The sequence below is a fragment of the Tasmannia lanceolata genome, unplaced genomic scaffold (assembly GCF_043159265.1).
Source record: "Tasmannia lanceolata isolate RefF3 unplaced genomic scaffold, GAP_Taslan_0.1 ptg000018l, whole genome shotgun sequence".
Lineage (NCBI taxonomy): Eukaryota > Viridiplantae > Streptophyta > Magnoliopsida > Canellales > Winteraceae > Tasmannia > Tasmannia lanceolata.
In genome coordinates, this window is record NW_027518695.1 from 22,135,688 (window position 1) to 22,191,442 (window position 55,755).

The 55,755-nt window shown below is 37.4% G+C and overlaps 2 protein-coding genes, 1 non-coding gene and 1 pseudogene across 3 annotated transcripts; 2 read left to right on the plus strand and 2 right to left on the minus strand.

Moving 5' to 3' along the window:
- The first annotated feature begins 5,415 nt into the window (after positions 1-5,415).
- Positions 5,416-29,511, plus strand: LOC143849752 (protein argonaute 16-like). The gene is made up of 23 exons (XM_077358930.1): positions 5,416-5,556; positions 16,091-16,329; positions 16,435-16,640; positions 16,777-16,989; positions 17,089-17,225; positions 17,321-17,418; positions 17,502-17,599; positions 17,741-17,909; positions 18,009-18,125; positions 18,204-18,311; positions 18,395-18,457; positions 18,529-18,642; positions 18,738-18,903; positions 18,979-19,091; positions 19,202-19,339; positions 19,502-19,632; positions 19,821-19,886; positions 28,151-28,214; positions 28,312-28,423; positions 28,550-28,623; positions 28,704-28,798; positions 28,892-28,923; positions 29,047-29,511. Exons 2-23 carry the CDS (start codon positions 16,108-16,110, stop codon positions 29,220-29,222), a joined length of 2,712 nt encoding a protein of 903 aa, XP_077215045.1. The 5' UTR covers positions 5,416-5,556; positions 16,091-16,107; the 3' UTR covers positions 29,223-29,511.
- On the minus strand, positions 20,484-21,164 carry LOC143849753 (tubulin beta-1 chain pseudogene; annotated as a pseudogene).
- Positions 29,512-36,526: 7,015 nt separating the features above from the next.
- LOC143851255 (inositol diphosphatase DSP1-like) lies at positions 36,527-43,667 on the plus strand. Its single transcript, XM_077360612.1, has 5 exons — positions 36,527-36,927; positions 37,099-37,192; positions 42,951-43,008; positions 43,103-43,146; positions 43,244-43,667. Exons 1-5 carry the CDS (start codon positions 36,710-36,712, stop codon positions 43,427-43,429), a joined length of 600 nt encoding a protein of 199 aa, XP_077216727.1. The 5' UTR covers positions 36,527-36,709; the 3' UTR covers positions 43,430-43,667.
- A 2,989-nt stretch (positions 43,668-46,656) lies between these two features.
- Positions 46,657-46,780, minus strand: LOC143852104 (small nucleolar RNA snoR111). Its single transcript, XR_013236683.1, has one exon. It is a non-coding gene; the product is annotated as a small nucleolar RNA snoR111 (small nucleolar RNA).
- Positions 46,781-55,755: the final 8,975 nt, after the last annotated feature.

Consider the following 55,755-nt stretch of genomic DNA (forward strand, 5'->3'; position numbering starts at 1 on the left):
ATGGTGCCAGCTAGAACTGATCATTACTATTCAAAAAGTATTGTAGGATGATCCAAACCGTCCATTTGATGGGCACACCATAGTATGATCCAACTGTCCATTTGATGGGCACACCGTTGTATGATCCAAACCATCCATTTGATGAGCCACAACGTAAATAGATTGTGGCCCAAAAATTACTTCCATAGGATGATCCCAACCGTCAGATCTATAGCAGTTTCCATAATATGCAGTTCCTCAAAAAATCAGAGGGTTGGGATTATCTTATGGAAATGAGAATTGGCTGCATCTTGCCTGCCATTATCCTTCCCTATTTTCAACAGCAAGAAAGTGGATGGGCTAGATGTACATCATAATCCTTAGCCTTGTTTATTTTAGATTTTATTTTGAAAATCAATTTTTGAGTCCAAAACTGATTAATGGGTTCAAAATTGGCTCAAAATCTATTCTCAAAATCTAAACAAACAGGGCTTTAGCTATTAGACTTTCCAGGGATTGTTAACTATTAGATCCAAATTCCTAATCTTGAGCTTTACTGATATAATATATTTTGACTGTTCAGCATGTAATTGCATGTTTAAACTCTGATAAGATTTGATTATCTAATAAATCATTATTTCAAATGTATCTTAGATTTTCTATACTTCAGATCTATCATCTATATTATCAACCATTCCCTGCCCCCCCCCCCCCCCTTAGAGCAAATTCCTGGCTCCGCCCCTGGTCAAATGTAAATTGTCATTCTCCCATTTGATCCCAAATATGTTTATACATAGTTCAGAATCTTATTTAAAGTAAAATATTAAATTAAAATTCATATGAAATCAATTTGTAATTCCATTTAAATCAAAAATCTAAATTTATAATAATTAAAAATAATTCTAACCATTAGAAACTATCCCAAAATTGATTATAATCTCATCAGAAATACAAAATTAAAAGTAAAAGGATTATACTAGTTCATCAGGGCTTACAGAATCCATGAAAAGTCCGAGCAAGGTTGTGTTGCCACCAAGGTTTTAACTTTTGACCGAAATCCAAAATTGGTTTCGGTCGAGAACGAAATCGAAATTGGGTGAAATCGAAACGTTACAAAATTTCGACCGAAATTTTGTTTTCCTCGAAATTTTGGCCGAAATTTAGAGGGATAAGACCAAAAAATCTGTTTTTATTCATTACTTAATATTAGCCCAAAATTTCAGCCGAAATTATAGAAAATTCGGGCCGAAATTTTAGATGGGATAAAATATTACGTTATTTGATTTCTATAGATTTCGTCTGAAATTTCAAAATTTCAGTTCAGTTGAAATTTCGGTTTTTGTGAGGACCGAAACGCATTTCGAAACCGAAATTTAAAACCTTGGTTGCCATTGAAAGTTGAAACTGCAACCTTTTTAATTTTTTGATAATTTTAAATTATATTTAAATGAAAGAAAATTAAATTAGAGCAGGTTGGTTGAAGTGGAAGCATGCCTCAAGAGTTCTGTGCGACCGTAAAATCCCTACCGAGTTGAAGGGAAAGTTTTATAAGACAGCTGCGAGGCCAGTCATGCTGTACTGCTCAGAATGTTGGGCCACAAAGAAGCAGCATGTGCATAAGATGAGTATAGCAGAGATGCGAATGCTTAGATGGATGTGCGCCCACACAAGGTTAGATAGAATAAAAAATGAAGACTTTCGTAAAAAGGTGGGGGTAGCACCAATTGAGGAGAGGATGATAGAACACCGCTTAAGATGATTTGGACATATCCAACATAGGCCTTAGATGCTCCGGTGAGAAGAGGCGACTCGTGCCAAACTGATGTAGTAAAAAGAGGTAGGGGCAGAAGGAAAACAACTTGGGTAGAAACAGTGAGGAAAGACTTGATAGCTAGGAAAATAACAAAGAATAAGACCTTGTATTTAATAGAATGGAAGAAAATGATCCACGTAGAAGAACCCAACTAGAACCAGGATTAGAGCCAGGTAGATTCCTTTTACTTTATTCATGAAATTTTTCTAAATGATTCATTGAGCCGACCCCAACTAGTTTAGGACAAGGCTTTGTTGACTTGAGTTGAGTTGAGTTGAGTTGAGTTGAGTATATTTAAATGAAAAAATTAGGGTTTCCAAACCTAGGATGTGGGGTGTTGATCAAACAACCACACTTTCTAAAAGCTTTAACAATGAATATATTCTTAAAATGGTGCACGTTTTTTTACATATAAAAGGTTTTTATATAGCACATTTTTATGTAGCACTTTAATTTCATCAATTTTTCACTACATTGACAAGTAGTCAAAATAGAAACCTAGTTCCCGTTGTTGCTATCACAACCATTCTCAACTTAGATTATCGATACCATTTTTTAAGAAAAAAATTGAAGGTTAAAAGTTCTTCTCCTCCACATATGAAATTAATCACAATTCTACATGGTGAAAAAAATACCAATTTAAACCTTCCCTGCAAAGTAACTAATTTACTCTTTCCCCATCTAACAAACTCAGGTGAATCCCCCATTGGGTCCACAAATTTTGGTCCATAATCATTTATTAGTATTGGAACTCAAAATCAATTTGATTTTTTGTGCAAATGGTAATTATATACTGTGTAATTCTCGATGAAAAATAATTTAACAAATCATTTTATCAAATCCTATTGGGCCAAGATTCAGTCTCCAAATACTTTATAGAAATATCGACTTGATTATTCTATCCTCTTGGAGTGTAGGGTCCCTTGTAGGATACCCCAATGGCCTAGGTGCCTCATATTTTACCCAATGCTCCCTCCATTGATTATCCCTAGTTGGATTACCAAAACTATGCATTTAACACATAAGTCGAATGGGCCCCATCACGCTTAGGATCTATCTGCTCATTCAGATAACAAAGTAATTTTATCCAACACATGTTCTTAAGAGTCTCCAACCCATAGAGAAATATATTTAGTAGCTCTATATGTGACTACTAATTTAGAATCAGATCTTTACTCTCCATTCTCATTTGTGAACAATTCTAGATTTACAGGGACATTAAACACCATATCTCCTGTTAGACACTCATTTCTCATGCATAGTGCTCTTGCAACATTACCTAAGGAATTTACTTACAATAAATAAATCATGCTAGTGATATTGAAATTAGATAGCTCTATTTATGAAAAGTTATACTATATAAAATCTGAAACAAAGAACTGGATTCTAATTAAGGGCATATAGTGAAGCCTAAGACTGAAATCTCAACTAAGGTAAGACTATTTTCGAGAAGTAAAAACGTTTAATTGAATGAGTCTAATAATCATGAAGAACTTCATTTCATGCCTTTTATCGTCATAACTTGTCACTTACACTTTTTTATAAGATTATCTTTTCTGTTGCTCTGTTTGGTTGCTTGTAGATGGCTGAGAGAATAGGAGAAAAATAAGTCAAAGAGAATTATATAAGAATGGAAGAGAATGGAAGATGGGGAGATATTAGGAGGAAGATTTGCGAGTAGTGTTTGGTTGCGCGAGGAAATTAGCGGAAGATGTAGGGTGTCATTCTCAAAATATAGGTGGAAGAAAGAGAAAAGTAAGAGAGAGAAAAAGAATAAGACAAGAATTTCTCTTAATGGCCCAAACAAATTTCTCCATTTTGGTGAAAAAAGGGGAGAAGATTATGAGAGGCAACATCTCCGCCATGTAGGCGCCACCTAGGAAAAAAACCAATAATGATGTCTAGAAGTTGTCTGGTAGTTAAAGGTGTAAATGACAACCAAACATGCTTTGGGTGGATCTCTGGGAGATCTCATGCATTTGAAACTCCTACAATCTCCCCAAAACAAGCAACCAAACAGAGCAGGAAATGAAATAATCACACCTCTTTTTACTTGGGACAACAAGAGTGGGCTGTCCCAAATAAAAAAAAGGGGGTAATATTTACACTGATTGGGGCTGTCCCAAATAAAGAAAAGGGGTTCATATATCACTGCAATTTCTGTTATGCCCTTGTACTGGCATCACAACTGTAAGGTAGTGGAAGGTCGGTCTCCTTGGCGCAATAAAAAGGCAACATCAACTTCTAACTAGGGCTGCAACTCGAGCCGGGTTTTACCCGCATCGACTCGACCCGAAAATTGCCTGGGTTGGGTTCGGGTTTCATGGGTTTCGGGTCGAGCCGGGTTGAGCATTCAAAAGCCCACATGAATCTCGGGTCGAGCCGGGTTTGAAGGGTTCCGACCCGACCCGACCCGAGTTACATAAGTTATAGTATGTACATTTTTTTCTATTGTTAGTTAAAAGTTAAAAGTGAAAACCCACGCACCCACTGTTATTGTATGTGAGTGTAATTTCTGCTTCTATGACTTGAGTTGATTCAAGTGTTTGATTCAACATTGTTCGATTGTAATTACAACATTGTTTGATTCAAGTGTAATGTGAGTGTAATTACATCATTGTTTGATTCAAGTGTAATGTGAGTGTAATTTCTACTTCTATGAGTTGAGTTGCCTTGCCAAACAAGAATTTTTCTTAAAAAATTGCATCAACGTGAAAAAACACGACCTGACCCGAGATTTATCATGGGTAGGGCCGGGTTTGGGAATCGTGGGTTTTCTGAAAAAAAAACCCGACCCGACCTGACCCGTGATATTTCTCGGGTAGGGTTGGGTTCTCCAAAACCCGACCTGCCCGACCCGAGTTGCAGCCCTACTTCTAACCAATTTGGTACTGGGAGATGATAAATCCGCTCCCCTTTAATGTGAATTTATGTCAGAAAGCGTTAAAGGCCTATTCCCGTTACCCTCCTTTTCAACACCTTTTGACGTGAATCCACCTTAAAGTGGTGCTGATTATCCCATAGGGGGTGCGAATTTATCATCTCCTTTTTTTGATTTTAGCTAGGGTTTTAAAGGCATAACATAGACGGTCATGATTGTCGATTTTCACTGCCGCTAACGTTCTCATCGTTACGTACGGACGATTCCCCTTAATAATTTTTTACAATATAAAAACTAGAGATTTGCTAGGGCCTTTGGTAGAAAGGAATTTCTCGTCTGGATTTTGCAAAAGAGAGCAGCCACCTCAGATGAATTTAATGAATAAGACAAAATCTGCTGAAAAGTTGAATTATATCAGTAAGACAAAATCTGCTGAACAGTGGCCTATGTGGCTGCTCTCAAATGAAACAGTCACCCGCGAAATGTCTTTCAGAGCTATTTTCTAGCAAATCCCTTAAAAAAAATAAGGTAGATGATATTTTCACCCCTCTGCAGTGCGCATTCGCCCCCTTATAACGTGAACAGTATGCAACTTTAACGCTTTTTGACGTCAAATCACGTTAAAAGAGGGCGAATGCGTACTGTAGAGGGGTGAAAATATCACTCCCAAAAATAAAAGAATATCAATACCGAATAAGTAACCAGTAACCACCTATATATTGAAACTCAATGGGTCTTGTTCCTCTCTTATGTTTCCCTCCTTTTCTTTCTTTCTGCTTCTTTTGTAGCAGAGAGAAAGCTTAAGGAGGCGGGGGAAAAAAAAAAAAAAACCTCTCTGGTTTTTCTATTTCCGCCTAGATCTCTCCGTCTTGATTTCTATCTGGTGAGTTTTTTATTTGATTTACATGTTTATTTAACTGCTATGATTTTTGTTCTTAAATTTCTCGTAGATCGATTTTTTCTCCAGATTTTAGCTCGATTTTCTTCGTTTATCTTTGTTTTTTAGCATCATTTCGTGATTTTCTCCTATTTTTTTATTTGATTCACATGTTTATTTAACTGCTATTTTCAGTAGTCTTCTAGTGATTTTTGTTCTGAAATTTATCCTCTCTGTTTTAGCCGCTTAGATTTTAGCCTGATTTTCTTCTTATATCGCTGATTTTTAGCATCTGAAAAGGTTTTTCGCTGTAGATTTCATGGATTTCTGCTACGTTTGCCTGAGAAATCACAACGTTCTCTTCTTTTTTGAGCTAAATCTTGTAGAAATTCTTTCTGTGAGCTAAATCTAGTTGAAATTCCTTTTGTTTTCACTTGTGTGAGTCCAATCTCTGAAGTGATATCAGCATTTCGTGATTTTCTCCTATTTTTTCAGATTTCTTCTTCGTTTAAGCTAAATCTTGTAGAAATTCTTTCTGTGAGCTAAATCACGTGAGCTAAATCTCATTGAAATTCCTTTTATTTTCATTTATATGAGTCCGATCTCTGAAGAGATATCAACATTTCCTAATTTTCTCGTGTTTTTTCAGATTTATTCTTTGAACGAAGAATAAAATCTCTATAGCTTAGAGGTTGAGACTTTCCTACTGCTTGATTTTTTTTCCAAGGGTTTTCTATTGTGCATTTCTTCTCGTTTCTCTATTTTCCTCTCATATGGAAATTTCTGTAAGTTTTTGTAGCATTGAATTCATCTGCATTGACTTCGTTATAATGCTGCTTCTTTTACTTCTCATATCTTGTATGTTTTCACTCATGTGAGGCCGATCTCTGAAGAGACATTGTTTTTTCTTTTTTTTTTTAGATTTCGTCTTTGAATGAGGAATAAAATCTCTGTAGTAGTCTCATGGTTGAGATTTTCCTGCTGCTTGATTTTTTTTTTCCAAGGTTTTCCTATAGTGCATTTCTTCTCGTTTTTCTATTTTCCCTTTTTGGAGCTGTCTTTATATGGAAATTTCTGTAAGTTTTTGCTGTATTAAATATGTCTGCATCTCCTTCCTTATAATGCTGTTATCGTTTACTTCTCATAATTTACTTGAGGGAGAACATACATCTGGTGTTTTCTTTGTTGCTTTATCTTGAGTTTTGAGTTAAATCTTGTAGAAATTCCTTTTGTTTTCACATATGTGATGCGGATTTCCGAATAGATATGGTTTCATGCACGAATGAAGAGTAAAATTTTTACGGTCTTGAGGTTGAGATTTTCCCGATGCCTGATTTTTTATCCCTACGTTTTCTTCCTATAACGCTTTACTTCTAGTTTCTTCATTTTCCCCTTAGGGCTGTCTTTATATGGAAATTTCTGTAAGTTTTTACTGTATTGAGTTTATCTGCATTTGCTTCATTATAATGCTGCTATCTTTTACTAGTCATATTTTTCATGTTTTAGCTGAGGGAGAACATACATCTGATATTTTCTTTGTGCGAATGCTTTTCTCCTTATGATTCATGCCTTTTATTGGGTGATTGTGTTTAACCAATTTTAACAGCAGGAATTTGTTTGTGCTTTTTGCGGTTTATGGATGCTCTTTGATGATTCAGTCTTACGCTGTGTTTTCATAAGTTATGTGCTTTTCGTAAGAGGATATTGAAATCACTGAAAGTATTTAGGATTGTAGCCTTTGATGCGTAACTTTCCACTATATATGCTGTATTGAGTTTATATGCATTTCCTTCATTATAATGCTGCTATCTTTTACTTGTCATAATTTTCATGGTTTAGCTGAAGGAGAACAACATCTGATGTTTTCTTTATGCGAATGCTTTTCTCCTTATGATTCAAGCCTTTTATTGGATGATTGTGTTTAAACTATTTTAATAGCAGGAATTTGTTTGTGCTTTTCGCGGTTTATGGATGCTCTCTGATGATTCAGTTGTTGGTGGGATTTCCTAAAATATAGAAAATTATAACGAATATGTAGAGTTGCTTCAAGTCGCGTAATCGCTTTCCTTAGGACAAATTTCGCCCCCACCAGTTGTGTGCAAAGGGGATCCGTGAATTGCCTCCAAGATACAATGAAGCCTTGTAGGAATGTCCTACAAATGTTTGATGACACTTTGCACAAGTGGAATCAAACCCAAAACGCCTTTCAAGAACTTCAAGCCTTTGAGAAAAACACAAAACTGTTTCTGCAGAAAACAGTCTTTTGTGCACTATTTAAAGAACCAAATAACTTGATAAACACAAGTAGACCTGGCAAACGAGTGGGTCGGGCCGGGTCAACCCGCGGGTGATGGGGGTGCGGGTCCACGGGTCGGGTGAGGAAATGACCCGCATTTTTGCGGGTCAGAATTTACGTGACCCGCGCGGCCCGCGGGTGGGCCGGGTCAACCCGCGGGTCACCCGCAAATATGGGGATGGTAATAATTCTCCTGATTTGACCGCATCTTTTTTTCCGTAATTGTTATAACTTTCTATATTTTATTGGTATTTTTTTTTGTAATTTTACAACTTTATAACCATTTCTAGGTAATTTTTCATTTAAAACTTTATAACTTTAGCTATTTTACTTTTTTGGTGTAATGATTACTTTTTTTTGTTTGCTAGCAACATTTGCGCATCTTTGCACCACGATGGCCACATGCCGAGAAGTTGCCATAGGAGAAGTTTGATAGCAAATTCTTATAAAATAAAAAACAGAAGGAAAGGGTTGATCCTAACCCTCTATAGATCGGAGGGTTAGAATCAACCAATGGGAATAATTTTGGGGCATAACCTATTTAGGCTATGGCCCATCTAATGGGCGGTTTGGATAATCCTATAGTGCGGGCCATACCGTACTTTTTATAAAGTGAGGAGTTCCCTCATAAAAAACAGTAGTGCTGATAACATTCTCAGAAAAAAATTAAAAAATACGGTAAAAATGCGGGTGCCCGCGGGTTGACCCGACCCGACCCGTGTTTTTCCGGGTTGGGTCACCCGCGGGTTAGTTTTTGACGGGTCACTAAAACTTAGACCCGTGCCCGCAAATTTGCGGGTGGGTCAGGTCGACCCGCGGGCACGGGTCGCTTTTGCCAGGTCTAAACACAAGAGAGTAGGAGATTGCTAGAGAGAAAGAAAAGTACAGCAATAACTGAATTTCAGTAGTTAGAAAAGATAGATTTCTACTCTTCTTATAGAGCATTAGATGTCTATTCATTAAGGGAAACATCCCTTTAAGAAATCTCTTGGATTGGTTTGAATGATCACCATTTGATCACATCCCTTTGTGATTTAAGTGGTTTGGATCATTCACAAGGTGTCTCTTGAGTTTGAAAACATCCATGACTGTTGGGAAAGAAAAGACATGAAAGAAGGTTGAAAAACGGAAGTGAAAAGCCATGTCCAAATTCTCCCACCGGATAGTTTTTCGAACAGTCCTGTTCATTTTTTTTTTCATGATCCAAAGAACCGCGGTCGACCGGGCCTTCCGCGGTCGACCTCCGACACCTCCTTAGAAATAATTTAAGATTCCACTAATCTATCCGCGGTCACCCGCCCTCCCGCGGTCGTTCTCCCACACCGTACTAGAATTTGTTTCAATTTCCAGTAACCAATCTGCGGTCGCCCGGGATACCCCTGTCGACCGGCCCTGTCTTAAAACTGTTTTTATTATTTAAATAAAACTTAAGAAAATTCTTTTATTTTCCTCAACATCTTTTTGCAAAATCTCTAACAATCTCCCACCATTTTCAAAATGAAAATAATTTTCTCACTAGGCTTGGAAACCTTATGCTTAAATGAAGGTATCTTTCGATTCAAACCTTCACTTAGTGTAAACACATCAAAGTTAATCAGAATTGCATAGTAGACGTATATTTGAACTAGCTATTCTATTTGATTAACCGGACAAATCTACACACACAAGATTTCGTCTCTATAGGTAATTTTTTAAGAGCCGACACATGTATTGGCCTTGTGTCTATATCTCGGTTTTATGAGAGCTCTAAAGACCAGCCAAGTCTCATAGGAAGCGGCACCACTCCCATACTCACATAGGTAGACTTATCAAGAGTGTCTCTGTAACTAAAACACTCCAACACCCTGTTATAAGCCTATTAAGAGCCCCATTTGCTCATCCTTACCCTTTTAAACATTACAGGTACCAAGCACTTTACCTTGGGATGAAAATAATGAATATTATAGTACTTGCAGTCACTCCATATGATGTACTTGGACTCATTGAACTCAAGCCTTGATGTTTATTCAAGCATTGAGTCGAGGTTCCATCATTGATGACTATTGGTTAATGGCTTTAACCCCATCCCTACTGATGTTTTACACATCATATCTCTTGCAAGAGCTTTAGTCAAAGGATCAACCAAATTTTGGCTCGATCTCACATAATCAATAGTTACAACCCCATTGGTCAGTAACTCTCTTATAGTACTATGTCTAAGTCCTATATGTCTGGACTTACCATTATAAACATGATTATATGCCCTTGATAGTGTGGCCTGACTATCACAATGGACATAAATCGATGGCATTGGTTTAGGCCATAACGAAATTTCTAATAATGAATTCCTAAGCCGTTCTGCCTCTTTACAACATGCAGCCAAAGCTATAAACTCTGCCTCCATAGTAGAAGCAGTAATGCATGTTTGCTTTTTAGAAGCCCAGGAGATAGCTCCTCCAACAAGAGTGAAAATCCACCCACTGGTTGATGTATGGTCTATACGCTCAGTTATCCAACTGGCATCAGAGTATCCTTCAATCACTGTTGGATACCCACTATAATATAAACCATATTCCATAGTCCTCTTTATATTTAAATACTCTATGTATTGCATTCCAATGTGCAAAACCAGGACTACTGGTAAACCTACTAAGTTTACCCACTGCAAATACTATGTCTGGTCTAGTACATGTCATAGCATACATGAGACTACCAATAGCAGAAGCATACTCTAGTTGGGAAATGATCCTATCATAATTAGGATATAGCCTCCCACTAGGATCAGGAGGTGTTGATGCAGGTGAACACTCAAGATGATTAAACCTTTTGAGCACATTTTCTATGTAATGAGATTGGGTTAGAATCAAACCATTTTCATTCCTTATGATTCTTATTCCCAAAATTACATCTGCTTCACCCATGTCTTTCATATCAAAGTTTTGAGATAAAAATAATTTAGTAATTTGAATATATTCAATATCTGTACTACATATTAACATGTCATCAACATATAGACATATTATAACACCTATATTACCTTCAAATTTACTATAAATACATTTATCTGATTCATGTATTCTGTAGCCGTTTGACACTAAAACTTTATCAAACCTTTCATGCCATTGCTTAGGAGTTTGTTTAAGGCCATATAAAGATTTGATTAGTTTACAAACCTTATGCTTTTGTCCTGATAAAATGAAACCCTCAGGTTGTTCCATGTATACTTCTTCATCCAATTCACCGTTCAAGAATGCAGTTTTAACATCCATTTGGTGAATATGAAGTTTGTATATGGAAGCAAGAGCTGTCAAGACTCTAATGGTTGTAATCCTAACAACTGGTGCATAAGTGTCAAAGTAATCAATTCCGGGTTTTTGAGTAAACCCTTTGGCAACTAGTCTTGCCTTAAAATTTTCTATTGACCCATCTGCTCTTATCTTCTTCTTGAAGATCCACTTACAACCTATTCGTTTTGACCCAGGTGGTAGATCAACCAAAATCCAAGTTTTATTTCCCATGATTGAATCCATTTCATCATTAATTGCTTCATTCCAAAAAACAACATCTTGTGATTTTATGGCTTCTTCATAGGTTTTAGGGTCACTTTCTACATTTAAATCTAACATTATACAAGATTTGAATTTTCCTCTTGTCCCTTCTACTAAGTAACAAAGTCAGGACCAAAACCCTTTTCTTTTTGATCTCTTTTACTTCTTCTTATTTCACTAGACTCACTAACTTCTCTTTGAAGTTCTACAAGGGATTCCATAGAAGTACTAGCCTCAACTTTCTTTGGAATAGAAGTAAATCTATTTTCATAGAAAATAGCATTTCTTGACTCAACTATAGTGTTTACATCAAGATAGTCATTGTGTTCTATCACTAGAAACCTATAGGCCTTACTGTGAATGGCATATCCTAAAAGGATACATTCAATACCCTTCTCTCCTAACTTTCTTAATTTAGGCTTGGGGAGTTTAACTATAGCCCTACAACCCCAAACTTTAAGGTAATTTAAGTTTGGTTTGCTTTTCTTCCAAAACTCACAAGGTGTTATATTAGATTTTTTACTTGGAACTCTATTCAAGCAGTAAGTAATGCTTCACCCCAAAAACTTTTATTTAGACCAGAATTTACAAGCATTGCATTTACCATTTCAGTTAAGGTCCTATTTTTTCTTTCAGCCACTCCATTTTGTTGTGGAGTATAAGGGGCAGTAGCTTCATGAATAATGTCTTCCGATTCACAAAAATCAGGAAAGTAATATTCACCACCTCTATCGGATCTTAAGCATTTAATCTTTGATCCACATTGGTTTTCTACTTCAGTTTTATACACTGCAAACTTTTCTAAAACTTCATTTTTGTGACTAAGGAGATATACATAACATTACTTTGAATAATCGTCAATGAAAGTAACAGTACTTTTTGCCTCCTCTAGTGGGGACACTATGTATATCACATACATAACTATGAACAAGATCTAACAAGTTATTATTTATATATACTTTAGGAAATGACTTTGTTACGATCTTAGTTTGCATGCATATTTTGCATTTGTCTATCAAGTCATGTTGATACTTAGGAATTAATTTTAATTTAACCATGTCATCCATTTTCCTAGTATTAACATGTCCTAATCAAGTATGCCATAAAGATAAAAAAAAAGAATCAACAACATAAGCAAATACATTCACTTTATTGATATTCAATTTGAACATTCCTTCATACATGTATCCCTTTCCAACAAAGGTACCCCCTTTAGAAAGAATAAATTTGTCAGACTCAAATACAAGTTTAAAGCCATTCTTGTTAAGAATGCTTCCAGACACCAAATTCTTTCTAACTTCTGGTACATGATAGACATCGGTTAGATTGAGACATTTTCCAGATGTGAATTCTAATTCCACCTTTCCTCTTCCTTTGACTTCTGCTGTCGACGAATTGCCCATATAGAGCACACTTCCATCTTCAACCAATTCATAGGATGAAAACAGATTCTTGTTTTTGCAGTCATGCCTCGTCGCACCCGAGTCAATCCAACAATCATTGCCATCTTCAAGGACATTTGCCTCTGAAATCATGGCTACAAACTTTTCTTTGTCTATTGGTGCACCCGACTTTTTATCCTTAAGAAGTCGACACTCACTCTTGTAAGGGCCTGGTTTGCCACAATTGAAACAAGCCCCTTTTCTTTTCTTGTTCTTATTGAACTTCTTTTCAGGAATCTTGTTTCTCTTCCAATTGCCTTTCCTTTGTTGGTTCGATTCTTTGACATTTTCCACTAAATGAATTTTAGAGGATAGAGGTTCATGCTCTTCTTTGTTATCTCTTATCCTTGACTCTTCCTCAATCCTGAGGCATTGAGCCAAATCCTCAAGAGACATTTTCTCTTTCTTGTGCTTGAGACTTTCTAAAGTCTTTCCAAGTTGGTGGAAGTTTGTCAATTATCGAAGGAATAATGAAAGAGTCATCAAGAAGAATACCTTGTAAATGTATTTGACTTACTATATGTTAAATTTCATGCAACTGATCAATAACTGGCCTATCATCTACCATACGGAAATTCAAAAACCGACTCACAATAAACTTCTTGCTACTTGCATCTTCCGCCAGATACTTGATTTCAAGTGCTGTCCAAATCTCACTTGCCGATCCCATGCTTTGGTATATGTCGAAAAGTGAATCCGACATAGCGTTGAGAATATGCCCTTTGCAGATGTAATCATCTTGTTCCTATTTCATCCTTGCACGAGCCTGCGCTAGAGTTTCATTTTCAACCGCCACTGGCCTTGGAGTTGTAAGAACACGAACCACCTTGAGCGAAGTGAGAATGAAGTTCAACTTCTTCTGCCACCGTTTGAAGTTCCCTTTATCGAAGCGTTCAAGTTTGACAAAGTCTTGGGTCATTTGACGAACCGAAAACAACGCCATTGAAGCACTCAGAAACAACAGGAAATTTGTCTTAAGATTGTTGGTGGGATTTCCTAAAATATAGAAAATTATAACGAATCTGTAGAGTTGCTTCAAGTTGCGTAATCGCTTTCCTTAAGACAAATTTCGCCCCCACCAGTTGTGTGCAAAGGGGATCTTCGAATTGCCTCCAAGATACAATGAAGCCTTGTAGGAATGTCCTATAAATGTTTGATGACACTTTGCACAAGTGGAATCAAACCCAAAACGCCTTTCAAGAACTTCAAGCCTTTGAGAAAAACACAAAACTGTTTATGCAGAAAACAGTCTTTTGTGCACTATTTAAAGAACAAAATAACTTGATAAGCACAAAAGAGTAGGAGATTGCTAGAGAGAAAGAAAAGTACAGCAATAACTGAATTTCAGTAGTTTGAAAAGACAGATTTCTACTCTTCTTATAGAGCATTAGATGTCTATTCATTAAGGGAAACATCCCTTTAAGAAATCTCTTGGATTGGTTTGAATGATCACCATTTGATCACATCCCTTTGTGATTTAAGTGGTTTGGAAAATTCACTAGGTGTCTCTTGAGTTTGAAAACATCCATGACTGTTGGGAAAGAAAAGACATGAAAGAAGGCTGAAAAACGGAAGTAAAAAGCCATGTCCAAATTCTCCCAACGGATAGTTTTCCGAACAGTTGCGGTCGACCGGGCTACCGCGGTCACCCGCCGGCATGCTGCTGTTCATTTTTTTTTTTCATGATCCAAAGAACCGCGGTCGACCTCCGACACCTCCCTAGAAATAATTTAAGATTCCAGTATTCTATCCGCGGTAGCCCGCCCTCCCGCGGTCGTCCGCCCACACCGTACTAGAATTTGTTTCAATTTCCAGTAACCAATCTGCGGTCGCCCGGGGTACCCCGGTCGACTGGCCCTGTCTTAAAACTGTTTTTATAATTTAAATAAAACTTAAGAAAATTCTTTTATTTTCCTCAACATCATTTTGCAAAATCTCTAACATCAGTCTTACGCCGTGTTACATAAGTTTGTGCTTTTTCGTAAGTGGATATTGAAATTGCTGGAAGTATTTAGGATTGTACCCTTTGATGCTTATTTTTCTGCGTATATCTTGCTGCAGAGCTCTGTTTACATGGATTTCTGCAGCATTTTGCCTGAGAAATTGCGATGGTCTCTTCTTTTTTTCTTTTATATTGCGTTCTGAGCTTAATTTGTAGAAATTCCTTTTGATTTCACTTATGTGAGGCCATCTTTGAAGAAATATGGTTTCACGCACGGATAAAGTTAGCATTTCGTGATTTTCTCTTTCTTTTTTTCCATATTTCTTCTTTGAATGAAGAATAAAATCTCTATAGTTTGCTTGATTTTTTGCGGAGGTTTAGATTTTCCCGCTGCTTGATTTTTTGCCGAGGGTTTTGCTATAATGCATTTCTTCTCATATCTCTATTTCCCCCTTAGAGGTGCCTTTGTATAAAAATTTCTGTAAGCTTTTGCTGTATTGAATTTATCTGCATTTCATTCGTTATAATGCTGCTATTTTTTACTTCTCATATTTTCATGTTTTACCTGAGGGAGGACACATATCTAGTGTTTTCTTTGTGTGAATGCTTTTCTTCTTATGATTTATGCCTTTTATTGGATGATTGTGTTTATGCTATTTTAACAGGAGAAATTTGTTTGTGCTTTTCATGGTTTATGAATGCTCTTTGACATTCAGTATCACACTATGTTTTTTTTTTGATTTTTGAAATGGAGTCTTTTTTGTGCGAATGCTTTTCTTCTTATGCTTTATGCCTTTTATTAGATGATTGTTTTTATGCTACTTTAACAGCAGGAATTTGTTTGCGCATTTCGTGGTTTATGGATGCTCTTTGGCCATTCAGTCTAACACTATGTTTTTTTTTTTTTTGAAATGGAGTCTTATGCTATGTTGTCGTAAGTTTGTTTGTTCTTTTCATAAGAGGCTATTGAAATAATTTTCATACGTAGGTTTGTGCTTTTTATAGGAGATATTGAATTTTCTGAAAGTATTGAGGATTGTACCCTTTGATGCTGATTTTGCTTAATTCTTCAAGATTTTCAACTAGCTTGTCTTCAAGGATTACTTGTTTTCAAACCATCTATTCTCTTGATAATTTGTTTTTCTGTTTTCCTGTGTTCTTAAATCTTACGAGTTGAGCTTCTTTAATGATACATTTTGTAGGTTCAGTGGAACGATTATCTTTCATCATTTTGGAAAAAATATGTTTTCTGAGTTCTTCTGCAAAATATTAGTGAATTCCGTCTCTAGTTCTGAGGATTGTGTTTGGGTTTCTGTTTTTCTGTTTCTTTCAGTTGAAGATTCTCCGGTCATGGGATCGCCCAAGGAGAAAACAGGGGCAATGACCACAGAATGTCTGCCTCCGCCACCCGTAGCTATCCCTCCAAATATAGTCCCTGCTCGAGTAGATCTTCCAAAACGCTTGCCAATTGCTAGGCCTGGTTTTGGAAGTGATGGAGGGCGCATCCAATTGCTTGCTAACCACTTTGGTGTTAGATTCAGTTCTCATGATGGAATTTTTTTCCATTACAATGTATGCTTTTGGATATCTCTGTTTTCTTTGGATTGGTTGGTGTATGCAATGTATACTTTTGGATATCTCTGTTTTCTTTGAGTTGAGTCCGGAACATTTATGCAGGTTTCTATTACCTTTGATGACAAAAAAGCTGTTGAAGTAAAGGGAATCAGTAGAAAGGTCATGGATAAGCTGTACCAAACTTATGGTTCTGAGCTTTCAGGGAAGCAGTTTGCCTACGATGGGGAGAAAAGCTTGTTCACAGTTGGTCCTCTGCCGCAGAACAACTTTGAGTTCACCGTGGTACTAGAGGAATCCTCAGTGAAGCGGTATTCTCTTTTTTTTTCATCCTTTCTTCGTATTCTTCCTTGTATTTTGTGTAGTTTTTTCTTTGATTGCAGAGCTTGAATTCATCTTTATGGTGTTTGACTGGTTTTTTACCTTGGTTTGCTTGGTTACTTGTAGTGGAAGCCCTGATTTAAATGGGAGCCCCAGTGAGACTGATAGGAAGCGATCAAAGCGTTCTTATCTTGCAAAGACTTTCACGGTACAAATCAGTTTTGCAGCAAAAATTCCCATGAAGCCCATTGCTATGGCTCTCAAAGGGAACATGTCAACCAGTACTCAAGATGCACTAAGAGTGCTTGACATTATACTGAGGCAGAATTCAGCTAAGAGGTTTGTTAATTTTATGACATTTGAGTTTGTCTCTGTCATTTTATATACATGATATGTATTGCAGCTCTTAGTCTTAGTTAAACTTGTGTTTTGGTGCAGAGGATGCCTTCTCGTGAGGCAATCCTTCTTTCATGCCGATGTGAGGAACTTCACTGATATAGGAGGAGGTGTTACTGGTGTCCGGGGGTTCCACTCAAGTTTCTGTGCCACTCAAGGTGGTTTGTCCTTGAATATGGGTATGCCTTTTTCTCAACTGCAGTACTCTTGTACCTACGTTTTCCATTTATTGCCTGACTATGCTTTTCATTGTGTTGCATTGCTTTCTATGTAGATGTTTCTACTACCATGATCTTGACGCCTGGTCCAGTGTTGGATTTTCTACTTGCAAATCAAAACGTGAGAGATCCCAGCCAGATTGACTGGATAAAGGTAGAAAACTCCCAAACTAGGTTATAATCTTGAAGTTTATGTCATTCTTTTAAACACAACTTATCCACATTTGGGGCGTGCAGGCCAAAAAAATGCTTAAAAACATGCGGATTAGGACAAAGCACAACTGCATGGAGTTCAAGATCATAGGAATAAGTGACAAGCCATGCAATCAGCAGTTGTATGTGCTCTTCTTTTACGATGCTTTATCGTACTTTTCCTTGTTAAGCACTTACTCTCATGGTCAATTGCTTTGTTGCTATATACTGTTCTCCTTGTTTTCTAGCTCATAAAAATCTTCTATTGCATGTATCTGGTGAAGCTTTTCCCTGAAAGTGAGAAATGGAGATGGCATCAATGGGGAGGGCCAAACTGTTGAGGTTACAGTTTATGATTATTTTGTTAAAAAGAACATAGAGCTGACTTATTCTGCATATTTGCCATGCCTTGATGTTGGCAAGCCCAAACGGCCAAATTATCTTCCATTAGAGGTCAGCACGATACTTTTGCAATTTGTAATTCAGAGTAATATTGCACTCACAATCACATTTTGATCCTTTTGTTGCATTTTTCTCTTCCCTATGCTCTAGCTTTGTTCGCTTGTATCGCTTCAACGCTATACAAAGGCGCTATCAACTATGCAACGATCTTCATTAGTTGAAAAGTCAAGGCAGAAGCCTCAGGAAAGGATAAAAGTTGTGAATGAAGTAGGCTCCTCTCCGCCACCCTGATATTCTGTTCCATTCATAGCATTATTTTCATTCTTACGCTAGTTTGTGTTGCAGTCTTTGAAAAACAGCAGGTATGACGAAGATGTACTGTTATCAGCTTGTGGTATTTCTATTGATAAACAGCTGACTCAACTAGAGGGGCGTGTTCTTAATGCTCCAACGGTAATTTTCTGGTTCTTTCCTTGTTGTTTTTGGTGGTGGGTAGGGGAACCAGTGTCTCACTACTTGTCCACTCTCTGTTCCAGTTGAAAGTTGGTAATAGCGCAGACTGTATTCCTACCAGAGGACGGTGGAATTTTAATAACAAGGTATTTATTTTGCCCCTCCCCCTTTTTAAAATTTGGTTCTTTAGTTGGCGTTACTTACATCTCTTTTGCAGAAAGTATGGGCCCCTACACGCATTGAACGTTGGGCTGTTGTGAATTTTTCTGCTCGTTGTGATACAAGCCACATCTCCCGGGAACTTATTAACTGTGGAAGAAATAAAGGCATTGTAGGTTATAATGTTATGTGGAATATTTATTATATTTTTTAAATTCAAGTGCTTTATCAAATCTTTCTTTAATCATGTGCAATGTTTCTATGCAGCATATTGATCGGCCATTTACATTAATTGAGGAGGATCCACAGTGGAAGAGAGCTGGACCTATTGTAAGAGTTGAACGGATGTTTGACCAGATAATGTCAAAACTTCCCGGTCCACCGCAATTTCTTCTCTGTGTGTTGCCTGACAGAAAGAATTCAACTATTTATGGTAGGGAGATGCGCTAGTTGAAATTTTATCTCTTTAAGTTCAAATGATTTATAGCACTTGTTTTCCATTTTCAAGGGCCATGGAAGAAAAAAAACCTTCATGAAATGGGAATTGCCACTCAATGCATTGCCCCTATCAAGATCAATGACCAATACTTGACAAATGTTCTTCTGAAAATTAATTCTAAGGTCAGTGATGAATGAAATGAATATTTTCTTTCTTTTCTTTTGTCTTTTCATGTGAATTTTTTTTCATGCGGCTGACTTGGTTGCATCTTCTCCCGTGTTTTCTTTTGCAGCTTGGCGGCACTAACTCTTTACTGGCTGTGGAGCATTCACCATGTATCCCACTTTTAAATAAAACTCCTACTATGATTTTGGGGATGGATGTTTCTCATGGTTCTCCTGGTCAATCAGATATCCCATCCGTAGCAGCGGTAATATGTGTTTAATTGTGAAGATTTATGCATTCATTGTCATATATAAATAATGCTTTATAGATATATACATGCCTTTTGGGTTTCTCTTATTAATGAATAACTTGTTCATGACTGATTATTGTCGTTTCTTATTTACATTATTGGTACTGAAATTCTTAGGTAGTTGGCTCCAGAGAATGGCCACTGATTTCAAGGTATAGGGCTTCGGTAAGAACGCAATCTCCCAAAGTTGAAATGATAGATTCTCTCTACAAGCCACTGCCAAATGGAGAGGATGATGGCATTATGAGGTGATTTTTCTGCAACCAATATTCATGATCTTAATAGGTCTTAAGCATGTTGTTTAGTCTTTTTCCTGTCACTAGAAAAGACGTTTCTATATTCATATTCATTCAGGTAATAGGCTATTCCAGCTTCAGATGTGATATTTTAGTGCCACCACGTTACTGTAGATGATGTAGTATTCTTTGGATTTCAGAGAGCTCTTGATGGAGTTCTATCGGACCAGTAATCACCAGAAGCCTTCCCAAATCATTATTTTTAGGTATGTTCACTTTTTTTGTTTGTACTGTTCAATTTCATATCCATTTCTTTCACCATTAGAATTTTTTTTTGGTGCTCATTTTTGCATTCAATTTCCATATGAAGGGTTAGATACTAAATATTCAAGTTGGATCAATTGAACTTTATAGCTATGTTTGCCTTGATTTAGTGTATGCCATGCACATATTGCTACAGAAAATTAATTTAGCAATTGGAGATTAATATCAATATGCAAAATTTAGGATCACGATCTTTGAATATGTTTTGGCTGGAAAGTGTCCGTGTACAGTCTATCCATTTGTACATATAATGGGTGCAAGGAAAGTTTTTGATACCACTTATGTGTTATGGCACATGGACCAACTTTTTTTTTTTTTGATCAGTAATTTTATTCACAGCTTCATGCCGAGAATTCGTAGAAATTAACAACCAATATCTTGGCTATGAGATCCATGTAGAACAACAACAAGAACAATGAAGGAAACAGTTGCTGTAGACTTGTAGTTGTCTTCAAAAGATCCGGAGCCAGAGTTTCAAAAGAAGGGAGGATTTCTCACCAAATTCCTTTATTCCGAAGCCGAAACGTTTTTTGGCACTTTCAGTTCTCGTAGTTGTCTTCTGCTCCCTCGTATTCTCCCCCCTCCCCCTTCATCTGTTGCATCATGGTACTGCTGGTAAATCGACACTAGGTCATTCATATTGCTCCCTGCTTCCATGAATTCCATTTCTGCCAATCCCTTCCCTGGTGTATCAATTCAAGAAAGCTTTGCGTCTGGACATGGCAGTGACTTGTTCTCTCACCCTATGGAACTTCTCCTGTATCGAGGTGGAGTTGCCAATATTGAGGCCATTTTCAGTCCTGTGGGGGGAATGTCACAAACGCTTCACTTGAAGTTTTTAGGAATCCACTCCACAAACTAAGACGAGATCTTGTTCTGGACATTGATCATTTGCTCGTCGACCTCTTTCGTGCTCATCTTTCCACGAAACATGGCGGCAACAGTGATGTAATGGCCATGGAATGGATCTGCAGCGTACATCATGTTCTTGGCATCCCACATCTGTTGGGTGAGCTCTAGGACAGTGAGGGAGATGTATTGCTGGGAACCACGGGAGGTGAGTGGAGGCAAAGCCAATCATGAAGAAGTGGAGGTGGGGGTGAGATTATCGTCAGCTTTCGCAGGTCCGAGTTCCGCTGGCCGGGGAGCCTCAGGCGGCATGTCACCCCACTCATGGTTGCTGAAATCAGGTGATTCAGGTCTCCAAAACTTGGGCTGCCAACCTTATGAGTAATTGGAGGCTCATAAATATTCGCCCTTATGAGTAAAATATCACAATTCTTAGTTCTTAGTTGTGTTTCGACGAGCAATTTGTATTGCTCACTGGAATGGATTGTGTATCGGTGTTTTGTTTGTTTCGGAAAAGGTGCTACGATTAGTGATTTTTTTATAGTTAATAAATATAAAAATTAAAATATAGGAAGTATCTAGAAAAAATATAAGAAATCATTACATGAATCAAATTTAACCAAACGACATATTTTACTACTAAAACATCTACTATAGTCCGTAGGCATGAAACTCTTGATGGGTTTAAATTATATCACATTTTGTGCAAAACATCAGTAAAACTCATCGTTCATTGTACCAAATACCAACTATAAATATTATATATAACCAAATTTGAAATTATTCAAATATCTGATCTTCTACGGACTTTCATAAGTTGAATTATTGTGCCCAATTGAATGGTACCCCTCGTCTTCAACACCAAAAACTCCAACATCATCAATAGCATTGATGTCTTCGCCTCCTTTGTCCATAACATCAAAGGATTGTTTTGCTTCTTGCCATCCTAAACCATCTGTGATGAAAACAACGGGATCATCCTCTGCTATCCAATTCATGAAGACATCAACATTGTCTAAGCCGATGGGATCGCTAGTGATTGATATCTTCCTCGGTAAGTCCCTATTTTAATATTAGAAATTGTAATTACTTAAACTTTAAAATTTGAGTCTTGAGAAGTGAGAACATTTATTAAGAATACTGCACCTATCTTAAAACTTCATGTTGTAGTGGACAAACACCAAAGTATGCAATCATTGGTGCTCTAATCTGTTCTTCTTTGCGGAGTGGATGTGCTCAAAAGTAGTCTAGTTGCTTTCCCATCCTATTACACTACAAATTTGGCTACATGTCATAATTTTGTTGTTTCGGGATGCCATTACGAAACAGCGAACACTATACAACTGTAAGGTTAAAGTTCTTGCAGTATTCAGTCTTTCATTAAATTTTTAAATGAAATAAACTTTAAAATTATAATATAAATATAAACAAATTACCCAATTTGCTTCAGTTGCAGATTGTCATAGCTATGTTAAAGTAGCCCGAGGCTTTGCATTACATCTCAACATGAGCATTGATGATTTCTTTACAACCTTTATCAGGAATCAATCCGCTAATGCAATCCACTAAGCCTTTGATGACCTTATTATGCCTGTAAAAGGTGAGGCTAAGAAATATAGGTGGGTAAGGAAACATGATTCTAAATGTCGGTTGAAACCGACACGAAGTGACTGACATGTTTTCATTTCCCTCCCCATCGAAACGAAATCCTTCAATTGACATGATTTCGATCACATATCACCGAAACGGTACTAGTATAGCATGTAAAACTAGTTTAACATGTAAATTACAGAACTTCAACTGACGTGTAAAAATTTCGACTGAAGTGCATCAAGAAGCTTGAGTTTTCACTGTTTTGCTTGGCAAGTATTTATCTTTTTTAATTTTTATTCAATTATGGGAGTTTTTATATGGTGTGTGGCCGTAGTCCATTATTTTTCAAAAAGTAATGTACGGCCCACTCCATAGAGTGATTGAAACAGTTAATTTCATGTGCCATAACGTAAATAGTTAGTCCCAAAAATCATTTCCGCAGGATGATCCTAACCCTTGCAGTCCCTCTATAGATAGAAGGGAGCTTAGAATCATCCTATGGAAATGATTTTTGGGTCACAACCTAACAAATGAACGGTTTGGATCATCTTATGGAGTGGGCCATACATTAATTTTTTAAAAGATATTGGACTATATGGCTTCACACCATATAAACTCTCCAATTATGGTGCAACTACATCAACTAATTACTGATTTGATGCATTTGCATTTGGATTAGTGCATGAATTTTCATTCTTCATGGTTAAGAAAAGTACATTTTCGAATACAAACTAATAATATATGCAATGTTAGCTTCTAATTTTATTACATATGAGTTCTTGCCAGATGTATCGATTGACAAAGTCAATTTTTATTTCAAAAATTAAATATTTTAATTACAAAAATAAATATTTAAAAATAAATAAATAAAACTTGTGAGCAATTCTTTCTTGATCTATCAATTAATGGAGTCGGAATTTTTTTCATTTCAAAAACAATTATTTTATTTATTTTTTATAGTATCTTTTATTTTTTATTTTTATATTATACACTTTAATTATATTGTACTCTCTTTATAAAATTAATAGAGTAGCTTTTCTCCTATATTTTGTGCTTATTTGAAGCATATATGTATATGTAGTTATATACATTTTCAATTTAGAATGTACCTCACTATTCTAGACATGCAACAATGCATGTTATTAGGTGTTTAATTTTGTTAAACCATTATGGATGGTTGTCTTGTTTATGTGATGGTTTTTAAGTATTTATTTGTACATCATTCTATCATTTCTTGAATTTTCATATTAACTTTTCATCATTTGCATTCATTTTCATAAACTTTCATGATTTTACAGGATTTTTAGTGAAACCTATGACCAGAATCAACATGTTTCTATTTATGTGGTGACCTACATACATACCAAAGCTTACATTTAAAACCTTCTAAATAACCTGCGACATAAAAGTGACTGGGAAGTTGTTTATCTCACTTTCTATTTAACTCTCTAGATTGGCATGAACTCTGACTTACGATATGAAAATGCACCTAGAATTCACTAGCGAAGAAGAGCAAGAGAAGGAGGGAGGAGAGAAATCACAAGCTTCTTCAATATGGGGTGACACCCTTTGGTGTACAACCCCCTATTTATAAAAAGACAAGAATCCTAACTACTTTAATAAGAATTCCTATTAAAAACCCTAACTAGGGAACTAGAATCCTAGTGAGACTTGAACCTAGTCTACCCCTAAAATCATAATGACACTAGAATCCTAGTGTCCTCATCAGTCCCCTCCACTTGGAGAGAAATCACCCTCGAGTTATGCATTGGATAGCTCAGTTCATCCAACAGGTGGCACCTGAACACATCAGCAACATTAAAAGTCAAAGGAATAGCCATGTCTTTTGTCGTTAATCTTCTTAACAATCTGATAAGGCCCACACTCGTTGTTCTTCAATTTAACGTAACTTCCCACCGGAAATCTTCCTTTGTGTAGATACACCATAACTAAATCGCCTCCTTGAAACACTTTAGCATGCCTATCCTTATCTGCTGCTTTCTGTTGCTTCCGCACTTCCATCTCTTTGACCTCCATTTTAATGTCCCTACTACTAATAGTGAGACAATTTTTCTCTCATTATTTTCATAGATATAAACATTATTCTTTCCCCTATGAGTTGCATCAATATTGTATTGTCAAAGTCTCCCTAGGATTATGTAACACGCATCCATGTCAACCACATCACACAACACTTTATAATTCTTCCCATTAGAAAAAGGAACATGACATTTCAGTTACCTTTGTTTCTTCGGTTTTTTTGATCCAGTCAATCTTGTACGGTGATGGATGCTTTTCCGCCCTTAACTAGAACTTGCTCACTATCTACTTTTATACTATGTTCTCGTTGCTGTCGCTGTCTATGATTATATGACAGACTTTTTGGTTGACTGTCCATTTTGTCTTAAAGATATTAAGTCATTGATCTTTTTTTTTTGAATGGCTCATTGAGTATCTTCTTCCATGTTTGGTACTAATAACAACCGCCTCACACGAGGAAAAATTTGTCTCCATCGCCGCCTGATGTTACCCCAACACTATCGTGCACTAAGGTTTCATCTTCATCTTCACGCTCTTCTTCTTGTAATGGTTCAACCAAGTTTTCTGAACCTCTTTGGGGACACTGATCGGACCTATGTCCTGGCTGCTTGCACTGATACCACTTCTCTGGTATTGGTTGGGCATGTGGATTCTTTGACGGAGTTCCCCATGTTAGCTTTGTTTGGCTACTACCAACCGCCACATCCCAGGTCCTATCGAAATGTGGTTTATACTGAGCGGTCATGGTCTGCTTTGTTTGAATCATCATTTGCAACCCTACGACGAATCTTGTGATCTGTTGGGGTTCAAATTCCATTATATTGCTACACGGTGAGTCTGTGGAATTCCTCCATATCGATCTACACTGGACGACTCTCGTGCCTGCAGTTCTGATATTGCTGAAACAGTATCTGTTCATAGTCTGGAGGTAGGAACCTCGCTCTCAACGGCTTCTTAATCTTCGTCCACATCTGTGTTCGGGAAAGTTGTAACTGATCCCACCATGCCGAGGTTCCGCCCTTAAGCTTGTAGGCTGCAAGTTTAACCTTTTTCTCCTCTGGGATCTCCATATAATAAAAAAACCGCTCAACCTCTGCTGGCCAATCCAAAAAATCTTCAATATGAGGATGACCATTGAAAGTGGGAAGGTTGATCGCCATATGAAAGTCCCTCGTATCCCGATCTCAATCGTCACAATAACCTCAAGCACCGCCATGTCTCACAAACACCCCTTTAGCATATTCATCATCTTCGCTGGAATCCTCTTCATAGGTTGAAAGGCATGACCGAAGCAGGAAAGTTCCCTAGAATAGACTGCTCGCGAGCCCGTTCATCGGTGCAATGCTTTTCTCCGTTTCGGGTTGCCATCAGCCCAGGTTAATCCTACCAACTAATGCAGCAGATCGAACAAAAAGAACGTAGCCAAAGCCTACGATCTGGAAACACACCCTAAAATCAACTAGGGAAGAAGAACAGAGAGAGAGACGTTAAGCTTCTTCAATATGGGAGTAGTGCCCTTTCATGTAGAATCCCTTATTTATAAAAAAATAAAATAAGAATCCTAAATACTTTAATAAGAATTCCTACCGGAAAACCCAAGGGACTAGAATCTTAATGAGACTAGAACCTAGTCTACCCCTAGAATCATAATGACACTAGAATCCTAAAGTCCTACATCATGTAGGAAAGTCGTAAAATACAGCACCTCTTTTGAAATCACTGTTTTGGTGGAGGCAAACAATCCTCATTTTTGGTGTAGAATGCGATGGAATGAGAAATTGAATGAAAAAATGGCAAAACATCCTTGTCTTGAAGCACTTTGGGTAAGGTTTTAGAGAGGTGGGTTATGCAAAAGTAGAGAAATAAGAGGCTTTACCATTCATTTGAAACGGTTAAAAGACATCGGATGCCCTTCAAAATGTCACAAGAGTCATTAAATGGGGTTAAACATGAAAAATCTGAAAAAATTGCTCCAAATTCTGAATCAGAAAATTTTCAGATTATCAATGCGGTTTCATCTGGACATGGTTTGTTGCCATGTTTCATCTTGTACAAACAAACACAACTAAACATGATGAAACATACCAGATCAGAACATATTTCTGAATAGAATGTTTTTTTAATATTATTTCTGAATAGAATGTTTTGTTTTGTTTTTTGAAATGCTACGAAAAGCTTCTTCCATTCCGTATTAAATGTAACGATTTTAATAACTATGTTCCCTAATCGAACACACTGTTAAGGTTTTCACATAGCCAGTGACTTGTGTTTCCCTTGCCTGCTTTAGTAAAACTGCAGGCTAAAAAGCGTCCTGGAGGCATCCAAGAAATACGGAAGGATCATGCCACACCAAATTCATAATTTACCCTTGTTCTCTACGGACTGGTTTTTTGCTCCAAAAACTTGATGATTGGGACGTCAAACTGACATTTTCTCTTATTTATAATTACTGTTAACAGTAATGCAAATCCCTAAACTTTCAAAGAAAAAAGTAATGCAAATCCCTGATTAACCAAAATAACGAAATAAACGTAATGTTAAAGATGCTGATGAAATTGTAAGGACAAAACCAGATTTGATTATCCATTGTACAGTGAAATATTAATTTATGCAAGTAAAACATTTGATTCAATCTCTTATGGCTATTCTCAAGTCAACCCTATACAACATCATAGTTGTGAAAAGGGGCTTCACATTCAGGTCAATTGACTCAATAGTCAATACCACATAGCCTAAATTATATGCTTTGTGCCCCACATTGGTCCTATTTTCTTATGGGTATGTATCAATCCGTTTATATGTATATTGCAGTACCCGGAAGCAAACTTGAGTATGCAAATTTATCATTATCTAATAGTAATATTCATTAATTGCAATTTTCCCTTTTTTCTATGTTCTTCGGTTCCATTTTTCTAGTATTTGGTTCACCTAATAAAATAATCTGTGAACTGTATAACTCAGTAAGCTCGTCTAGGTCTGATTCATGACTTGTAACAATAACCGAGTTGCCCGTGTAAGTCTGTTTTTGCTTCAAGTAGTCAACCCTTGGAAGTGCTATGCAGCACTCAGCACGATTAATCAACCCTTTAAAGTTGGCATTTCTTCTGCCGTGCTGAAAAAATGTGGGGTATTTTTGTTTGATTATACTGGTTATCACTATTTCATTCCCTCATGCTTGTTTTTCTGTGTACATGAGATCGTCAGTATTGTATACATGTTATAAACTGATAATTATGAATGCTGTCAATTCATTTTACGTATAGCTTACATGTCTTCTGCCAAACGATATGCGGGCCCAATGACTTTCTTTCACTTTTCGCATCTCTCTACTAGCAAAAGTGAGGCACAACATTTTGTGTGAAACAACCAATTTCTCCAAAAGCTTGAGATGTTAGAGTTGGTGTTATTTAATCATTTGTACTTCAACACTCCTCCCGTGCCGCCCCTCTTATTTTGGGTTGGCCGTACACATGGATTTTTCTAATATCAAGGAGTTGTTGTGTTTTGAACCCAGGTCCTGCCATGAGGCAATAACTCTAATACCATGCGAAACAACCAATTACTCCAAAAGCTTAAGTCGTTGGAGTTGGTGTTATTTAATCATCTGTACTTCAACATTTCGAGACCTTTGTCTTGTTTGATTGCTTCTCTGGTGGCTATGCATGATTTTTCCTCTATATTTGATATATCTCTAGTAGTTCACTGAGAATGCTTTTCATCATAGGGATGGAGTGAGCGAGTCACAGTTCAACCAAGTTTTAAATATTGAGCTGGAGCAAATCATCAAGGTTTCATACTTTATTATCCAAATGAAAATGTCAAACAAATTGTGTGGCACTTTCTATTCGTGATCCCCAGTGCTGAACTTTGCAATTGTTGGTGCAGTCAATTAATCACCTTGAAGAGAATTGGCTTCCAAAGTTCACAGTCATTGTGGCACAAAAGAACCACCACACTAAGCTCTTCCAGTCTGGATCCCCGGACAATGTTCCACCTGGTTTGCCTCTCAATTGAACTGTCTTCTACATATAAAATAGCATCATGGTTTGAGTATTTGCAAGTGTTTGTTGCAGATTAGATGCTCCATTCCAGTATTCTGCAATTTAGTTTTCTCTGTCTACAGGAACTGTTGTGGACACAAAGATTGTTCATCCAAGAAACTATGACTTCTATATGTGCGCTCATTTTGGAATGATTGTGAGTTCTGTATCAGTCGTCTTTGGCCCTCCAAAGTCTTAACTCTTTTCCCTAACTTTTTGCATCATTGTTCACTAAAGGGTACCTCAAGACCGACACACTATCATGTACTGCTTGATGAGATTGGCTTCTCCCCCGATGAGTTACAGAAGCTCGTACATTCACTTTCCTATGTGTAAGAACATAATCTTGAACCTTCTGTCCGCAAAATGATGAGAATTCTCATCTTACATATCTAACAATTGCCACTGTTTTTTGGTTGTTGCAGTTACCAGAGGAGCACAACTGCCATATCAATCGGTAATTCAAGTTTATGTTGTACAAAACTGTTTTCTGCCACGTTTTTTCTTATCATACTGCGATAATTTTATTATCAGTAGCCTTATGATACTTACATTAAAACATTTAATTCTTTCCTCACAGTTGCGCCGATCAATTATGCCCATTTGGCAGCCCAACAAATGATGCAGTTCATCAAGTTTGAGGACTTCTCGGATACATCTTCAGGACATGGGGGTGTATCCGTTGCAGGGACTATCCCCGTTCCGGAGCTTCCGAGATTGCACGAGAATGTTCGGAGTTCTATGTTTTTCTGTTGATACGCCTGTGAATAGAGAACTGATGAAAGGCTTCGTACACTCTGTAGATAATTGAGGTATAGACTAGTCCCAAACCTAAGTTTTTTTGTTGTTGTCATGGACAGGGTTGAGAGTTTTACTACACTACTCTTGGAGGATGAAAGGTTAGGCTTCACTTAGCAGTGATGGCAGGGGTACGTATAACTGCTTGCCTTTTAAATTTGAACTCGGTAGTTTTTTGTCATGGACAGGGTTGAAACTTGAAAGTTTACTATAGAACTCCTATTGGAGGATGAAAGGTTAGGCTTCACTTATTCGTGATGGCAGAGAGCTACATATAACCATGGTTTAAAATTTCGACCGAAATCCGAAATTTCGGATACCGGTGGGGACTGAAACCGAAAATTTCCGAAATTCAATTTTTCGCCATTTACCAAATTTCGGACCGAAATTTGGGTCCGGAATTTCGGTTTTTGGTGGGGTCTGAAACGGTTACCGAAACTGAAATTTTAAACCATGCATATAACTGATTCCGTGATGGGGGAAATGACACTTGGGGAAGGTTGGAATCTGTTTCCTGCCCCAAGAGGTGTTATTCTGATTCCACAGTGGTTGGAATGAAATTTTTATTAGGTTTTTTTGAAATATATATATATATATATATTTTCTATTCAATTTCCTAGGGAATCGGCATAGAAATCAGAATATGAGGGTGTTATTCGATTTCGATTCCTGATTGGGGCAATCCAAACGCGCCTTTTCCACTTCAAAAAACCTTACAAATAGTGGATATGTGACGTGTCAATATTTTAAGGTCATGTGGACCACTTAAATCGCCCACTTTATTATAAGTCTTTTAAAGTGAATAAAGCGGGGCCTACCAGAGTCACATTCCGTCTTCAACTTTTGCCTTTTTTTTTTATTATCTCAGTTGGTATTTGGGGCCCACATGACACGCGTTTCATTGGGGGCGAACTTATCCAATCAAGATGGTCCAACAATAATGGTTAGAGACTTAGAGTCTACAAAAATTTATACCCATTTAGCAACCTTGAATTTTTTTTTTTCATGGATTACCAAGTGGTGAGAGAGTGGGAAACAGAGAGAATTGAGAGGGCATGAGTGGGCGAAAAGGCTGTAAAATAAGGAAAGAAAAAAAACTCTACTTTCTTTTCCTTATTTTTTTTTTTTTTTGAAAAGGGAAATGCCATTGGGGTGAGAGAGGCTCGAACTCTCTTTTCCTTATTTTTAACCCACTTCATTCCCTCTATATTCTCTACCCTTCCACCCTCGTTGTATATTCCATGGAAATTTTTTTCTTGGCAGCCAAACAAGGACTAAATGATTAAGAATTTTTTTTTTTGTTATTAAGTGGATTCTTATGATTGCCTATCTATTGTGATCTTATATCTTTTTCAAACTTTTTGAAAAGGTTACTCATGTTAATATCAATACCAATAAAGGCGATGACACCACGAGAAGCACCTTGGCTGGGCCCACGCAAGTGATGTTCTGATGCAACTTTTTCTTTGGGAAATGATATATTCGCTCCTTTTTCTTCCTTGGGCCACCCCACTTGTGCTGTAAAAGGTAGTCATAAATGCACTCTGGGGGGCTGGCCCAGGGTCGAAAAGGGGGTGAATATGGTCACTCCCCTTTGGGTTTTTTGGGTATTGCCAGCTTGAAAAATCCCAAAAACTTTAAAATTTGAGGAATGCTAAATTGAAGGGCCTTGTTGCAAAAATCTAGCCTCAAGGACGTCCCATTGGATCCACATCACGCAACTACATTAATTAAGGGACTGAATAAAAATTCAAAATTATGAATTCATCTGAATAAGGTGGATTGAATAGGGCACCATTGCGGCTGGGTGTTTATAAGGACACCCTTCAGTGTAGCATTTCTCCTGAAAATTTTCGGTTATCGAACTGATCGGCCCAATTGCATGAACCCCACCTTGATTGGACAATCCTTGTACCTTGACCTTGGTCTATTAGGCCTCACTTAGGGTTCAACCGAGAGATGGTAAGTGGTTGATTTTTGTAAGCCTCAATCTTATAAATGGGACATCTATTCGGCAATTGACGAAGATCATGTGGGCCGCGTCTTCACGTTGGTCTAGAAGATAATAGAGACATCTTGTGGGTGGGCCCATGCATGAATCTTCTGAATTTCCTGTACTAACTGTTGGAGAATTAGTTTGTATCTAAACAGTAACCAGTTTGCTTCAAGGCGCGAAATCGCTTTCCTTAAGACAGATTTCGCCCCCACTAGAAGTGTGCAAAGGGGATCCGCGAACTGCCTCCAAGATACAATGAAGCTAGTAGGAATGTCCTACTAATTTGACGACGCTATGCACAAGCGGAGTCAAATCCGAAATGCCCTTAGAATCTTACAAGCCTGAGAGAATCAGTCTAATTTCTGTTACTGCAGTATAACAGTAATTAGATAAACAATAAGAAAATAGTTTAGTAAAACGAATTTTGGTGGGAGCAAGAAAGAGAGTATAATGCACTGGAAGTCTTAAGAATTTTTCCAGAAATGGGTAAATTCGATTCTATCTTGAAATGGCTGGGTTCTGCAACTTTTATAGAGCCTCTGATGACTTTTCAGTGTGAAAAGCACCCCTGTATAGAGTCTTTCCAGATCGGTTTGAATTCTGGCCGTTAGATCGCGCCCATACGCGATTCAACGAACCAGATCAATCATAGAGAGACTGTTGGGATATTTAAATTCCCGAAAAGTGCAAAGTGCGCCTAAAAAAGCGCCCTATAGCCCATTGCCTACGCCGCGCGTGCGCGGACGGTGCGTTGCACCGTCCCGCGGTTCGACCCACGGCTAAGACCCCATGTGCACATAAACAAATAAGAAGAAAGAGTGAAGCTTTATAAGCTCAACTCTTTCTTTCTTACGAGTCGGTACGGGACTATCTTTTCCCTCTACTTTACACTCTTCTCTTTCTCTTGCAAAAAGTAACTATTTCCAAAGAAAAGTTTTTCCTTTTCCAAAACACACTTAAAGAAAATATTTTTCAAAAATTATTTTGACCAAAAACACTTGATTTTGAAAAATCTTTAACACTAACACAGCAAACACGTGATGTTAGAAGAAGGCACGAGACAATGTGCTCTTTGTCGGCCTCCCACCTGATGTTGTAGGATGAGTTCCACATAAGTTAGGAGTCCTAATCATATTAGGCTAGTAGTCAAAATAGGAGTAGGACTAATATTTGAGTTTGAGTTTGAGTTTGAATGTGATAGGAAGGAGAGTTTTGTATAGGATATGAATTAGGAGAAAAGGGTAAAAGTCTACGTATTGGGCAGATATTTATTCACTGAATAAAAATTCAAGTGTTTTTTAATCTTTCCTTGTCGATTCAAGGTTAATCTTCTAGGTAGGACAGTGATCCTACCTTGATGTGATGTGCATCCGCTAAGCTAGAGTGGTATTAGAGCAGGTTCAATTTTCCTTAATCCGGGTTACTTCTATCACCAACACCATCAACCTAGAGGGATATGATGGTTCTTTGTGATGCATTGGGAATTGCTAATAAAGGCAATCTATAGTTCATTGTATATCTTTGTGGGAGGGGTAAGGCACCATGACCCCCTCTTGTACTATTTTTTTCATACTAGTAGCATCTAAGGTGCCGACTTAAAACATTATTATATCCGAAACCCACCCATATATTCACGGCATCAAACCCAACAAGCTCCTAATCAGATTCCAGCTGCAGATTCTCAGTCTCAATACCATCTAAAATATCCTCAGACAAACCCCTAATATAATTAGGACTCCTAAGTGGAACTCATGCTCCACCACCACCAAACTTAGGAAATTGATTTCAATTAGCTCTCATAAAAATGTAGGAAGTGGGCTATCATTCAAATCTGCTATAGGAGGAATGCTAAATTGAAGGGCTCCCTTAAAAAAAATACAGTCGCAAGGTCATCCCATTATATCTACGTCCCCCAATCGCATTTATGGCTCATTTTTTTTAATTTTTTTTTTGTTTTTTCCGGGCTGTTATGTAGGGGATTGGGTGATACAATTGATTGGGTGATATGGATCCAATGGGTCGGGTGCCCATGTGGCTCTCTTTTTGTAGGGGTGTCAATTGACCCACTTCGGATCAGATCCACGTATTTCTTTGTCATAACCCATTCAGATTCTTTCTCAACTGAATCCTTTTGGAAGTGCTTTTCAGATCTTACATTCTATGTCTGGCTCAAGATCCATTTGGAATTGGATTGTCCATAGAGTGTCCTGATCCTATTTACACTATACATGTTAGGGCATAGGGTTAGATAAGAGGTACGAGAGAAAGAGTCACCGTCAAACTAAAAGCGAGAAAATGAAATGTTGTTTGTGGTATTAAATGTTACGAAAAAACCTTCACGAGTAGACAGAAATGAATGAAAATATGAAATATATTTTAATACATTGGCACCCTCTACACGGGTCTAAGACGTTCGGATTTTGTGGCTGCGTGGATCATGATTTCAAATATTTCGGACCAACTATTAATCAAGGTTTTAAATTTCGGTCGAAATCCGACACCGAAATTGACAAAATTTACCAAATTTCGGTAATTTTGGTCGAAATTTCAAAAAATTTGGAAATTTCGGCTAACACTTCTGCCAAAAAAACCAACATTTCGAGCACCTTTACCGAATTTCGGCCGAAATTTCAGGATTTCAGCCAAAATTTTGGTTTCTGTGAGGACAGAAATTACACCCGATACGGAAATTTAAAACCTTGCTATTAATCATGGTTTGAAATTTCGACCAAAATCTGAAATTCCAGGTTTTGGTCGAGATCGGAATCGAAATGGGGTAAACCCAAAACAGTATAAAATTTCGACCGAAGTTTTGAAATTTCGACTGAAATTTCGTTTTTCCGTCCGAAATTTAAGGAATATAAAAAAAAACTGGATTTTATCTATTATTTAATAGAGGAAAGTGTTTATGAGCTCAAGCTCAAAAACTCATGCTAACCCACATTTTGGGAGTGATCCAAAGCATTTATTTGAAAGACCCTTAGATCGATAGCGTGCCTACAAAAAATCAGATCCATAGGATCATCCTAACCCTTCCATTTGTGAAAATAAACAATGTACAGATCTGTGGAGAAACAACATCTGTCCATTTGTCCCTCCACTTTTGGATGGGTTAGGATGATCCTATGGACCTGATTTTTGGTACAAACTCAATCCATGTAAGAGCCATTCAAGTGAATGCTTTGGATCACCCCAAAAATGTGGGCCCACTTGAGTTTTTGGTGCTCCACCTCAGAAACACTTTACTCTATTTAATATTACCCCAAAATTTCGATAATTTTGGCCGAAATTTTGTACGACATAAAATATTATCTTAAATGATTTCTTCGGATGAAAAAATTTCAGTTTCGGTGAGGACCGCAGCGCATTTCAAAACTGAAATTTGAATCCATGCTATTAATACTACTAGAGGATTGCTAAACTGAAGGTAGCCCTTAAAAAAACTAGCTACAAGGGATCCACCGTTTGAGCATCTCACCAAAGTGCATTTATTATTGATTTAGTGAGATGGTCCAATGGGGTCCCCTTCTAGCTGGTTTTCCAAAGGTGCCCTTCACTCTAACATTCCTCTAATAGTGATAATGGATTTGCTCGGGACCATCACAGAAGGCATTTCGTAGCTGGGCTGTTGCATGTGAGTGCAGCCACACATGCTCACTTTTAAGCAGATTTTGTATCATTCATCTAATTCATCTAAGTGGGAGCTCTCTCATGCAACATTCGGCATAATGCCTTGAGCAATGGGCCCTAGCAAATCCCTATTAGTTGTAATAATAATAATAATAATAATAATAATAATAATAGGGAAGTGATATTTACCCCCTTTTGATCACCCAACGTCAGTGTATCAATGGCAAACAGGGAGATGATGTACCTTATGTTAAAAAAAATTCAGTGGCTTTGATTGCAAAGTACACTGGCAAATGGGTGTCCCTGGTGATGAAAGGGGCGTAAATATCATTTCCCTAATAATAATAATAATAGTAATAATAATAATAATAAGAATAATAATAGGTATTTGCTAGTGTCCATCTCATAAGGCATTTCGCAGATGGGTTGTTGCGTGTGAGAGCGGAGACACGGGCTCATCTTCATTCATGAGGCGGCTGCGCTCACATGCAACAGCCCATCTGTGAAATGCCTTCATTATTATTATTATCGCAGATGGGCTGTTGTGTGTGAGAGCGGCCACACGGGCTCGTCTTCATTCATGAGGCGGCTGCACTCACATGCAACAACTCATCTGTGAAATGCCTTCATCATCATTATTATTAGAGGAATGCTAGACTCACAGAAAAGGGGGGTGAAAGGGCACCCCAATTAGCCAACAGCCAGTTATGACATTTATGATCATGCATCACAAAGGGCTTTTCATCCTAACTGGCTAGTGTCAATTGGAGAAGGCATTTTGCGAGCCGGGACTCTTGCATGCAACACCCTGCCCACGGATCAAATCCTTGGATTTCTAAATAAGAGACTGACAGTGAAAAAAAATCAGATTTCCAAATATGCTTTGGAAATGAGTAATTGGAAATCTACAGATGTGGCAGTTTCCTTCAGCCTCTTTGCTCCTCAACCTCTCCCCTTCAATAGGAAGTACCCCCGTCGCTCTATGTCTCTCTCGCTCAACATGAGCTGCCGGATCTACTCATTTTGTATTCGAAACTCAAATCCAAATACAAAATACGAGGTACCCAAACGGGCCCAATAGTAATTGCGCGATGATATATTTCTGTCACACGCCCTCCTTTTTTGGCTTTTTTGACCCAAATTCATGGTGCGAATTATCCTAAAGGGGGTGCGGATTTATCATCTCCTAACAATAATAATAATGATTTCCCACCTTGAGGACATCTGCGCAAGAAGCTAAAAAGTGGTCTTCCGTCACGGCTGATTCATATTTTCAAGTATAAATACTTTAGGATTACAATTTCAAAACATTACTACCATCACAAACAACAAACGCCAATCAATCTCTCCACCTATAAAACCATCAGACCAGGCCACTTTAGTCATTTCGCATAGTCCTTTTTCTAAGAATAATAATGTACTAATAATAAGACACCAGCACTCGACACTAGCGACAAATAGTGTACGTGGCGCGCTGTAACTGCGAAAATTCTCAAAAGCATATTCCATAGAATGTACTTCCCCTCCCTCCTATTTTCTTACTCTTCTTCCAATTTAAAAATCAAAACCTAAATATAAAGAAAACCTCTCAAAGATCCCATCTCATATTCCTTTGTCTTTATCTCTTCACCTTTCCAAACCCAAAAAAAAAAGAAAAAAAAGAAAAAAGAGAAAGAAAACCTTCTCTCTCTCTCTCTCTCTCTCTCTTATTTATAAAGACTGTATCTGAAACTGATTCTTCATGAACATAATCTAGAGATTCTTAGAATATCTCTCCCTTTTCTTCTTTTGGTTTTGATATACTGTGGTTTTTTTGGTGATGAAATTAGAGAGAGAGATGGGAAGACTGATTGAGGATGAGGAAGAAGAAGAAGAAGTGGAGAAAAAAACAGTTCTTGAAGATCCAACAAGAGAGGGAGAAATTCTATTTGTTCCTCCATTGAATTTCGCAATGGTTGATCATGGTGTTTTTCGTTCTGGGTTTCCTGACTTTGATAATTTCAGTTTCTTGCAAACCCTTGGTCTCCGCTCTATCTTGTAAGTTTCGTTTTTTTCTACTGGAAATTGCTTTCATCTTATCGAGTAGTGTAAGAGTAGTAGCTAAGAGGGCTGGCCTGGGGAAGAGGTGGGGGCAATATATCATTTAACTTGTTGAATACTTGAATTATTATTGTTACTTATGTTTTGTTTTTGGTTTTTTGGGTTTAGATATCTATGTCCCGAACCATATCCAGAGCCCAACATCGAGTTTCTTCACTCTAATGGGATTCATCTTTTCCAGTTTGGGATTGAAGGATGTAAGGTAAATTTTAGTACAAGTTAGCTATGGGTTCATATAAGAAAGTGAAGCAGATGGTTAGGTTGTTACAATTTAAACTCATGAGTTGAATTTCTTTCACTTTGAAGAAATAAAAGAAGATTTATTACAAGTTAATTAGCTTTGGGCTCATATAAGAAGTTGAAGCAAAAATGTATAGGTTGTTAGAATTTAAACTTTGTGAGGAGTTTTTATTACAAGTTAGCTTTGGGTTCATATAAGAAAGTGAAGCAGATGATTAGGTTGTTTGAATTTCTTTCATTTTGACAAAAAAAATAGAAGATTTATTACAACTTATCTTTGGGTTCATATAAGAAGATGAAGCAGAAATGTTTAGGTTGTTAGAATTTAAACTTTGTGAGGATTTTTTATGACAAGGTAGCTTTGGGTTCATATAAGAACGTGAAGCAGATGATTAGGTTGTTTGAATTTAAACTAGGTACGTTATTGAATTTCTTTCATTTTGACAAAAAAGAGGAAGAAAATTTATTACAACTTATCTTTGGGTTCATATAAGAAGATGAAGCAGAAATGGTTAGGTTGTTTGAATTTAAACTAGTGAGTAGCTGCTTGCTCTTGATTATATAAATATATAGTTTCATTTGTTTTTGCTTATTATTCTCCTGGCTGTTTCGTAAACAGAAGTTGGTATTTCATTTCTCAATATGATGTAGTTTGCTGTTTGAATAAATGATGCTTCTACTTTGTATCAGTAAATGTACAAAGTTTTCTATTGGGAAGGCAAGGGTCGGACCACAAGTCAAAATTCTTCTCATGGTTATGATGTGTTGATGAATACTATCACTAAATAGAGAAACCAAAATTAGGTAAATGATTATTGTTTTGAATCTTATCTCAATCCTTGATCAGTCAACCACATACTTGTTGGCAATTTATAATGGCAGATTTAAGATACTTAAACTCCTTTAACCCGAATGAATTCTCTTTGATATGTTAAAGTGGTCTCCCAGCCCCAGCCTTCTTTAGGACTTCCCTTGGTACGTAAGATGCTCCATTCCCCATTAGGTTTGCAAACAGTTCAGAATTGATCTGATAAGTTCAGGACTACATGCATATGATAGGAAGCTCACTTTCCAAACCTAAGAGTTTCCATTGAATCTCATCTATGAGAGGGTTGCAAAAGGGTGTGTTAAGTTTCAAAGAAGAAAAGAATGGGAGTCCTAAATAGTTGATATATGTTATACTGCTTCATCAAATCCACGTATATGATGACGTATTCTCTTCACTAGTTCCTTACTAGAAGACTTTTCATTTGCTTAGATTTACAGATAAATCTGTGAGAATGACAATTGGTGTGCTGCTGTATCCACTACAATCAAATATTCTTGACAATCCCAATAGCTTCGTTGTATAAGGAAAATTTCCTGTTAACAACGCCTAACCCGTCAATGATCAGTTTCAGTGACTCCATTCCTCTCAACTTTTTGTGTTATGCTTCTCACTAGCCGAGGAATTTTTTTATCTGAGATGTGTTGGGTCTTTTGTGAAGGCTGACTGAAACAACCCAATGATCAATTTCAAAATCTTCTTCAACATGTCCATCAGTTAAGCAACTTCGTTAGAGTGAGTTACATCTAGAAAGTAGGACTTAATTGAGTTGAAGTTTGCATGTTTTGCTTTTGGGACAAGGGAATTAGAAACAGAAATTTACGTTACATGTTTTCCAGTAGCTCTCAGGAAGAATGTTTTCAGAAGGTTAGTTGATCTGGGCTAATCTTGAATTCAGAACCTCAAACAACCTATCTGCCATCATTTTGGCAACTATTCTACAAAGGAAGTGGAACAAATTAATGGTTCATAATTTGTCCATATTTGGCATGGCCATGGATGGCTTTTAAGGGACCCTATTGAAGACATTTGTATGCCATTTTTGGGCGTGATATATCCACCCCTTTTGATTACTTGGGACACCCAGCAGCAGTGTATCAATGACTGCAGAGGGGCTGATGTACTTCACGTCAGAAGGATTCAATGGGTCTGATTGCCAAGTACACTGGCCCCGCTGTCCCAAGTAATCAAAAGGGGCGGATATATTTGTTACGAACCTAGATCGGTTCGCAACGGATTGATCTTCTTAGAGGGAAGATCGGCCTCTTGACCCACTTCGAGGGAAGGGTCGTCCTCCTTTGTGCGCAAACACAATTTCTGGGATAAATTCTTCTCTTTCATTCATTAAATCTGCTACAATTATTTATAGATACTTACTTCCTATGTGCAACACTAACCCCTAAACTTTAGCAAACTTTCCTCAAAAATCACAAGTGATAGAAACAACCTATACAAATCGTATTAGCGAAAATCTACCTCCATACCCAATGCTTAAAAAATCTAAACAAAATAGTTACATAACAGCCCACCCCTCTTGGAATCAACCTTGTCCTCAAGGTTGAAGATGAAGCACTGGCCCGTTGGTGAAAGATTTGAGCAAAACCTTTCAAAATTCTTCCCTCTTCTCCTTTTCTTTTTCCCTTTCACTCCCTTTCTTCTCTTCGTCTTGCGATTAGTCACTAAGTGTTGAGGAAGCTCCATTTTCAAATCGATCTGTTCGTATTTTTCATCAAAGCTCCATTGCCGTGCTTGTTTGGAACAATTGGGATTTTGACGCAAGAATGATCGTGGATGAAGATCTTCATGATGGCGTATAAGCTGAGAGGAATGACAGATTTTCTGGCGACGAACTCCACAATACTGAAAATCAACGACTTCTTTCTTTTGTGGACTTTCCTCTTTTATCTGTTTTCTTTCGCTTTTCTTCTTTCTTCCCCTTTTTCTATTTCTTCTTTTCTTTGTCGTCATACAAGCCTTATCGACGGTGATCTTGTTGAACCTTTCATTTATGTCCTTCAAACATGGGGCCTTTTCTTTCTTCACGCCAAACGAAAGTACCATCTTGTTGAATTTCGCATTCATAGCAGAAAACATCTCGTTCAACGCCTCGATCATTCTCTCCTGTCCCACGACAAGAGAACCCACCTTTGCTTCCAACCGTCTGATCGTTGGATCATCCATGCCTTGCTCTGATACCACTTTGTTACGAACCTAGATCGGTTCACAACGGATTGATCTTCTTAGAGGGAAGATCAGCCTCTTGACCCACTTCGAGGGAAGGGTCGTCCTCCTTTGTGCGCAAACACAATTTATGGGATAAATTATTCTCTTTCATTCATTAAATCTGCTACAATTATTTATAGATGCTAACTTCCTACGTGCAACACTAACCCCTAAACTTTAGCAAACTTTCCTAAAAAATCGCAAGTGATAGAAACAACCTATACAAATCGTATTAACTAAAATCTACCTCCATACCCAATCCCTAAAAAATCTAAACAAAATAGTTTACATAACAATATCACTGCCTTTTTTATCTTTAACATTTTCTTTTACTATCCAGATTGTCTGAAAATTAAAATTCCTAGGCAAAAATATGATGCATGGGAACCAATTTTGGCTCCCACAATAGGATATCAAGAGTTCAGAAAAAGTGGATGGTTGTTTCCGTTGTTAAAAATAGGTGCTTGATGACATAAACCACCAATTTTATTAATTACCGGTCATTAAGAGGAAAATTATACGGCTGGATGTGAGAGATAGAAACATTGACAGGTAAGTTAAAATAAAGTAGTAGTAAATCCAAACGAATCCTAAGCTGGATGCTGACAAAAAAAATGTTTGGATTTGTCAGATAGCGAGTGCGTAGATGATGTGGAGATGGATCAAAGACATTTGTTTGCTCTAGTAGTGATTATGAGAGTCTATATACATATGATTACTATGAAATTATAAAAAGTAAAAGAGGTGGCTAGGAACATGTGGAATTTGTAAAGCAAATGGTTTCTTGCCATTGGTGGGCGAACTTAGTTGGCTGTCAGTGGTACATTTGAGTAGTCTTTCATTCTTGTAGACAATAAATCCATTCATCTGCCAGCGCATATGTCACAGATATCGCAAGAAAAAATCAAGAAAAAGATGTTCGAAAAAATAGGGATGAAGATCACATCATTTCTAAAAACTTTGAATAGAAAATGGTGGACTGTCTGTTCCCCAATCAACAACTGTCAAGATTAACAACACACCGTTTGAAATTCTAGATTAATATTCATTGATGACTAATTGAAGAAAACTGAATTCACTGGTGATGAAGGCAGACACAGCATTAAAAAAAAATGAAGACAGACACAGCATAATAGAGTCACCCGGATGGTAAAAACGAAAGTAGGCACCCTCTTTGGTGACATCGGTGGCCTTTACATCGGCTGTAGTTGAGCTCATAGGACTAAGGATTTAGTTCTTCATTTCATGTAAGTATGGATATCTTTTTTTTTTTTGAATGGTTCTTTTATGTTATTATTGTTTATGGTGTTTGCAAGTTGTATTGGAAAACAATGTTTGTAATTTTCTTTTTCCCTCTACTGACTTTTTTTTGGCAAGCTGGGAATGTACCCAATACCTTGAAGTTGCACTTGGCTTATATGACTTCATTTTTATATTTTACTCCAGTTTGATCAGTATAGAAATTATGTCATTCAAATAAAATTATAGAAAATATAATGTAATATGAATCTTTAGTAGAAATTGTGAACTAATACTTTCCAGTACCAACTGCATACTTCTTTTTTCTTTTTTACTTGGAGAACATGAATGCACTCAAATTACCATTAAAAAAACAATGATAAAAATAAAAATGAATGTACTCAAATTAGACCTTTGAATTTTCCAAATAATGAATGAAAACAACCATGATTCAATGCGCACATGGTATATGTGTTGGTGATTGGCGTAATTGATGTGATGGGCAATTGCTAGGCGACCCAATGGGTCTAAGTCTGGTGTTGAATGGAGATCTCGACGTCTTTTTCATCATGATCGATCAAATGACTAGAATCATCCGATGAGGGTGGGATCAAGTGCAATAGTCCGGACTTGTGATGGTCAACAATATTCATGGACCTAGTTTTTGTATCTGTGGCAGTGGGTCCATGCCGTACATGGTTGTTTTCCTTAATGAAAATTATGCTCTTCTTAAAAGATACTTCCTTATCGAAGCAGCAGATTTGGCCAAGTCTGCTCAAATTCGATTGTGCCTCATGATTGCTCGAGTTCAAGCCCTCATTGAGAATTGAGTGGATTCCTGACTCCTAAACCTGTGGCAATTTATCCAAGGCCTTTTTGAACATGGCTTTCTGTCTCAACCCTTACAAGTACATTAATTTGAAGTTAACACCCTATCATTCGGCATCTTGTGTTACCCAGACATATAATGGGTACGAAGTCCAAACACAGGTACATCATGAGTACATTTTTTGCACTTAATATTGAAGTGAAAGATACGGGTATGAGAAGCATTTGAAGCATCAAAGTAATCATATCTGAGGACATCCATTCTGGAGCAAGTATTCTTACAATCTTACTAACTGAATTATGTTGATCAAAATGATAATTGGACCTCTAGTGTCTTGTGTATGTGTTGTACAACTTGCTGAGCTACCAAGAAATTGTGTGTGTGTGTGTGTGTGTGTGTGAGAGAGAGAGAGAGAGAGAGAGAGAGAGAGAGAGAGAGAGAGAGAGAGAGAGAGAGAGAGAGAGAGAGAGAGAGAGAGAGATTACATGTTTGCTATGTTAACTATCATTTTGCATTTGAAATTTTGTGATTACATGTTTGCTATGTTAACTATCATTTTGCATTTGAAATTTTGTGCGCTGAAAGCAAACAATGTCCTTGCAGGAGCCTTTTGTGAACATTCCAGAGGAAACGATTCGTGACGCTCTCAAAGTTGTCCTTGGTACTGAAAAAAATATTAATTTAGGGGACCTTTTTTCTTCTTCTCCTGGTTGGTTATGCTCTGCTAATACCCGATTTTGTTGTTTTAAATGCAGATGTTAGGAATCACCCTGTTTTAATTCATTGCAAGCGAGGAAAGGTATCTATAAATACTTTGTTCTACCTTTTATCTCATTTGATACATCGAAATGAAGTTCTGAACTTCTGGTATCTGGGTGTTTGTGTGGTTTGTTCAGCATCGGACTGGTTGCGTGGTAGGATGTTTAAGAAAATTGCAAAGGTGGTGCCTGTCTTCCGTATTTGACGAGTACCAACGGTTTGCCGCTGCCAAAGCGAGAGTCTCGGATCAGAGGTTTATGGAGCTCTTTGATGTTTCCAGCTTGAAACATCTTTCAAGTTCCTTCACGTCTACAAAGCGGTAATGAGTAATTTTAAAAGCTTGTTTCCATTCAGGGTTGGAGAGTAAACTGAGTTACTATGGCCAGTGCAGAGATGATGTGTGTTTTCTGTTTCCTCAAATAAGGAATGAGGTTTTTGAATAACAGGTTTTTGTTCAGGCAGTAAGTCATTGTGTAGCTGGTACTCGATGCTTCTGTAAAGAAGAACCTTTCCAGTTTCTTGCATTCCCCATGGTTAATTCAAGGGTGAAGTTCAGTTTCATTTGTTTGTTTCTTACAGTTTTCTTAAGATTTTAGATGCTTGGCTAGAATCTTCTTCTTCTAATTATGGGTTGAGCTACATTGATTTTGAGAATAGCCTAGTTTAATTTGTGAAGTTTTTGGTCTGGTGATTTTAAAGAACCAAAACATCCTTGCTTTCATTCTTTGTAGGGATGCCAAACACTTCAGAAACTTCCAGGTACATACATACATTAAGGACTTGGTGTTATGAGATAGTGAGAGTGAGCTTGTAATTTGAGTAGGATTTTTAAATGTTAAAAAAATATGCCTCATAAGTATAAATAAATGAACTAATGGGCACAACTTGGATCCATTTGTTGTGCTATCCTGTCCGTTGATGATTGGATCCCTTGGATAATCGGACTGTTTGAAACTATTGAACTGATGAATGTATAGGCATTTTTTTTTGAGGAATGCTAAACTGAAGGGTGCCCTTTCAAAAATTAGCGCCAAAGGCGACCCTTATCGGACCACATCATCAACCTGCATTTACAATAGCACAGGAGATTGTATAGATTAAGGAATAATAAATGCAGGTTAATGACGTGGACTCTTGCAGCTGGTTTTTACTTTCAAGTTAACTTTGGGTAGACCCTTAGTTAAATAAGTTATCTACACACTAGCTTAAAATACAGTAGGGTTCCACATTGTTTGGGTGATCCAAACCATTCATTTGATGGGCCCTCACATAAATAGGGTGTGCCCAAAAATGCAGCTTCATAGGATCATCCTAACCCTTCGAACCGTGGAGGCAAAAAATGGACAGATTTGTGAAGGTTTATACACATCCATTTTACCTCCACAAATCATAGGGTTGGAATGATCCTATGTAGCTGATTTTTTGTGGACGCCTTATCTATGTGAGAGCCAATCAAATGAATGGTTTGGATCACCCAAACAATATGCCCTCCACTGTATTTTAAGCTAGTGTGTAGAGAACTTTTGTGTTTTGTTTATCACTTCAATCTAAAACAACTAAGCTAGTTTTAAGGATTTAATGCTAAGGTTTATAAATGGAGACGTGTTGATGTTTGCTTTTTAGTTAAATGTAAGGACTGGTCATTCATTTCGTCTTACTTCAGATCTAGGTGATCTGTGGATAGGATTTGTGGATTGAAACTCACTTTCAAAGCTCTGGTAAAGCTGCTTTCATATGAATAGTTGGTTGAGATAAATTTTGTCTTTAAAGTTAAATGCCTTAGTTAGTTTGATCATTGATGACTTACCAATGATGAAGCTTTTTTCTTATGATTTTCTCCAACTCCCATTCATCTGATTAAACCTTCTCTAGACATTAATTATGCTTGAATGTTGGGTTAGCCTAAAAGACCATGTTTTTATTTTTTTCCCAAATTGAGTTGGGTTGGCCTAAAAGAAACAAAAAAAAGCGAAAAATTCTCCATCCTGCTTCGAGGATGTTACAATCTCTGTTCCTGCCTCAAGGAAAATTCTCCGTCCCGCTTCGAGGATGGCAAGGAATCTCAGTCCTTGCCCCGTCCCGCATATTACGGGGAAAAATCCCCCGCCCTACTATAATAATAATTTCTACTTATTTTAATCTAGTCAAACAATTTTTAAATAATGATTCAAAGCACTGAATTAAAAAGGGAATTGCTAGTGTCCATAGCAAAAAAAAGCATTTTGCGGGTCTGTTGCATGTCAGACCAACCACCTCGTGAATGGAGACAAAAGCTGTTGTCTTCATTCAGTAGGTGGCTGGTCTGACATGCAGCCGCCAAATGCCTTTTGCGATGGACCCTAGCAAAACCCAACTTAAAATATAACATTTTATGGAAAAAGATATATAAAGATATAGGGATATTTATGTAAACGAAAGACGGGCGGGACGGGCGAGAGCCATCTCCATCCTCGCTCAGTCCCCTCTTCAGGAATTTTTTTAATCCACGTCCCCGTCCCTCTTAAATCGGAGAATCCCGGGGTCTCCGACCCCACTCGGGGCGGGCAGATCCCTTTTTTCGCAGGTTTGATTGCCGGCCTTAAAATAAGATGACGTGTGAGGGTGGTTGCGCAAAGGCCTCAACCCTAACCCAACATGAAATTAAAGAGGGTTGGTAACCCATGGAATGGCAACTCAGCCAAAATCAACTTAAACCGACTGGGGATTATTGTTATTATTTTTGGGGAATTGCTAGCGTCCATTGCAAAAGGATTGTCTTCATTCAGGCGGTGGCTGGTCTGATGTGTGACAAACCAGCCGCGAAAAGCCTTTCGCTATGGACCTTAGCAAATATGAACAAGTTAAACTCTCTTTCTATATTCTAATCCTTTATTAGGGTTGTTAAGAGTAAATACTGGTTTGACTCTGATAACTCCCTCCTAAAGCTTTTGTCATGCTTAAAGAAGGCTAAAACAAGGATCTATGGTACCAAAAGCAATGGATGGAAGCATCAGCTCCTCATTAAACAGCTAATCCTTTTAAAAACATATAGTTACTATCCGTTTTGTAAAACCCAATATTCCAAATCATGTCTTTTTTGCACTTTCTTACTTGGGTATTAACTTGAACATTGCACTGAAATATTCAGGAATCAAGTATGTAAAAATCTTAAATACAACCAAAATTGAGAAAAAGAAAAGAATAAAGATTGAGCCCCAGTTTTGATTGCAGGAAGTTTTTGGAAAAGTTTGGAAAACAATAACTTTTACCCCATACTAATTCCATTGCAGAAGTTCTAGTTTCATTTAAGGGGGGCCTTGTATCTATCATTCCTCAATTTTTATTATTTCCATTGTGTAGACAAAAAAAAATAAAAAATCCTGACAAGAAATTTGGCCTAATTAAGGGAAAAAGCAAGATATCTAAGATAATGTAGTTTTCTCCACATGAATGATGGGTAATCTCCCCCTCAATGGAAGAAATCAATAACTCATATTAAACAAAGGAAAAGAAATAACTAAAGATAAAAGGAAAAAAAAGAGGAAAAAATAAAAAAAACAAGGGTAGGAAAATGTGGTCGAGCAACAATCGAATCACCAATAGGATAAATGGTGACTGAAACGATATCTCGACTTTCTTATTTTGCTCTGTTTCTTGTATTCGAGAGACCCCAAATAAAAGAGCCTCTCATTCTATAGAACGAAACAGAGGAGTTTCAATACCCAAAAAATTACCCATAAAAAGCTTTCATTTCCTATCATCTTCAATCAGAAAGAATAAGACCCAAATAAGTATCAACACATATAATGAAAACCCATTACTCAGAACCCTTCAGATCTCTCTCAGGTTTATGGAGAACGATGAATTACTTCTCTTACTTATGAAACCCTAGCTATCTTTCCCTTTTATATAGATGATGCTCTTACTCTGTTCTATTCCCTAGTGAAACTACCATGAAAGTTGATCGTAATTACGGAATACCCTAATGATCCAATGGCTAGGAATCTTCGGTCCTAATAGAGTGTTGTGAGAAATTTATAATTGGGCCAACTTTTGATAAAATTAATGTGATCTAGACCATTCATCAAGTTGGTCTCCCATGATTGTCTCTGATAGTTTATTAAAGGAATTGAACAGGGCAATCCTAACCATTGGATCCTAAGCGGCCCCGGATAAGGACAAAAAGTAACAATCCACAACCTAAAAATGGTTTCTCTATCATGTACTCGGCTATGAGCAAGCTATCAAATGGGGGGCACATTTGGGAGGACTTTGGCATTTGATTGCCTTGAAGGATCATGGGTTTGTCTTGGTATGGACTATTATTCCTTTCATTTATAGAGCAAGATACTGTGGATATTATTTAGCTGTCAAAACAAGAGAAAAACACAATAGGAGTGGAGAAATCAACTTGGTTATTCAAGTGTTTCCTTAGCTTTTCTAGGTCTTTTACTTGTGTTCTCCAGCTCCAAACTTGCCCAAGAAATACCCTAGTGCTTCTCTTCCCTTGCACTGAGCTTAGATTGATGGGCAAACCTCCCTATTTACGAAGAGAACTTTATTAATGGTAGGGGTGACCCGACTCGAGGAACCCTTTTTTCCAACCCGAACCGACCCGATCAGAGTTCAACCCGACCCAACCCGAGTTTTTAAGCATACAAAAGAAAATTGATAAAAAAAATTCGGGTTTCACTTGGGTTGGGTTGCCCGAGCCCTCAATCCGAACCCGACCCGAACTAGCCTGACCTGACTTTTTTTTGGGTTGAACCCGACCCGAGTTGCACCCCTTATTAATGGGTACTGTTAACTAACCAACTTCTCCAAAAGCTTAAGCTGTTGGAGAAAGGTAGTATTTAATCTTTTATACTTTAACACTCCCCCTCACGTGTGGCCCCACTTTCTAGGGTTGGCCTACACGTGGCACATGTGGCCCCACTTTTGGGTTTAGCCATTGCATGTGGATTTTGCTATCAAGGATGTTTGAACCCAGGCATTTGCTCTGATACCATGTTAACTTACCAACTTCTCCAAAAGCTTAAGCTGTTGGAGAAAGGCGTTATTTATCTTTTATACTTTAACACTCCCCGCACGTGTGGCCCACTTGGCAAACACGTGGCACATGTGGTCCCACTTTGGGCCGACCATCACATGTGGATTTTTGCTATCCGGGAAGTTTGAACTCGAGACCTTTGGCTCTGATACCATGTTAACTAACCAACTTCTCCAAAAGCTTAAGCTGTTGGAGAAAGGTAGTATTTAATCTTTTATACTTTAACAGGTACTTTCGAAGTTAGGTGCAGGAGATGGACTTTTAGCTCCTATTAGATATATGGAGATGAGGCTCCCATCAAACCACCTCTTCTTAAAGAATAGACATTCTATTCTTGTCCTCTTGGTATTTAGCAAGAAGCTAAGTTCCTTAATCCCAAGCAAAGGCCAGCTGGCATTAGCAGCACCTACCAATCTGGGTATAAGTATAATGAAAGGCCACAAAAATAGTAAGTTTCCAACATTCTCCCACTCAACCTGCATAGGTCTTAAACTTTAATACCAACTAATATCTGTTGAAAAAATTGAGGGTACTGTTGTTGATAGAAAACATAAACTTGATTTTTTCAACAATCTTAAGACAAGATTCGCCCCCACTAGTAGTGTGCAAAGGGGATCCGCGAATTGCCTCCAAGATACAATGAAGCCTAGTAGGGAAGCCCTACTAATGTTTGATGACGCGTAGCACTAGCAGAATCAAACCCGAAATGCCCTTCCGAAATTTCAAGCCTTAGAGAAATTTCTAGATAATGTTTCTGCAGAAAAACAGTATCTAGAACAGTAAACAAAAGAAAAACAGTATGTAGAAATACTTGGGGATTTTGTAGGAGTGTAGAAGAGAGTGTAAAATCTGTCAGAATTTCCAATTCGTTTTTCTATTTGAAATGACCGAATTCTGCACATTTTGTAGACCTCCTGGTGTCTTTTCAGTGTGAAAAACACCTCTACATGGCACCTTTCCAGAATGTTTGAAATCTGACCGTTAGATCGCACCCATTGATATTGAACGGTCCTGATCGATCCTAGATGTGACTGTTGGTTTGAGTAAAACCTCTTTCCAACCCAGTCATCGTTAGATCAACCATCTATGGTGTGGATCGCACCCCCTTGGCACTTGACCGTTGGGGGAAGGGACACAACTCATTTGATCACACCCTTTGACCGTTGGAGTTATGAGCCCGTTGGGCCAACCATTAGGCCCGAACCGAAGCCCAACCCAACCGTTCGGCTTGATGGGCCTACGAACCATTTGACCCACCCATTGCCCACGCCGCGCGCGCGTGTGCGTGTGCGAACGGTGCGTTGCACCGTCCCGCGGGTCCAACCATGGGTTCAACCCAATGTGCAATCAAACAAGTAATAGAAAAGTGTAGTGCTTTATAAGCCCTTCTCTTTCTTTTCTCTCATCCAGTACGGGACTATCTTTTCAACTACACTTCTACATCCTTTTGTAAAAGCAAATCTTTCCAAGAAAACATTTTCTTTTTCCCAAACGTTTTTTATAAAACATTTTCCAAAACACTAATACATGATTATGAAAATCCAAAATCACTAACAATATCTAATGGTTTGTAAGCAATTCATTCATAAAGCTACTAACAAAGTATTATGTAATCATTGGTTTATTCATTCAACCCAATAACGGCTTCATTGTCAGAAAATTAGCATCTTCATTAACATGAATATAAAGAGACAAATGGTCTAATTTATGTCTTTTACCGCAATCCTGCTTCTTTCATAACATTAATTAGAGAAATTCTATGGTGCTTGAGCGTCAAGTCCCGTGTGGGTGGTACCACCCTTGATATTTGATCCAACTGCAGCCTCTTAAAAAGTGAGCTGCTGTTGGATCAAATATCGATCAAGGGTGGTCCATAGGGACTAGACGCTTGAACACCATATAAAAACTCCATTCATTCATATGCACAAATTAATAACGGAGCAACACATGATAAAGATATCAGAATCAAAATGTTACATGGTCACCAATACAAATGTTTGAACCCTCATGCAACTCCCACTATTTGACAGTCATACTTATTCATCAATGTTAGAATTTTTAAACAAAATAATAAAAAAAATTTGAAAAGTCAAAGATGTTTTTTCTTTTTGTTTAAAAAATTTGGAGGGAAGATTCAAATTATGTTTCCCTCTCTTGTTTTAAAGCAAAAGACTTTTGCATATGTGGGGACTTGAACCCAAGACCTTGGTGAGTGTGCCTGTGGTGTGTTTTCAAAACCAAAACCGTTTTTGTCTTTTAATGGTAATTAAGAGAGAAACGTTTATGTCTTTTAATGGTAATTAAGAGAGAAACGTCTTTGTCTTTTAATGGTGATTAAAAGAGAAACGTTTTTGTCTTTTAATGGTAATTAAGAGAGAAACGTTTTTGTCTTTTAATGGTGATTAAAAGAGAATCGTTTTTTGTCTTTTAATGGTGATTAAGAGAGAAACGTTTTTTGTCTTTTAATGGTGATTAAAAGAGAAACGTTTTTTGTCTTTTAATGGTGATTAATTATCCTTCAACAGTCATATTCTCATCTATAAAAAGAAGAGAACAGCACCATTGGAGGATATAGTTTTTTACAGAAAAAAACATCAAAGTTTCTGCTTGTCTTCTTCCTTTCCTCCGTTCTGATCTGAGCACAGTTCTACGGTGATTCTGGGTGGACCAGTCAGCGAGTGCACGTGGACTGGAGCCAACTTTGGTTGTTTTATCTTGGAGCATCGGTTCGCGGATCCCTGTTTGCACCGGTAGGGGCGGATACGATTCTTAAGGAGAGTGACCAGTGGCACGACTCAGCCTTCTTTTTCTCGATCTGTTTTACAGAAACGTTTTCTACAAAAGCTAAGTACTGATTTATTTACATTTCTAATTTCTGGATTCAATCAAGCCATATATCAGACCCTACTGGACAACATCTAATTTTGTCCAACAATCTTAAGAATCGTATTTTTCAAATCTGATCATATGGCTTCTGATAATCCGAACCCAACTTCTGTTGATACCATCTCTGTTGAGAATTCCAATCCAACGGTTGTTCGCACCTCTGTTGTGAACAGAATTCTCAACACCATTCCAGATTTTTCCAAGATCGAACGCCTTACTGGATTGAACTATAAAAGATGGAAACAACAGATCTTGTTTGCTCTACAACAAATTGGTGCCGCTTTTGTTCTTACACAATCAAAACCATCTGAAGATTCTGCTGATTTTGAAAACTGGAATAATGCTGATTATATTTGCAAGAACCATCTCTTGAATGGTTTGTCAAATGACCTTTATAACGTATACTATTCATTTGAACATGCTGCTGATCTTTGGAATGCATTGGTAACTAAATATGATTTAGAGGATGCTGGAAATAGGAAATATGTGATAGGGAATTTTTTAGACTTTGCTATGGAAGATGGGAAACCTATATCTGCTCAAATAGATGAGTATCAGTTCCTAATTGGAGAATTGGCTAAGGAAGGTATGAAGTTACCTGACACATTCGTGGCTGGTTCTCTTATTGAGAAACTGCCTTTGCTTGGAAAGATTTTAAAATCGGAATGAAGCACAAGACAAAGGAATGGACCTTAGACCAAGTAGTTGTTCGGATTAAAATCGAAGAGAAAAACAGACTAAAAGATAAGCAACAAAATTCCAAAGAGTATACCTCTAAGGCAAACATTGTTGAGACTAAGAATGATGGGTCTAAGAACATGAAACCACAGCCCCGTACCAACCTGAATCAAATGGTATAGCAGAACGAATGAACAGAACATTAAAGGATATGTTTAATGCTATGTTGATAAGTTCTGGTTTACCCTTGAACTTGTGGGGGGAAGCACTTCTTTCAGCTTGTTATATATATAACAGGATACCTCCAAAGAAAAAGGGTCAAATACCATATGATCTCTGGTATAACAAAATGCCTAGTTTATCTCATTTGAAAGTTTGGGGTGGTTTGGCTAAGGTTGGAATACCAGAACCTAAGAAAAGAAAACTAGGACCTAAAACATGTGATTGTGTATTCATAGGATATGCTCAAAATAGTACAGCCTATAGATTTCTAGTTTTGAAATCAGTTGAAAATATCCTTGAATATAACATTATAATTGAATCTAGGGATGTTGAGTTCTTTGAACATCACTTCCCTATGAAGAAAGAAATTCCTAAAGAACCTAGTAATGATTCAAGAAATCAACCTGAAACTGAAAAGGAATTGGATTCTGAGTTTCAAGAACTCAGAAGAAGTAAAAGACAAAGAAAAGAAACAAATCTAGGAGATGGGATGTTCACCTATCTAATAGATAAAGATCCTGTAACTTACTCTGAAGCTGTAACATCTCCAGATGCTGTATTTTGGAAAGAAGCTATTAAAAGTGAATTAGATTCCATAATAGAAAATCACACTTGGGAACTAGTGGACCTTCCACCTGGAACAAAAGCACTAGATAGCAAGTGGATATTTAAAAAGAAGCTAAGACCTGATGGGACAATTGACAAGTTTAAAGCAAGACTAGTAGCTAAAGGCTTTAGATAGAAAAAGGAGATAGATTATTTTGATACCTATTCTCCTGTTGCTAGGTTGTCCACCATTAGGATATTATTAGCTATAGCTTCTATTCATAAATTGGTAATACATCAAATGGATGTAAAAACAACTTTCTTAAATGGAGATTTAGAAGAAGAAATTTACATTAAACAACCTGAAGGATTCATTGTGTCTGGTCATGAAAACAAAGTTTGTAAACTAATTAAGTCACTGTATGGTTTGAAACAAGCACCTAAACAGTGGAATGACAAATTTGATAGTGTCTTAATTACAAATGGGTATAAGATAAATGAATCCGACAAATGTGTTTATAGTAAGTTTAATGGGGATAAAGGTGTAATACTTTGTATATATGTAGATGATATACTAATTATTGGTACTAATTTGGACATAGTAAAATCTACTAAGAGATTTTTAATGTCAAATTTTGAAACCAAAGATATGGGTGAAGCTGATGTAATCTTAGGGATGAAGATCATCAGAAAAGAAAATGAAATAATATTGTCTCAGTCTCATTATGTAGAGAGCATTCTAAGGAAATTTGGACAATTTGATAGTTCACCTGCAAAGACACCTTTAGATTGTCAGGTACACCTAAAGAAAAACAAAGGTGAATTGGTATCCCAAAAGGAATACTCAAGTATTATAGATTCAGTGTCATATTTAATGAACTGTACTAGACCTGACATTGCACTAGCAGTTGGAAAACTTAGTCAACACTCATAGACCAGGACATGAACACTGGCAGGCTTTGACTAGGTTGTTAAGGTACCTAAAGGGTACAATAAACTTTGGACTGCATTTTAAGGGGTATCCTGCTGTCTTAGAAGGCTATAGTGATGCGAATTGGATCTCTGATTCAAGAGATTCAGTGTCTACCAGTGGATATGTATTCACCCTTGGTGGTGGTACGATTTCTTGAAAATCGGTTAAACAAACTTGTAGTACAAGTTCCACTATGGAAGCAGAATTTATAGCCTTAGCCCTAACAGGAGCTGAAGCCGAATGGCTCAGGAATTTTATGGCAGATGTGCCTTTATGGCCAAGGCCGGTTCCCTGTCTTTACACTGTGATAGTCAAGCTGCTTTAGCCAAGGCCAAAAGTAAGACCTATAATGGCAAAAGAAAGCATATACGCCTGAGGCATAATTTGGTAAAGCAATACTTGAGTGAGGGAACAATAGCACTCGACTTTGTAAGGTCGGAGAGGAATCTGGCAAATCCTCTGATAAAACCACAGATAAACAAGGTGGTTTATGAGACATCGCAAGGAATGGGGTTAAAGCTCGTGGCATGAATCATTAGTGATGGACACCCAACCAATGTGAAAGGAGATCCTTGGAATTTGGTTCAATGGGTACTAACAAGTCACCGGATGGTTTGTTAACACTATCACCCCCTACTCCTAGATGCAAAATGATGAAAGATAGTGTTCACTGCAAATGAGAGAGGATGAGTTATAGACTCTTAATCAGATCATAACCTGTATTGGGTGGTATGTTACTTGCAGTGCATACTTGATGACTGACCTAAGTGAATGTGGAGGTAAGGCCGCTTCCTATGAGAATTTAACGAGTAATTCTCTAGAACATTCATGAGAACCAAGAGGGGAACAAGGCCAAAATGTTCCAAAACTGTGAATGAATCACCAAGGAATCGAATGTAGAGTGTGGATAACAGGTTAGTCAGTTACACCCACGAGGAAAGGTTGAAGGAGTCTAACTCTACCCGTACTCGGTAACGTAATCTGTTTATCCTAAATATCAGTTGAAGTCCAAAAGACACCGGTATGAATCCACTCTATTTTCTAATGTGCTCAGATACTTCCGTTTTCAATTTTCAACTGTATTTTGAATCTTGTGGGGGATTGTTAGAATTTTTAAACAAAATAATAAAAAAAATTTGAAAAGTCAAAGATGTTTTTTCTTTTTGTTTAAAAAATTTGGAGGGAAGATTCAAATTATGTTTCCCTCTCTTGTTTTAAAGCAAAAGACTTTTGCATATGTGGGGACTTGAACCCAAGACCTTGGTGAGTGTGCCTGTGGTGTGTTTTCAAAACCAAAACCGTTTTTGTCTTTTAATGGTAATTAAGAGAGAAACGTTTATGTCTTTTAATGGTAATTAAGAGAGAAACGTTTTTGTCTTTTAATGGTGATTAAAAGAGAAACGTTTTTGTCTTTTAATGGTAATTAAGAGAGAAACGTTTTTGTCTTTTAATGGTGATTAAAAGAGAAACGTTTTTTGTCTTTTAATGGTGATTAAGAGAGAAACATTTTTTATCTTTTAATGGTGATTAATTATCCTTCAACAGTCATATTCTCATCTATAAAAAGAAGAGAACAGCACCATTGGAGGATATAGTTTTTTACAGAAAAAAACATCAAAGTTTCTGCTTGTCTTCTTCCTTTCCTCCGTTCTGATATGAGCACAGTTCTACGGTGATTCTGGGTGGACCAGTCAGCGAGTGCACGTGGACTGGAGCCAACTTTGGCTGTTTTATCTTGGAGCATCGGTTCGCGGATCCCTGTTTGCACCGGTAGGGGGCGGATACGATTCTTAAGGAGAGTGACTAGTGGCACGACTCAGCCTTATTTTTCTCGATCTGTTTTACAGAAACGTTTTCTATAAAAGCTAAGTACTGATTTATTTACATTTCTAATTTCTGGATTCAATCAAGCCATATATCAGACCCTACTGGACAACATCTAATTTTGTCCAACAATCAATCCCGTGTGCGCTACATATTTCTTAAAGAGCTTAGGAGGTAAGCCTTTGGTTATATGTTTTGCTAACATATGCGCTCAAAAAAATAGTAATTGATCCCAAATTGTTTCTCTAACAACAAAATATTTCAAATCAATATGCTTTGACATATTTCCAAAACTTCTTACTTTGAAAAGGTGAAACTCTACATAAAGCTCAACGTGTATATGAGAAAGAGGGTTGCTATGGAGACCGAGAGTGGAACTGTGCGTGGAACAGAACAAATCCCCACATTCCATATGGCATGGGAAGGGTAGTTTTGCCATTCAAGGGATAAAAAGCGAAAAATCAAGGAGCAAGATTGCTAACGTGCAAATA

Excerpts from the sequence above, each read along its gene's own strand:
- LOC143849752 (XM_077358930.1), top strand. The coding sequence starts at position 16,108 with ATGGGATCGCCCAAGGAGAAAACAGGGGCAATGACCACAGAATGTCTG. Across the intron at positions 16,330-16,434 it reads GAATTTTTTTCCATTACAAT|GTTTCTATTACCTTTGATGA; the intron begins GTATGCTTTTGG and ends ACATTTATGCAG. Across the intron at positions 18,126-18,203 it reads GGATAAAAGTTGTGAATGAA|TCTTTGAAAAACAGCAGGTA; the intron begins GTAGGCTCCTCT and ends TTTGTGTTGCAG.
- LOC143851255 (XM_077360612.1), top strand. The coding sequence starts at position 36,710 with ATGAAATTAGAGAGAGAGATGGGAAGACTGATTGAGGATGAGGAAGAA. Across the intron at positions 43,009-43,102 it reads CGCTCTCAAAGTTGTCCTTG|ATGTTAGGAATCACCCTGTT; the intron begins GTACTGAAAAAA and ends TTTTAAATGCAG. Across the intron at positions 43,147-43,243 it reads TTCATTGCAAGCGAGGAAAG|CATCGGACTGGTTGCGTGGT; the intron begins GTATCTATAAAT and ends TGGTTTGTTCAG.